A 72,089-nucleotide genomic window follows, 5' to 3' on the forward strand; every position below is an offset into this window, starting at 1 on the left:
CAACATTCCATCCTAAAGCACCAGAATACACATTCTTTTTGAGTGCGCGTGGAACATTCTCCAGAACAGATCACATACTATGTCACAAATCAGCCCTCTACAAGTACAAAAAGACTGAGATCATTCCATGCGTATTTTCAAACCACAACACTATGAAACTTTAAGTCAACCACAAGAAAAATTTGAGCAACAACACCAATACATTAGGTTAAAGAACATTGTAGTAAAAGCGGAATGAGATTTTCAGGAAATTACAGAAGCAATAAAAAATACATGGAAGCAAATGAAAATGAAAACATGCCAGTTCCAAACCATCTGGATGCAGCAAAGTTGATGGAAGAGTGAAATATATAGCAGTACAGGCCAATCTCAAGAAAGAAGAAAGGTCTCAAACACACAACCACTTTACAACTAAAGGAGCTAGAAAAAGAACAACAAATGAACCCTAAAGCCAGCAGGAACAGGTAAACAAAAAAGATTAGAGCAGAAATAAATGACATAGAAACAAAGAAAAACAGTACAAGGGATGAATGAAACTATAAGTTGGTTTTTGTAAGAATAAATAAAAATGATAAACCCATGGGCAGACTTGGCAAAAACAAAAGAGAAAGTACGAAAGTAAATATAATCAGAATTTGAGAGGAGACATCACGGCTAACACCACAGAAATACAACTATGAGAAAATAGTTTGGAGTTTTATATGCCAACAAATTGGACAATGTGCAAGAAATGGATATACTACGTGGCAATGAGAAAAAATGAAATATGGCCTTTTGTAGCAACGTGGATGGAACTGGAGAGTGTGATGCTAAGTGAAATAAGCCATACAGAGAAAGACAGATACCATATGGTTTCACTCTTATGTGGATCCTGTGAAACTCAACAGGAACCCATGGGGGGAGGGGAAGGAAAAAAAAAAGACGTTAGAGTGGGAGAGAGCCAAAGCATAAGAGACTGTTAAAAACTGAGAACAAACTGAGGATTGATGGGGGGTGGGAGGGAGGGGAGGGTGGGTGATGAGTATTGAGGAGGGCACCTTTTGGGATGAGCACTGGGTGTTGTATGGAAACCAATTTGTCAATAAATTTCATATATATAAAAAAAAAAGAAATGGATAAATTCCCAGAATAATGTAAACTACCTAAACTGGAAAAGGAAGAAATAGAAAACGGGAACAGACTGATAATGAGCAAAGAAATTGAATCATTAATCAAAAATCTACTGACACACAAAAATCCAGGGCCAGATAGGTTCACAGGTGAATTCTACCAGATATTTAAGAGAGTGTAAAATATTCTATTTAAGTAGAATAGAATATTCCTGTCTTCACAAACTGTTCCAAATAATAGAAATGGAAAGAAAATTGCAAATTCATTCTATAAGATCAGTATGATCACGGTTCCAAACCAGATTAAACCCCACTAAAAATGAGACTTACAGGCCACTAGCCCTAATGAGCAAGAATGCAAACATTGTCAAGAAAATACTTGCAGGGGCACCTGGGTGGCTCAGTCGGTTAAGCGTCCGACTTCGGCTCAGGTCGTAATCTTGCGGTCCGTGAGTTCGAGGCCCGTGTCGGGCTCTGTGCTGACAGCTCAGAGACTGGAGCCTGTTTCAGATTCTGTGTCTCCCTCTCTTTGACCCTCCCCCATTCATGCTCTGTCTCTCTCTGTCTCAAAAATAAATCAACGTTAAAAAAAAGAAAGAAAATACTTGCAAATTGAATCGAACAATACATCAAAAGGATCCTTTAACATGACCAGGTGGGATTAATTCCTTGGTTGTAAGGGTGGTTCAATAGTCACAAATAAATCAATGTAATACATACCATCAATCAGAGAAAGGATATGAATGATATGACCCTCTCAATAGATGCAAAAAAAAAATGACATAGTACAGCATCCTTTCTTGGTAAAACCCTCAACAAGGGGTAGAGGAAACACACCTCAACATCATAAAGTCCGTACATGAAAACCCCACAGCTAATATCCTCAGCAGGGAAAAAAAACATTTTCCTCTACTGTCAGGAACACAAGAGGGATGTCCACTCCCATCATTCTACTTAACACAGCACTGGAAGTCTTATCCTCAAAAACAGACAAGAAAAATAAATAAAGGCATTCAAGTTGGAAAAAAGAAGTCAAACATTCCCTCTTCACAGATGACACGACACTCTATATAAAAAACTCAAGACTCCACCAAAATATTGCAAGAACTTATTCACAAATTCAGCTAAGTCACAAGATAAAGTGTCAACATACTGAAATCGGCTGCATTTCTACACAGCAATAATGAAGAAACAGAAAGAAAAACTAAAAAACTATCCATCCCGTTTACAACTGCACCAAATATAATAGGATACCTAAAGAGTTAAAATATCTATACTCTGAAGACGCTAAAAACGGTGAAAGAAACTGAGGATGACACAAAGAAATGGAAACACCTTCAATGTTCATGGATTTAAGGAGCAAGGAGTGTTGAAATGTCCATGCTACACAAAGAAACGGGAGACTTCATGATTGTGGATTTCATGCTATATTACAAAGCTGTACTCATCAAGACAGTAAGCTACAAGCACAAAAGAGACACATAGATCAAGAGAACAGAATAGTAAACCCAGATACGGTCTCACAAATGTATGGCCACCTCATCTTGGATGAAGTAAGAAAGACTATGGAATGGGAAAAAAGACAGCCTTGTCAACAAAGGGTGTTGGGAAAACTGGACCAGAACATGCAGAAGAATGCAACTGAACCACTTTCTTACTCCATACACAAAAATAAATCCAAATGGGTGAAAGACCTAAATGTGAGACAGGAGACCATCAAATCCTAGAGGAGTACACAGGCAGCAACCTCCTGGACATCGGACATAGCAACTTCTTACTAGACGTGTCTCGAGAGGCAAGGGAAACAACAGCAAACTTGAACTACTGGGACCTCATCAGAATACAAACCTTCTGCACAGCTGAAGAAAAAATCAACTAATATAAAAGGCATTCTACAGAAATTAAAAAGGTATTTGCAAACCACATATCTGATAAAGGCTTACTATCCAAAATCTATAAAAAAAAACACTTCTCAAACTCAACACCCAAAATACAAAGAATCCAGTGAGAAATGGTCAGAAGACATGAGGAGATACTTTTCCAAACAAAGCATTCAGATGGCTAACCGACACACAAACATATGCTCAACATCACTCATCATCAGGGAATTACAAATCAAAACTACAATGAGAGATGCCCGCACACCTGTCAGAATGGCTACATTTAACAACTCAGGAAACAACAGATATTGATGAGGATAAGGAGAGAAGGGAACCCTTTTATACTCTTGGTGGGAATGCAAAGTGCCCTGACCATTCCAGAAAACACTTTAAAAACTAAAAATCAAACAACCTTACACACCAGCAATTGCTCTACTAGGAATTCATCCAAAGCATACAAAACTTCTGATTTGAGGAAGCACATGCACCCCAATGTTTACAGCAGCATTAACTATGACAGCCAAACTGAGGAAAGAGACCAAAAGTCCACCATGTGATTAATCTGCTATATGTATAGAATGGCATATTACTCAGTCACAAAAAAGAATGAAATCTTGCAATTTGCAAAGGTGTTGATGCAGGTAGAGGGTATCATGCTAAGCAAAGTAAGTCAGTCAAAGATGACAAACACCATATGATTTCCTCATATGGGGAATGCAGATCTAGGGGAAGGGGAAAATGAGCAAGAAATCATAAAAATAAACTCTAAGGTTAGATACCAAACTGAGGGTTGCTGGAGGGCAGGTGTGTGGGGGATGGGATAATGGGTGTTGGGGATTAAGGAGGCCCCGTGTTGTGATGAGTACTGGGTGTTAATGTAAGTGATGAACAAATAAATTCTACTACTGAAATTAATATTACACAATATGTTAACTAACAAATATTTAAACACAAACTTAAAAAATTTAAAAAGTGGAAAAAAGGAAGGAAGAATTGTCACAAATTGTCATGAACATGGAATCTAAGGTAGTGAGTGTAACGTCTTGCATTTACTCATTATATCCCTAACTGATGGTGGACATAAATTAACATACTCATGAATTTTCACAGCAGTGCCAGGTGGGCTGGAATTCAACGTTTATTTATTTTTGGGACAGATAGAGACAGAGCATGAACGGGGGAGGGGCAGAGAGAGAGGGAGACACAGAATCGGAAACAGGCTCCAGGCTCTGAGCCATCAGCCCAGAGCCCGACGCGGGGCTCGAACTCACGGACCGCGAGATCGTGACCTGGCTGAAGTCGGACGCTTAACCGACTGCACCACCCAGGCGCCCCCGTGGGCTGGAATTCAAATCACAGCTGCCCTTCCCAACTCCACTGTCCCCACACATCATGGGCAGCTTGTCCAGACACCTGCACAAGAACCCAGGTTGGGCCTCAGCAGGGACCCACATCTGCAGAACGGGAAAGTGTGGACAGTTGACGCTTCCTGAGAAGCTCTGGGTTTCCTTCCCCGACTTCCTGTCTCAGCTCCCTTGTCTTCCTTTCCCGTCTATTGAAGAGAACCATGTCCCCTGTTAGTGGTTAATGAAAGTGACGGGCTAGATGTTCTATAAACATTCAATATGACAGATAACATACAAGGGGACAAAAAAAAACCCATATGATGCAGCCTGTCTCGCGGCTCCTATCACCCAATGTGTTAGAGTACAAATACACCTAAGTATTCATTTGGTCAAAAACTGCACAGCACGTTGGAAAAGTATTAAGAAATGAGAAGCCTGGAAGAATTCCACAAATGCAGATATGAGCTCCCCTTGGAAGGAAGAAGAAAAATTACAGTCCCAAACACGCAAGGGTAAAATAATTTTAGGAAATGATACAAGAGCTTCAATGCGTTCTATTCATGAAGTGTCTAAAATTAGCAATGCAAAAAATGGATTTTGAGGGTTTCACATAGAAATGCGAAGCAAAAATTGTGTCAAGAACTCAGTTGTGTGCACAGAGCTCAACGGCTCCTGAGACATATAGAAAGCCCACCACCTGAAAAGGTAAACGTGTTTGTTGACCCCAGGAGCATATCTATCAAACCTGATGAGCAGTCTGGCCAAAGAGACACAGAATGGCAACTCTTGTGAAATTTGAACTTCAATTTCATATATTTCCACATAATTTCCATATATTAGGAAAAACCATGCCACGAAAATGATTTGCTAGAGTCTATAAATTTAAAAACAAACGACAAAACTTTAAGTCACCAGAGACCAAATAGGGAACAAGTCAACATTGAGAGAAACCAGAAAAAAAAACAAGACTTTTAGTTACAATGTAAGTCAAGAAATCAGTGGGGTGCCTGGGTGGTTGAGTTGGTTAAGTGTCTCACTTCAGCTCAGGTCTCGATGTCACGATTTGAGGGTTTGAGCCCCGTTGTCAGGCCCTATGCTGACAGCTCAGACCCTGGAGCCTGCTTCACGTTCTATGTCTCCCTCTCTCTATGCTTTTCCCCGCTCACGTTCTGTCTCTCTCTATATATATCAAGAATATCACTTTAAAAAAATATTAGTCACAAGCAATCAATCATCAAGAAAATGAAAACTATAGCTAAGAACACAACACCCATAAAAAGAAATGGTATAAATAGACTTTGTGAAAATCAAATACGCTTATCTGCCCACATGAATATCAATAGTAAGATAACTTACAGAGTAAGAGACAACATTCACAAATCGCATAACCACCAAGGGACCTGCATCTTGAATATGCTAAGAACCCTCAACAGTTAATAGGAAGAAAGGAAACAAACCTCCATAAAACAAGCACAGCCTTGTGTAGTAGACATCCTATCCTTGAGGTTATAGACACATTAGTTACTGACTAGAGTAGACTCTTCACACCATCAACTGTCAGGGAAATTCAAATCAAGAACGCAATAGATGCCCTATACACACATCCCAATGGCTCCGGAATGAAAACAACACTGACAACAACATCCAGGTGAGCATCCAGCATACGTGGGGCCTCAAACAATGCAGGAAGGATTGACACACAAACACCAGCTCTGGAAAACCGTTGGCTGTTGCTTATGAAATTATACATGGATGACATAAAAAGGAACCTGGAAATACCACTCCCGAGTATTTGTCCCTGAAGAATGAAATCCCATGCTCAGAAAATAAATGGTGTGTAAATATTTATAGCATCTTTCTTAGCGTTAGAAGCTCAGAATAAGGCAAAAGTCTTTCTAAATATAAAGGAATAAACCAACTACGAAACTTCCATCAATGGGAAGCTTTGTCACAGAAATTTGACACTACTGATGCACACCTGAAACTAGGTGAAAATCAAAGACATGATGTGGAGGGAAGGGCCATAGTCCCATACTTACAGAGGTGGTGTGACCTGGGACATTCACACAGCCAGACCATGGTGACAGTGGTTTGGTTGGGCATTCCTTATCTCTTTCTTTCCCAAACCACATGATGAGATACTCTGCTTCATTGGAGAGCACTCCTATGTTCAACCACCCTCTGATGTATGGAGTCTCCACAGACTGAACCCTACAACCTCGGACTCCTCTGAATGGAGAGTTGTTGAGACCATAGTTAGATATGTGTTCTGACAGGAGCTGTTCCCTCCACTGTCCCTGACTCTGGCTCTCTCCTGCAGGTGAGGGGGAGTAGGTTAGGAATCCTCCACTGAAACCGTCTGTCTCCTGCACCTGACTCTCCCACAACATGAGGCCCAGACCTTCTTCCTCACACTTAGCTGGAAATGAAGTCAGTTCTATAGGAACAGATTTGCTCCTTGATTTAGAGGATTGCTCCATCTCACCCTTACCCTGGGCAATACTCTGGGCAAAGTTCTGCAGCTGCAGGGGGTGTCAGGGACAAACAGGATTCCAAAGAGTTTGGAAACTGAGGGCTCTGTTTAGGGGTGGCTGGCAGCTTCACTGCCTTGTGGCTCGCTTGTCCTGGTGGCATGAGACTCCTGCCATACAAGTCAGGTCTGGGGTGATCAGGTTCCCAGCATCCCTAGTGGACTGTGCCCAGGGCAGAGCTTCCTTCCTGGGAGTGGGGCTGTACACAATGAGTGAGTCGCACATCTCAGTGGCACCTGCTGGGGCTTGGCCTCAACAGCAAACAGCTTAGGGTCACTGACATCCTGTCCCTCTGGGAAAGAGTCCTCTGAACAGTAGCTGGTCACCGGGAACCCTGTGTATTGGTTACAACAGTCTGGAGGGGAGGTTGCAGCCAAGCTCAGTGGCACATGCCTATAGTCCCAGTTACTTGCACTGGAGTTTCTACTTGCTGATCTGGGGTGGGAAAGGAAAAGAACATACCTTAGTTCAAATATTCTAGGTATTCTTTCTGGTAGTATATTTTCTGCAATAAAAGCTTCTTCATGGGCTGTATGCCAACATGGCCATTTGCAGGCACTATAAATACATTATTTGAGTTTTTCTTCAAATTCCAGTTAGTTAACATGCAATGTAATATTACTTTCAGCTGTAAAATATAGTGATTCAACATTGCAATACAGCACCCAGTGTTCATTATGAGCACTCCCCTTAATCCCCACCAACTACCTCCCCATCCCCCCACCCACCCTCCTTCAGTAACCATCAGTTTTTCCCCTAGAGTTAAGTATCTGTTTCGTGGTGCTTACGTGGTTCCATGGGTTAGGCCCATGACTCTTGATCTGGGCTCTTGTCTTGATCTCATCGTTCCTGAGATCGAGCCCCACTTTGGTTTCTGCACTGACAGCACGACGTTTCCTTGGGATTCTCTTCCCGTCTGCCTCTGCCCCACCTCCCATTCTCTCTCTAAATAAATAAGTGAAGATTGAAAATCGCCTATTTCTTGGTTTACCTCTTCTCTCTTATTTGTCCCTTTGCCCATTTGTTGTTTCTTAAATTCTACATATGGATGAAATCATATATTTATCTTTCTCTGACTTATTTCAGTAAATATAATACTCTCTAGGCCCATCCCTGTCCTTACAAATAGCTAATGTCATTCCTTTTACGCTGAGAAATATTCCAGTGTGCGTGGACGGGGTTATGTAGATATACCACGTATTCTATACCCATTCATCAATCAATGCATACTTGGGCTGGGTTGTTTCCATAGCTGGGCTGTTTGTGACATAGCTGCTATAAACATAGAGGTACAACTCCCTTAAATTAGTATTTTTGTATCCTTTGTGTAAATACCTAGTAGTGCATTTGTTCTATCGTAACGTAGTTGTATTTTTAGCTTTCTAAGGAACCTCCATGCTGTTTTCCATAGGGGCTGTGCCAGTGTGCATTCCCACCAGCACCTCAAAAAGGATCCTCTTTCTCGGCATCCTCACCAACACCTGTTGTTTCTTGTGCCATTGAGTTCAGCCTTTCTAACCAGTGTGAGTTGATATTTCATTGTAGTTTGGATTTATATTTCCCTGATGAGGAGTGATGTTGACCATCTTTTCATGTGTTTATTGACAATCTGTAGGTCGCATTTGGAAAAATGCTTATTCATGTCTTCTGGCCATTTTTTAATAGGATTATTCAGTTCTGGACTTGAATTTTATACCATATATAGAAAACCTGAAGGACTCCACCAAAACAAACCCCCCTAGAACTGGTACAATAAACCTGTAAATTTGTAGCATACAAAATCAACATATAGAAATTTGTTACATTTCTATACACCAATAATGAAGCAGGAGAAAGAGAAATCAAGGAATCAATCCCATTTAAAATTACACCAAAAACCATAATATACTAGAAATAAACATAACTAAAGAGGTAAAAGATCTGTACTCTGAAAAGTCTGGGACATTTATGGCAGAAATTGAAGAAAACACAAAAAAATGGAAAAATATTCCATGCACATGGATTAAAAGAAAAATCATTGTTAAATGACAATACTATCCAAAGCAATCTAGACATTCAATGTAAAGAATTCAATTTCCTGTCAAATAATACCAGCATTTTTCCCAGAGCTAGAACAAATAACTCTAAAATTATCATGGAACCACAAAAGACCCCAAATAACCAAAGATCTTGAAAAAGAAAAAAACCTGGAGGCATCACAATTCTGGATATCAAGCTATATTACAATGCTGTAGTCATCAAGACAGGATGATACTGGCAAAAACAAACAAAAAAACAAACTAACAAACAAACATAGATTAATGGAAAAGATTAGAAAACCCTGAAATGGACACATCACTATATGATCAACTAATCTTTGACAGAGCAGGAAAGACTATCAAATGGAAAAAGTCCCTTCAACAACTGGTGTTGGGAAAACTGGACAGCATCGTGAACTTGTCATGAACCTGGACCACTTTCTTACAGTACACACAAGAATAAATACAAAATACATGAAAGACCTAAATGTGAGACAGGAATCCATCAAAATCCTAGAGGAGAACACAGGCACCAACCTCTTTGACCTTGGCCAGAACAAGTTCTTACTAGACGTGTCCCCAGAGGCTTGGGAAACAATAGCAAAAATAAACTATTGGGATCTCATCAAGATAAAAAGCTTCTGCACAGCAAAGAACAAATCAACAAAACTAAAAGGCAACTGACAAAAAGGAGGGGAGATATTTGTATGACATCTCAGATAAAGGGTGAGTATCCAAAATCTATAAAGAACTTACCAAACTCAACACTCAAAAAACAAATAATCCAGTGAAGAAATGGGCAGAAGACATGAATACATATTTTTCCAAAGAAGACATCCAGATGGCAAAAAGACACGAATAAAGATGCTCAACAACACTCTTCATCAGTGAAATATAAATCAAAACCACAATGAGATACCAACTCACACCTGTCACAATGACTAAAATTAACAATTCAGAAAACACAAAATGTCAGCAAGGATGCAGAGAAAGTGAAACCCTTTCGCACTGTTGATGGTAATGCAAACTGGCGCAGCCACTCTGGAAAACAGTGTGGAGATTCCTCAAAAAATGAAAAACGGAACTATCCTGTGATCAAGCAATTGCATTTATCCAAGGATACCAAAGGTATCCAAAGGATACCAAAATGCTGATTTGAAGGGGCATGTGCATCCCAATCTTTATGCCAGTCTTATCAACAAAAAAAAAATTGTGGAACAGCCCGAATATTCATCAACACATGAATGCAAAAAGAAGAGGTGGTAAACATATACAATGCAATATTACTAAGCCATCAAAAAGAATGACATCTTGCCAATTACAATAATGTGGATGGAACTACAGTGTATTATGCTAAGTGGAACAAGTAGTCACAAAAAGTCAAAAATCCTATGATTTCACACATTAGTGGAATAGAAGAAACACAACATACAGAAAGGAAAAATAAAATAAAGCAAAACAGAGAGGGAGGAAACCAGAAGACAATCTTAAATACAGAGAACAAACTGAGGGGAAGTGGGGGAGGTGGGCTAAATGGCATGTGGCCATTAAGGAGGGCACTGGGTGAAATGAGAACTGGGTGTTATATGTATTCGATGGTTCTCTAAATTCTACCCCTAAAATCAGTACTACACTGTATGTTAACACTCTCGAATTTACATTAATATAATACAAGAAAATTATATAGAGAGAGAGACTACCTCAAAATAGCAAGCTTCTGCACAGTGAAGGAAACAATCAACAAAACAAAAAAGCAACCTATGGAATGGAAGAAGATATCTGTAAATGACATATTCTCAGGGTTAGTTTACAAAACGTATAAGTTTTTTTAAATCGGTTTCAAATTATCAGTAGTGTGTCCATGCAGTTCAGCACACTGTTGTGTGAGAAGCAAAACTCATGTCTTCCACTTTTATATTGTGGTAAGATCTCACTGAAGATGAGACCCACACTCTTCACAAAATTTTAACCATACATTACAGTATTGTTATTACAGGGGTAATGATGTGGAGACCCCTCTAGAACTTAATCATCTTGCATAACACAAAATCATAGCCCTTGAGATATACTCCTCATTGACCCTCCCTGCCAGGCCCTGGAAACTGCCATTTCACTCTCCATTTCATTGTTATCAAAACCCAAATTCAGCTGCCTATTGCTGGAAAAGTCAATGTTCAAAGTTTCAGTTTTGGTGGGAAAGGAATTTGAGCTATATTCAGAAGGCCAGACACTGGGGAGAAGGCAAACTCTTGTCCAAAATCCAACTCTGAGGTTTCTCCCTGACCCAGGGCGTTTTAAAGCATTAGAGGGTACTTAAGAAAGCAAGGGAGTGCCACGGTCAATACCATCTTTTGATCATGGGCAGACTCCATGGTACAAACTGCCAAAGTAACCTCAACTTCCCTGCATCTCCAGCTGAAGAGGGAACCAAGCTACATGGGAGGAGACTGCCAGAGGCCAGGAAACAACCACCATAAGGGATTAGAGGAGAAAACCCCTGGGGCTCACACATGGTCAGCAGTACTTTCTGTACTCCCCAGCTGGCATAAGAAAATACTAAAATACAACCTTGTAGTTCACCAATCATCACTCAGAATACTGAGAAATGTTTTCCTCAGTGAACTCAGAGGAACCTTCAAAGCAAACTCAAAAGGACCAAATGGCTTGCAAACTAGTAGCCAAGGAGAATAAGACACATAAAACTACAAGGAGATTTTTTGCATCACCCATAAAGGTAAAATTGACAATGTTTACCTCCACATCACAAGGAAGCAAAAGCAGTGGTCTCTGTAATGAGGAAAAGGAGTCATCCAAAGAAAGTGACCCAGCAGTACCACAGGACATGGAATTCGTAGAGAAGTTCAGGGTGATATAACTGCATAGCCCATATGCAAGTAGCTGGAGGAAAGATTGAAGGTGTTGACTAGAGCCATGCCTTGGGGTCCAAATCCCTACCCATGTCCATGTGACCACTCTTGACCATGGCCCACCTGCAACTCCCACATCCACCCCAGCTGAACTGATGTGCAGGGTCACCCAATGCCACACCCTGGGAATGTTGCCTAACCTCACAGGCGGCCCCCAGGTGCAGGGTGCTGGCCACCTGGCACAGCCCTCTGTTCTGTCTGATGGTCTAGACCTGGCTTTGCTGAGGATCCTCCATTTATCCATTCTCACTGGCAGATGTCCCTGAGCAGGGGCATGAGGCTGGCAGAAGGCCAGGTCACCCTGAGGGCGCCCCTCTTGCTGTTTGCTCTCTGGGCAGTGCTGGCTCCTGTCCAAGGTTCTCAAGGTCGTCCCTCATGGCGCTACATCTCTTCTGAGGTGGTAATTCCCAAGAAGGAGTTGCACCACGGCAAGGGCGTTCAGATGCCTGGCTGGCTGTCCTATAGCCTGCATTTTGGGGGCAAGAGCCATGTTATCCACATGAGGCACAAGAAACTCTTTTGGTCCAGACATTTGCTGATGATGACTCAGGATGATCAGGGAGCCTTGCAGATGGACTACCCCTTCATCCCTCCAGACTGTTACTACCTCGGCTACCTGGAGGAGAGTCCTCTTTCCATGGTCACCATGGACACGTGCTATGGGGGCCTTGAAAGTATCATGAAGTTGGATGACCTTGCCTATGAAATCAGACCCCTCAGCGATTCCCAACGGTTTGAACACGTTGTTTCTCAGATAGTGGCAGTCACCAATGCAAAGGGACCTACTCATAACCTGAGATATAAGGAGGATAAGAACCCCCTGTTCTCTCAAGCAAATATCAGTGCAGCCCCCAGGATCTCTAGTAAGTTGTATTCATCCCATCATGGAATTTTGAAAGGACTTCTTCTCGGTTCCAAAACAATGTATAGTGTGTTCAACAACGTGTCAAAATGTGCCCAATTCCTCACAAGGCTTGTTAGTTTGACTGACTCAATGCTTCAAGGTATTGATGTAAGGCACTATATTTCCTCCATGGTCATTTATAATCTGGAAGATCCAGTTGTCTTGAACAATTTTCAGGTGCCAGGGATTCCGATTCATATCTACTTTCAAAGACACTTGTTTGTTGCTTTTAAACCACATACAGCTTTACTTATGAACAAAGATGCGCCACATGAACTTCAGTTTCAGCCAGCCACATATGCGGTATGTGGATCAAAATCCACCATCTCGCTTGCTTCTCTAGGCAGACATTTTTTATTCTTGTCTGTGTTAGTAGCCCAAAAAAATTGCAAAATCTATTGGTATTTTTTATGACAATAAGTTTTGTGCATGCCAGAGGAGGTCTACCTGCATTATGAATCAATACCCTATTATGACAGATTCTTTCAGTAACTGTTCCTTCATTCATATGCAGCATGTAGTGGTGAATAATTTCTGTGAGTGCATATTTGACTCAGGACTTTCCTATTTCAATAAAAGCCTGACTCACGATCGTTGTGGAAACTATGTAGTGGAGCCAGGTGAGCAGTGTGACTGTGGCTCCTTCAAGCAGTGCTACAACAATCCCTGCTGTACGAGTGATTGTATTCTAACCCCTGGCAGCAAATGTAATACAGGCAGATGCTGTACAAACTGCACCTATTCCGATGCTGGGACACTCTGCAGGCCAATCCAAAATATCTGTGATCTTCCAGAATACTGCCGTGGGGTGTCCGTGGAGTGCCCTGATGACTTCTATATGCAAGATGGAACCCTGTGCACTGAAAAGGGCTACTGCTATCATGGAAACTGCACTGACCGCACTATGCACTGCCAAGAAATCTTTGGCAGAAATGCTGTGAAGGGTGAAAATGTCTGCTATACCATAAATCAAAAAGTCAGCCGATATGGACACTGCAGAAGAGACCCAGGGGTATTCAAATCTAAACTCTGTTCCCCCACAGACATGCAGTGTGGAAGGCTGCAGTGTAGTAACGTCACCCATCTCCCTCAGCTGCAAGAGCATGTTGGATTTCATCAGTCTGAGATCTCAGGGTTCTGGTGTTTTGGGCTGGATTTGCATCGTAGCACAGGAACAACCGATATTGGTCATGTGAGGACCGGTACCCCCTGTGCTCCTGGAAAGTTCTGTCAGGATACCTACTGCAATGGCAGTGTGGCCCAGCTGAACTACGACTGTATCCCGGAGAAATGCAGTAGAGGGATATGCAACAATAACAGGAACTGCCATTGCCACGTAGGCTGGGATCCTCCACGGTGCACTGAATGAGGCACTGGTGGGAGCACAGACAGTGGACCCCCTCCAAGAAGAATGCGGTCAGTCAGGCAAAGTCGTGAATCCCTGGTATATCTCAGAGTGATCTTTGCTAGAATCTATGCCTTAATTGCTGCATTCCTCTTTGGTGTTGCCGGAAATGTCAGAACTATCAACAGACAGAAAGTTACGGAAGAGACTGTTGATCAAGACAATGCATAATTCAGCCTCCAGACCCCTAAACAACTATAAACAATCCACATGGCTTATCTGTGAAAATGCAGTAATGAGTCGGCACAGCTAACATCCACATTTCCAGGGGTCTGTGGGAGACACAGGGGTCCACAGGCACATCATGGACCTGACACCAGGTCTCTGATGCGTCACTGAGCAGAACTCTGAAATAAAACTTGAAAACTGCATGGTTGTGGCCTCTATGTATTTGTGTAAGCCTGTAAGAGCCCAAACGGTGCCTAAGACTCTGTGCAGAAGACCTGAGTCAGCAGCTGTGTCTTGGGCTGAGGTTTCTGGTTCCTGAAATAAGAGAAGTTGCCACAAGCTCCTTTAGGGACAAATTCATGAATTTTCTCCAAAATTGTGCTCTTGCACACTGAGCTTTGTCTCATTCTTCAGGTGACCTCTCATTTCCTGGTCCCAATATGGGTTCAGGGTGATGGAGGGCTACCACCCACCCACACTGCCTGTCCCACACTGGGTTATCTGTGGGCTGTCAGGGAAAGGGACATGGATTCGATCCCAGCCAGTGCAAGCTGTGCCTTCCTGGAGAGCAAATCTCCGAATGTGGGAGACTGAGACTATGAGGCTGAACATAGCCCCAGTGAAATCAATCAGAAAGGTAGGTACAAGTGCCAATGGATGTCTCTGGCATTCCGAGAGAGCACAATGAATATGAACCTCTTTTCTCCTTCTTTTCTCTATTTTTCAATGAGTTCATCCTTAGATGAGGGTCTGCCTAGGATTTCCACTTTGGTTCTCCCAAGAACCTTCTAGAAATCCTGCAGAGTTGAGCCTGTGGAAAGCTAGGGACCCTTTTTCTAAATATTTTTTACTATTTTTACAGTTGTCTAGAATATATTTTAAATCATAATAGTGATATTAAAGTCTGTTTATTTTCTTCTGAATTGAAAATATACAACTTTTTAATAGTAATTGATTAGGAACTTTTCAGAACTAAATAGTAACTGTTTCAGAAATTACTTTGGAATGAGAATTTATCCCATAATTCACCAATAGATGTAAAACACATGAAGCACATAACAGGATTTTCACTTCAGTTCATACCTAGAATCCTTTTGTTGGTGCACATAGTCTTGTAAGTTGTGCCAATGTGTCCCCATGCATGCACTTTGCCTCAAAGACACATGGTTACACAAAGTATTAGACTGCCATGTGTACACATATTCTCCACGTTCCAGGGCAAACAGGTAATCATATTTTCCCAGCACCTCCTGAAATTCCCGTGCAGCCACACTGCATGTTCCCAGCAACAATGCGTGCAGGAATGTCTGGGAAGGAGGGCCAAACAGGTGCCCTGGCCACCTGCTCAGTAAACTACAGAAGGATGCTAAGTGAGCTGTGGAGTAACATCAGCCCTTCTGTCTGTTTGGACACACGTGTTACAGATGCAGACCTATTCAGTTAACACCATACATGTGCTGGAAACGTGAGTTTACCTCCAGGATAAAGTAAGAATGGGTCCTGTGGAGGATCTAGCACCCACAGGCCACACCCACTAATTGATGGTAGTCCACACACCAGCACGCAGCAATGTGGCTTCAAGTATAGTGCTGGGTCTGAGCTGACAAGCAGAATGTGGCTGAACCTAGAGCCTAGAAAGGTGAAGGGGAGGAAGAAATTCTCCACCAAATGTTCTTGTGGACCAAGAACTAAGTTCACAGGGCCTGGATTAACAGGGGAAAGAAACCAAAGTTCATTGTGTGTGCACAGAGGTCCCCCTAGATACACATTAACTAGATCAGAGAAGTGAGGGCCCCCTAAACTTACATTAATGAGCTAAGCAAAGTGAGTGCTCCCTAGAGTAATATTAACTAGATAAGTGAACTGTAGTGTGCCCCCTAGATTTACTAACTAGATAAAGTGAGTGCCCCTCAGATATACACAAATCAGATAAGCTAAGCAGGTGCCCATTAGATTTATATTGACTAAATAAGTAAAGTGTAGCGTGCTCCCTAGATTTACATTAACTAGAGAAGCTAAGTGAGTGTCCCCTAAATTTACATTAACTGGATAAGCAAGGTGAGTGCCCCTTAGATTTATATTACTTAGGTATGTGAAGTGTAGCTTGCCCCCTACATATACATTAACTCCATAAACTGAGTGCCCCCTAGATACACATTAACTAGACTGGCAAAGTGACTGCCCTCTAGATTTATGTTAACAAGAGAAGCAAAGTGAGTGCCCCCTACATGAATAACTAGATAAGTGAAGTTAGTGACCCCTAGATTTACATAACTAGATAAGCAAAGTTTAACCTGTCCCCTAGATTTGTATTAACTACAAAAGTGAAGTGAGTGCCAACTACATATATATAAACTCCATAATGGAAGTGAGTGCCCCCTATATATACATAAAGGAGGTAAGTGAGGTGAGTGACCCTAGAATTATATTAACTAGATAAGGAAGAGAGTGCCCATAGATATACATATACTGGATAAGCAAAGTGAGGTTTCCCTAGATTTACATTAACTATCTAGGCGAAGTGTAGCTTGCCCCCTAGATTTACATTCACTACATAAGCAAAGTGAGTGTGTCCCCTAGATTGACATTAACTAGATGTGGGAACTGTAGCTTGCTCCCGAGATTTGCATTTACTAGAAAAGCAAAGTGAGTGCCCCCTAAACATACATTAACCGGATAATTAAAGTGAGTTCCCCCTATGCTGACATTAACTAGATAAGCAAATTGAATGCGCCCTAGATATACATTAATTAGATAAGCAAAGTGTGCTTACCTAATGTGTCCCATAGATTTTCATTAACAAGACAAGGAAATGAGTGCCCCCTAGATGTACATTTACTAGATAAGTGAAACGAGTGCCCCACGAATTCACATTAACTAGGTGAGTTAAATGAGTGCCCACTACATAAAAATTTACTGGATAAGTGAATGATCCCTAGATTTACATTAACTACATAAGGGAACTGAGTGCCCCCTAGATTTACATTAACTAGATAATCACAGTGAGTTTCCCTAAATTTATTTCAACTAAATCAGTGCAGTGCCCCCTAGATTTATATTAACTAGTTGCACTAGATCAATATTAACTAAATAAGTGAACTTTAGTGTTCCCACTAGACTTACGTTAACTACATAAGGGAACTGAGTGTCCCCTAGATTTACATTAAATCGATAAGCAAAGCGAGTGCCCCCTAGGTCTATATTAACTAGATAAGGGTGATGAGTGCTCCCTCGATATACGTTAACGAGATAAGGGAAGTTAGTGACTCCTAGATACACATTAACCACACAAGCAAAGCATTGCCTGCTGTTTTCAGCAAAGCCAGAAAGCACTGTTCTGCTTTGCGATGTGTTCCCTGTAATGTCCTACACCAGGACATACCTACTTGATTTCCCACATGTCTGACTTACTTCACTTATCCTGATGCCCTCAGGATCCACCCATGTTGTCGCAAAGGGCAAATTTTCTTTCTTTCTTATGGACGAATCATAGAATTCCACTGTACATACAGGCCACACTTCTTTTTACCCATTCTTCTGTCTGCGGACACATAGGGTGTTTTGGTTCTTGTAAATAATGCTACAATGCACAAGGATGGGGGGAATGAAGATATCATTTAAAGTCAGAGTTTTCACTTTCTTTGGAAAGTTGGACTTCCATAAAGACTCCAGTCCATGTGTGATCATCTAAGACTGTTTCCCAGAACCTCGGAGACCACAGATAAGAAAGGTGGAGCAGGTTCAGGGGTCACTGTAGAGTCCATAGCCACACTCAGGTATGTTCACCTATGCATGTGTAGGGAAGACTCTTCAGGGGTCCATTGGCATATGGAGCTGGATCCCACAGGGCCCAAAAATGCACATTTGTTTGTGGATGGATGCCAAGTTTTGGATGGGTGTGAGAGACAACACAGGGACATCTTAGGCTGCTATGAGGCTGACATTATCCCTCTACTACACTTCCAATTCTTTTGTGAGATTCAAAAGACAAAAGCATCAAGTGTGACTATAAAACAATGCTCATGGGTACACAATACATACAGATGTGACCTGTGACATCAGTAGAGTGGGGAGTGGTGTGGAGGCGTTAAAGTGTACTTGTCCATGGGATTGAATTTAAGTAGTTATCAGTTGACAGTAGACTGTTACGGCTTTAGAGTGTTTTGTGTAAGGGTATCGTAAACCCAAAGGATCTATCTAAAGAATGTGCACAAAAGGAACAAAGAAGAAAATGAAAATGTGTCACTGCAAAATATCAACTAAGCACAAAGGAAGCCATTCATATGGGAAATGGAGTACAAAAGCTGTGAGATATAGAAAGAAAACACAGATCTTATGTTATGTTCCAATCACAATGAGGAAAAGTATTCCCCATTCTTGTTTTGTTTTGTTTTGTTTTGTTTTGTTTTGTTTTGTTTTGTTTTGTTTTGTTTTACATCCCAAGTTGCTCATGATCTATCCCCTGGCCATAATGCCTTTAATTTTCTTCAAAAATGCCACGATCTCTATTTAGCACCAGTGTCTTAACACCTGTTGTTATGGCTGTTGTTTCTATGAGTGTACAGAATCACATGAAATTATTCCCACCAACACAGACACATGCACACTTGTATGAAATCTTCTCTGTGCATAAACATCTTTAGGGTTAATATCACATATTGTATGATTTGCAGTCATGTCCATGCATAGTTAAATTATTACCAGCCAAATGTGTATAGGAATGTCTTCTAGGAATACCTTTTTTTTTTGGCCCAAGATTTATTGAGATATAATCGACATATAACATTATGTAAGTTTCAGGTGTACTATGTGATGCCTTGATACATGTATATAATGCGAAATGTTTACCAAGTTAAAGTTAGTCAGTACATTCTTCAGCTAATTATGGTAAGAACATAAAGCAACTTTCAATGTACAATATGTATATTAATTATTGTCATCTTACTATACATTAGACCCATGGAAGCTTTTTGTCTATATTCTAACTGGAAGTTTGGACACACTGAGCAATGCCCCCCCCCATTTTCTCTGCCCCTCAGTCCCTGGAACCCACCATTGCACACTCTGTTTCTGTGAATTTGATGTTTCTAGACTCCACATGTAAGTGTGATCATACAGAATGTGTCTTTCTCTGTCTGACTAATTTAACTTAGCATAATGTCTTCAAGCTTCATCCATGTAGTCACAAATGGCATGATTAACTTTAATATGGATGAAATCTATCATCTATCTATCTATCTATCTATCTATCTATCTATCTATCTCTGTATCCATCCATCTATCTATCTAATCTCACATCTTCTTTATCTATCAATCCCTTGATGAGCAGTTAGGTCTTTTCAGTGTCTCAGCTATGGAGAATATTACTGCAATGAACATGGGGTGCACATATCTCTGATGTAGTGACTTCATCCCCTGTATATATCACTCAGAAATGGGATCGCTGGGCACAACCATACTTTTGTTTCTAATTTTTTAAGAATTCTCCATACTGCTTTCAGTAGTAACCTCACCAGTTTACATTCCTAGGGACAGTGTACCAGGTTTGCTTATTTCGACGTGCTCACAAGCATTTGTTATCTCTTGTCTGATGGTAACAGCCATAATAACAGGTGTGAAGTGTTATGGGATTGTGGCTTTGATTTGCATGTCTCTGGTGATGAGTGATGTTGAGCACCTTTTAATGCACTTGCTGGACATTTGTACATGGACTTTGGAAGCATGCCCTTTCAAGTCCTCTACTCCCCCATTTTTTTTAAACTGGGTTGCTTGTTATAATATACAGCAAAATAAGTTTTTTTTTAATTTTGGATATGAACCTCATATCACACGTTGTACAATTTTTTCCATCCCTGTAAAATGTCTTTTCCTTTGGTGAATGTGTCTTTTCCTAAGCAGAAGATTTTTAGTTTGATGTGTTCTCACTCACTGATTTTTGTCTTCATTGACTGCATTTGGAGTCATATCCGAAACATCATTTCCAAGGCCAAGGTCAAGGAGATTTTTGCCCATGTAGTTTTTAGGTGTGTTATGATATCCCTATCTGGTTTTTGTGTAAAAGGAAGGCGGGCATTTTAAAACTAGTGGGGACATTCACTCTTCCTCTCAAGTTGGGCACCAGCAGACAGCCCTTTGTGTCTCCAGCTGAGGAGGGAAACCCACATGCATAGGAGGAGAATGCCAAAGCCAGGAAAGAATCACAATAAAGGATTAGAGGGAAAAAATCCTGGAGCTCACACATGGTCACCAGTATTTTCTGTTCTCACCAGCTGGCATAATAAAATACTAAAATACAACCTTGTACTTCACCAATCATGACACAGAATACTGGGAAATGTTTCCTCAGTAAACTCAGAGGAAGCTTCAAAGCAACAACCAAAAGGATCAAATGGCTTGCAAACTAATAGCCAACCAGAATAAGACATGTAAAATTACAAAGCAATGTTTTTCAACACGTACAAAGGTAAAATTGACGTCTACCTCCACATCCCAAAGAGGTAGGAAGCAGTGGTCTCCATAATGAGGAAAAGTAGTCATCCATAGAAAGTGAACCAGCAGTACCACAGGACATGGAAGTGGTAGAGAAGTTCAGCGTGTTAAAATTGTATATTCTGTATTCAAGTAGCTAAAGGAAAGATGGAATGTGTTGAATAGAGCCATGTCTCTGGGTCCAAGTCCCTGTTATGTCTATGTGAGCATGCTTGGACAGGGCCCGCCTGCCTCTGCCACATGTGCCCCAGATAAACTGATGTGCAGGGTCACCCAATGCCACATCCTGGGAATGTTACCTAACCCCACACGTGGCCCCAGGTGTAAGGTGCTGCCTGCCCAGCACAGCCCTCTGTTCTGTCAGATGGTCTAGATCTGGCTTTTCTGAGGATCCTCCATTGATCCATTCTCACTGGCAGATGTCCCTGAGCAGAGGCATGAGGCTGGCAAAGGCCAGGTCACCCTAAGTGCGTCCCTCTTGCTGTTTGCATTCTGGGCAGTACTGGCTCCTGTCCAAGGTTCTCAAGATCATCCCTCATGGCGCTACATCTCCTCTGAGGTGGTATTTCCCAAGAAGGATCTGAACCACAGCAAGGGCATTCAGATGCCTCGCTGGCTGTCCGATAGCCTGAGTTTGGGGGGCAAGAGACAAAACTTCATTTTTACTTTCAATTTCTATTAAAAATATTCCTATTTGGGGAGAGAGGGGAAGATGGTGGCTTAGGAGAACACCTTATCATGCTGATCACTTAGATTCCACCCACATCTGCCTAAATAACCCAGAAAACTTCCAGAAGACTAGCACAACAGAGTCTCCAGAGCCAGCACACACAAGAGGCCTATGGAAGAGGGTAGGAAGGGCAGAGAGGCGGTGCATGCTATACGGACAGTCGGGAGGGAGCCAGGGTGGTGGAGGGGGAGACCGCCCGGGAAGGCACAGCCCCCAAAGTCTGGTTTGCAAAAGCGGAGGGGCCAGACTCTGTGAGTTCTGACAGCCAGCAGGGCTTAACATCTGGGATGCTAAAAGTCAACAGCTCTGCTCTCAGAGAGCGGGGAGAGTAAGAGGACACCTGGAGGCAGAGTTGATGAGTCCCAGAAGACAGAGCTCAGCTCGGCAGGAACAAAGGCAGTGGCCAGCGCCATCTCCCGCTCCCATCCCCCAGCCGAAACCCCAAAGGGAACCAGTTCCTGTCACCAAACTTGGTTGCATCACACAAACACCCAACACTGTGCTTCTGTGGATCCATCCCTCCGACAGGTCTGCCTCCCTCCTGGTGCTTCAGGGCCCCTACCACAGGGGACCACTGATGGCAAAGCGAGCTAAGCCTACCCCTCCCGACACTGTGCACCTGTGGATCCACCATGCTTAATATGCCAGATCCTATCGAAGCAGCACCCCAAGCCTGGAAGTGTGCAAGCAGCACAGACAGGGGCCACACCACTCCACAGTGAATCTTGCCCCGGGAAAGGGTAAGATAAGGTACCCACCAGTGTGACTGTGGCCCCAGCAGTGGGCTGGGGGCAGACATTGGGTCTGACTGTAGCCCCGCCCACCAACACAAGTTACACCAGACAGCACAGGGGAAGTGCCCTGCAGTTTGGAGCCACCACAGGGACTACCAAAAATGATGAAACGGAAGAACTCGCCTCAAAAGAAACCCCAGGAAGTAGCGACACCTAACGAATTGATCAAAAACGATTTCAGCAATATAACACAACAAGAATTTAGAATAATAGTCATCAAAGTAATCACTGGGCTTGAAAAAGGCACAGAAGAAAGCAGAGAATCTATTACTACAGAGATCAAGGGACTAAGAAATAGTTATGAGGAGCTAAAAAATACTATAAATGAGGTGCAAAATAAAATGGAGGTGGCCGTAGCATGGAATGAAGAGGCAGGGGAGAGAATAGGTGAATTAGAGGATAAAATTATGGAAAAAGAGGAAGCTGAGATCAAGAGAGATAAAAAAAATCCAGGAGTATGAGGGGAGAATTAGAGAACTAAGTGATGCAATCAAATGGAACAATATCTGTATCATAGGAATTCCAGAAGAGGAAGAGAGAGAGAAAGGGGCTGAAGGTGTACTTGAACAAATCATAGCTGAGAACTTCCCTGATCTGGGGAAGGAAAAAGGCATTGAAATCCAAGAGGCACAGAGAACTCCTTTCAGATGTAACTTGAATCGATCTTCTGCACGGTATATCATAATGACACTGGCAAAATACAAGGATAAAGAGAAAATTCTGAAAGCAGCTAGAGATAAACATGCTCTAACTTACAAAGTGAGATTCATAAGAGTAGTGGCAGACCTATCTACCGAAACTTGGCAGGCCAGAGAGGAATGGCAGAAAATCTTCATTGTGATGAACAGAAAAATGCATCCAAGAATCCTTTATCCAGCAAGTCCGTCATTCAGAATAGGAAAGATAAAGGTCTTCCCAAACAAACAAAAATGGAAGGAATTCATCACCACTAAACCAGCCCTACAAGAGATCCTAAGGGGGATTCTGTAAGTGAAATGTTGCAAGGACCACAAAGTACCAGAGACATCACTACAAGCATGAAACCTACAGATATCACAATGACTCTAAACCTGTAACTTTCGATAAGACTGAATGTAAATGGACTAAGTGCTCCAACCAAAAGACACAGGGTATCAGAATGGATAAAAAAACAAGACCCATCTATTTGCTGTCTACAAGAGACTCATTCTGGACCTGAGGACACCTTCAGATTGAAAGTGAGGGGATGGATAGCTATCATGCTACTGGAAGTCAAAAGAAAGCTGGAGTAGCCATACATATATCAGACAAACTAGACGTTAAATTAAAGGCTGTAACAAGAGGTGAACAAGGGCATTATATAATTACAGGGTCTATCCATCAGGAAGAGCTAACAATTATAAATGTCTATGCACCGAATATGGTAGCACCCAAATATATAAAATAATTACAAACATAAGCAAACTTATTGATAAGAATGTGATCACTGCAGGGGACTTTAACACCCCACATACAACAATGGATAGATCATCTAGACACAGAATCAATAAAGAAACAAGGGCCCAGAATGATACATTGGATCAGATGGACTTAACAGATATATTTAGAACTCTGCATCCCAAAGCAACAGAATATACTTTCTTCTCGAGTGCACATGGAACATTCTCCAAGATAGATCACATACTGGGTTCATGTCTTGACCTCATGGATCCTGAGATCAAGCCCCATTTTGGTTTCTGCACTGACAGCAGAGACTGCTTGAGATTCTCCTTCCCGCTTCCTCTGCTCCTCCCCCCATTCTATCTCAACATAAATTTAAAAACATTGAAAAAAGATTATTTCTTGGTGTAGCTCTTCTCTCTTCTTTGTCCCCTTTCCCATTTGAAGTTTCTTAAATTCTACATATGAATGAAAACATATATTTGTCTTTCACTTGTTTCAATTAGCATAATACTCTCTAACTCGATCCATATCATTACAAATAGCAAATGTCATTCCTTTCAGGGCTGAGAAACATTCCAGTGTATGAGTATGAGTGTGTGTGTGTGTGTGTGTGTGTGTGTGTGTGTGTAGATATACCACATATACTTTACCCATTTATGAGTCAATGCTTACTTAGACTGTTTCCATAGCTGGGCTGTTTTTGATAGGGCTGCTATAAACGTACAGTTGCAATCCCCTTTAAATTAGTATTTTTGTATCCTTTGGGTAAATACCTGGTAGTGCAATTGATCAATCCTAAGGTAGTTATATTTTTAGCATTTTGAGGAATGCCCATGCTGTTTTCCAGACAACCTGCACCAGTTTCCATTCCCACAAGCAGTGCAAAAGTGTTCCTCTTTCTATGTATCCTCACAAACACCTGTTGTTCCTTGTGTAGTTGAGTTTAGTCATTCTGACAGGAGTGAGTTGATATTTCGTTGTAGTTTTGATTTATAATTCCCTGATGATGAGTGATGTTGAGCATCTTTTCATGTGTTTATTGGTCATCTGTATGTTGCATTTTGGAAAGTCTATTCATGTCTTCTGCTCATTTTTTAAATAGGATCATTCAGTTTTGGAGTTGAACTTTATACTATATACAGAAATCCTGAAAAGCTCCACCAAAAAAAAAAAAACCACTAGAACTGATACAATAAACCAGTAAAGCTGCAGCATACAAAATCAACATACAGAAATTTGTACATTTTGATGCACCAATAATGAAGCAGGAGAAAGAGAAATCAAGGAATTTATCCCATTTACAATTACACCAAAAACCATAAGATACCTAGAAATAACCCTCACTAAAGAGTTACAAGGGCTTTACTCTGAAAAACCTGGGACATTTATGGTACAAATTGAAGAAGATACAAAGAAATGGAAAAATATTCCATGCACATGGATTAAAACAAAAGACATTGTTAAAATGTTGATACCCAAAGCAATCTAGACATTCAATGCAAATAATTCAATGCAAATATCCCTGTCAAATAATACAAGCATTCCTCACAGAGCTAAAACAAATAATTCTAAAATTATCATGGAACCACAAAAGACCTTGAACACCGAAAGAGATCCTAAAAAAGAAAAGAAATGGAGGCATCACAATTCTGGATTTCAAGCTATAATACAATGCTGTAGTCATCAAGACAGTACAGTCCTGGGACAAAAAGAGACACATAGATTAATGGAACAGAGTAGGAAACCCATATATGGGCAACTAATCTTTGACAAAACAGGAAACAGTATCAAATGGAAAAATGACAGTCCCTTCAACAAATGGTGTTGGGAAAACTGGACAGCAACAGGAAATTCTAATGGAACTGGACCACTTTCTTACAATATACACGAAAACAAATTCAAAATGGATGACAGACCTAAATATGAGACAGGAAACAATCAAAATCCTAGAGGAAAACACAGGCACCAAACTCTTTGACCACGGTCAGAACAATTTCTTACTGGACATGTCCCAGATGCAAGGGAAACAAAAGCAAAAATGAACTATTGGGACATCAAGAGAAAAAGCTTCTGTCCAGCAAAGAAACAATCAAAAAAACTAAAAGGCAACTGACAAAATAGGAGAAGATATTTGCAAATGGCATATCAGATAAAGGCTTAGTATCCAAAATCTATAAAGAACTTATCAAACTCAACACTGAAAAAAACAAATAATCTGGTGAAGAAATGGTCAGAAGACATGAATAGACATTTTTCAAAGAAGACCTCCAGATGCCGAAAAGACACGTGTAATGAGGGTCATTGTCACTCTTCGTCAAGGAACATAAATCAAAACCACAATGAGATAACACCTCACACCTGTCAGGATGGCTAAACTTAACATGGTGGGAATGCAAACTGGTGCAGCCATTCTGGAAAATAGTGTGGAGATTCCTGAAAAAATTTAAAAATAGAACTATCCTGTGATCGAGCAATTGTTTTACTAGGTATTTATCCAAAGGATACCAAAATGCTGATTCGAAGGGGCACATGGACCCCAATGTTAATGGCAGCCCTATCAACAATAAGCAAATTGTGGGTGAGCCCAAATATCCATCTGGAGATGAACGCATAAAGAAGAGATGGTAAATATATACAATGGAATATTACTCAGCCATCAAAAAGAATGAAATCTTCTCATTTACAACAATGTGTGTGGAACAACGTATTAACCTAAGTGAAATAAGTCAGTAAGAAAAAGTCAAATATCATATGATTTCATTCATATGTGGAATATAAGAAACACAACATAGGGGAAGGAAAAATAAGAGAAAAAAGAGAGGGAAGAAATAGGAAGAGACTCTTAAATACAGAGAACAAACAGGGGAAGTGGGGAAGTTGGGCTAAAAGGGAGATAGACATTAAGGAGGGCACTTGTTGAGATGAGAACTGGGTGTTATATGTACGTGATGAATCACTAAATTCTACACCTGAAATCAATACTACTGTCGGTTAACACACTAAAATTTAAATTAAAAATATTACAAGAAAATTAAATACATACATATATGACCTCTTGGGAGTACCTCAAAATAGCAAGCTTCTGCACAGTGAAGGAAACAATAAACAAAACTAAAAGGCAACCTATGGAATGGAAGAGGATATTTGTAAATGGCATATCCCCAGGCTTAGGATCCAAAGTATGTACATTTTTTAAAATTTTTTTCACTTATCAGTACAGAGTGTGTGTCCATGCATACTTTGTGTGAGAAGCAAAACTCGTGTATTGTGGTAAGATCTCACTGAAACGAGATCCACTCTCTTCACTAAATTTTAACCGTAGAGTACAATATTGTTAACTACACATGTAATGTTGTGGAGAAGAACTCTAGAACTTAGTCGTCTTCCATAACAGAAAATCACACCCCTTGATATCTAACCGTCATTGCGCCTCGCTGCCAGCCCCTGGCAACTGCCACTCCACTCTGTTTTATTGTTATCAAAACCCGAATTCAGCTACCTGTTGCTGGAAAGGTCAACGTTCAAAGTTTTAGTCTTGGTAGGAAAGGAATTTGAGCTTTATGCACAAGGACAGCCACTGGTGAGAATGCAGACTCCTGTCCAAAAGCCAACTCTGAGGTTTCTCCCTGACGCAGGGGGTGTTAAAGGAGTAGAGCATATTTAATCAAACAAGGGAGTTCCATGGTTGATAACATCTTTTGATCACGTGCAGACTCCACGGTGCAAGCTGCCAAAGTTACCTCAACTCCCTGGCATCTCCAGCTGAGGAGGGAACCACACATGCATGGCAGGAGACTGCCAGAGGCCAGGAAAGAACACCAATAAGGGATTAGAGCGGAAAACCACTGGGGCTCACACATGGTCAGCAGTACTTTCTATTCTCCCCAGCTGGCATAAAAAAATACTAAAATACAACCTTGTACTTCACCAATCATGACATAGAATACTGGGAAATGTTTCCTCAGTAAACTCAGAGGAAGCTTCAAACCAAAAACCAAAAGGAACAAATGGCTGGGAAAACTAATGTCTAATCAGAATGAGACATGAAAAACGAGAAAGCTATTTTTTTAGTCGCCTATAAAGGTAAAATTTGCAATGTCCACCTCCACATCCCAAGGAAGTAGGAAGCATTGGTCTCCATAATGAGGAAAAGGAGTCATCCATAGAAAGTGACCCAGCAGTACCACAGGACATAGAATTGGTAGAGAAGTTCAGGGTGTTAAAATTTCATATCCCATATTCACTAGCTAGATTAAAGATGGAATGTGTTGAAAAGAGCCATGTCTCTGGGTCCAAGTAGTTACTATGTCCATGTGAGCACGCCTGAACTGGCTCACCTGCTTCTCCCACATCCACCCCAGCTGAACTTTGTGCAGGGTTACACAATGCCACACCCTGGGACTGTTACCTAACCCCACAAGTGGATCCCAGGTGCAGAGTGCAGGCCACCCGGTACAGCCCTCCGTTCTGTCAGATGGCCTAGACCTCACTTTGCTGAGGATCCTCCATTTATCCACTCTCACTGGCAGATGTCCCGGAGCAGGGGCATGAGGCTGGCAGAGGGCCATGTCACCTTGAGGGCATCCCTCTTGAAGTTTGCACTCTGGGCAGTTCTGGCTCCTGTCCAGGGTTCTCAAGGTTGTCCCTCATGGCTCTACATCTCCTTGAGGTGGTAATTACAAAGAAGGAGCTGCACAACAGCAAGGGCATTCAGATGACTGGCTGGCTGTCCTGTAGCCTGTGTTTTGGGGACAAGAGACACATTATCCACATATAGCGTAAGAAATCCTTTAGGTCCAGACATCTGCTGATGATGACTCAGGATGATCAGGGAGCCATGCAGATGGACTACCCCTCCATGCCTCCAGACTGTTACTACCTCAGCTACCTGGAGGAGATTCCTCTTTCCATGGTCACCATGGATACGTGCTATCAGGGCCTTGAAGGTATCATGAAGTTGGATGACCTTGCCTATGAAATCAGACACCTCAGCAATTCCCAACATTTGAACACATTGTTTCTCAGAGAGTGGCAGACACCAATGCAACGGGACCTACTTATAACCTGGGATATAAGGAGGATAGTGAACCCTGTTCCTCAAGCAAATACCAGTGCAGTGCCCAGGATCTCTAGTAAGTTGTAGTCATCCCATCACGGAATTTTGCTCTCAGACCCTAAACAATATATAGTGTGTTCAACCACGTGTCAACCACGTGTCAAAATGTGCCCAATTCTTAATGAGACTAGTTAGCTTAATTGACTCATTGTTTCATGGGATTCATGTAAGTTACTATATTGGTTTCATGATAATTTATAATGAGAGAGATCCAGCTAACATGGGAAAATATGTGTTGCATCAGAGTCCTTTTTTTTTTTGATACTATGAATCCAAGGGTTTTCGAATTCTTAAGCCACATTCATCCTTAGTTGCGATTTGAGATGGATCCCATGAAGTTAATTTCAGTCCAGTTGTACGTAGTATATGGCATCCACAAGCCCTATCATGATGGGTTATTTAGGCAGATATTATTTACTCTTTTCTGTCATAGCAACACATCAGATTGCAAAATATATTGGTTTGTGGGTTGACACTGATGAATATGCTTGCCAGAAAACGTCCAACTGCATTAGGACCCAATTCTCTTGTATACCTGAAGCTTTCAGGAAGTGTTCTTTCATTCATATGCAGCACAAAATGAGTGTCAGATTAGGCAAGTGCCTCTTCAACATCTAAATGGTGCATTGAAATAAAAGCCTGATCCACAATCATTTTGGAAACTACTTAGCTGACCCAGGCAAGCATTGTGACTGCAGCTCCTTAGAGCAGTGCTATAGCAATCTATGCTGTGTGAGTGATTGTATTTTAACCCCTGGGGACAAATGTGATACAGGCAGATGCTATACAAACTGCACCTATTTCGATGCTGGGACACTTGGCAAGCCAATCCAAAATATATTTGATCTTCCAGAGTCCTGCCGTGGGGTGTCCTTGTCATGCCCTGATGACTTCCATATGCAAGATGGAACCGCGTGCGCTGAAGAGGGCTGCTGCTATCATGGGAAATTCACTGACCGCACTATGCACTGCCAAGAAATCTTTGCAAAAATTCTGGAAAGGTGAAGATGTCTGCTATACCATAAATCAAAAAAGCAGGGGATATGGACACTGCAGAAGACCCTGGGGATTTCAACACTGAACCCTGTTCCCACACAGATGTGCCATGTGGAAGGCTGCAGTGTAGGATTGTCACACATCTCCCTCAGCTGCAAGAGCATGTTGGATTCCATCCATCTGAGATATCAGGGTTCTGGTGTTTGTGGCTGGGTTCATGTCATAGCACAACCGATATTGGTCATGTGAGAACTGGTACCCCCTATGCTCCTAGAAAGTTCTGTCAGGACACCTACTGAACTGGCAGTGTGGCTGAGCTGAATTATGACTGTATCCCAGAGAAATGCAGTCACAGAGTCCTATTATGCAACAATAATAGGAACTGCCATTGCCACATAAGCTGGGATCCTCCACGATGCACTGGATGAGGCACTGGTGGGAGCACAGACAGTGAACCCCTCCAAGAAGAATGCGGCCAGTGAGGCAAACTCATGAATCCCTGTTATATCTCAGAGCGGTTTTTGGTCCCATTTAAGCCATAATAGCTGCATTCCTTGTGGTGTCGCCACAAATGTCAAATTATCAACCCCGAGAAAGTTAAGGGACTGATTGTTGCTGACGACAATCTATAATTAGCCTCCTGACTGCTTAACAACTATAGACAATCCAACTGGCACATGTGTGAAAATACAGTAATGAGGCTGAAGAGCAGACATCCACGTTTCGGGGGTCTGCAGGAGACACAGGGGTCCACAGGCACATCACGGCTCTGACACACATCTCTCATGGCTCATTGACCAGAACGCTGAAATAAAACTTAAAAACTGCATGCTTGTGGCCTCTACGTATATATCTAAGCTTCCAAGAGCCGAAACTGAGCCCGAGATTATGTGCAGAGGACCTGAGTCAGCATCTGGGTCTTGAACTGAGGTATATGCTTCCAGAATTAAGAGACGTTCACACCAGCTCTTTCAGGGACAAATTCATGAGTTGTCTCCAAAACTGTGTGGTTGCACACTGAACATTTTCTCATTCTCCAGGTAATCTGTCTTCCCCCAGTCCCAATGTGGGTTCAGGATAATGGAGGGCTACCACCCACCCACACTGCCTGTTCCACTCTGGGGTGTCTGTGGGCTGTGAGGGAAGGGGACTGGCATTAGGTTCCACCTAGCACAAGCTGTGCCTCCCTGGAGAGCAAATTCCCAAATGTGGGAGACTGAGACCATGAGACTGAATGGAGCACCCAATGAAATGAATTAGAAAGGCAGGCACAAGAGCCTATAGATGACTCTGGCATCCAGTTGGAGCCCGATGAATGTGAATCCCTGCTCTCTTTCTCTTGCCTACCTTTCAGTGAGTTTAACCGTAGATAAGGATCTGCCTAGGATTCCCACTTTGGTTTTTTGAGAGCCTTCTGGAATAACCACACAGAGGTGAGCCTGTGAAAAGTTAGGGACTTCAGCCCCATCCATTCTCAAGTAATCAGGTACTTGCTACCCTGTTTTCTATGTCCTGATCACTGGGAATGTGGGAGGAGGCCTGCCCTTTCCAAGGTCCTTGTGTACCCTTGCTTCTGGGCCCTGTGAGTCATAAATCCTGTGCCTCCATTTCCTTTGTTGGGGGTGCACTGAAACCGCACCTTGAGTCAGGAGGGCCCCATGCATCTCATGTATCCAAAGCCAGAGCTCAGATGCCCAGGGAGCCGCCTGTCCACCTGCTGAGCAATGGCTCTTGCCTAATCCTTCAGCAGGATACAGTCTACATGTTCTTAATTTTGTACAACAGCTGGGGTCCCGACACATTTGTCCCCAGGGATGGGATTGGGGGGCCTAGGTGGTGCCTTCCAACAATGTGTTAGCACTGAGAATGGCTGACTTGTTCCTCACCCCCACATCTCAGCTGCTCTGGGAAGGAGCTGGAGCTTGCTGGTGGTCTGTAGCTTTGCTTTGGGCTGATGCCAGGTGTTGCCAGAAACCCCCACCCTATGTTACCAGTGCCATAAAAAGTCAGACGCCCTGCAGAGACCAACAATCAGGCACCGTCCTGGGGTTCCAGAGGTGTGTATTTCCTACTCATCTCCAAGTGAGATATTGCTGGACACCGAAGACCATATCCCTAGATTAGTGTCGAAGAAGACGCCGGCTGCTGGGTCCACTGTGTTCCAACCAGTACCCTGGTGTTATGTTTGCTTAGCCATGCCTACCTAGTGACAGAGGCAACTCGACCAGGAGCATCATGTCTCCCTGGGTGGAGGACATGGTCAAAGCAACCTCCCCCTACTGGCTGTATTCCTCACTGCTGTTGACAATGGCTCCCTATTTGACAGGTGTTGTGGGGGACACCTCAGTGTGGGAGGCCTCAGCACACGTGTCTGGGAAGAGCTAACTTCTATCCCAGGTCCTCCCTGTCAAGACCACTACACCAACATATCCACGGACCAGTGTGAAAGAGAGAAATGGTGATAGGCACTACACCATCATGAAAATGCAAGGTTTCCTGGAATCATTTGTCCAAAGGGAGGGAGACAAGGACATTGATTGGCTCTAGTGGGTCTTCACAATTGGCTCCAAGCTGTTGCTTTAAGCACTTGACATACTACAGCTGTCTGGATTGGTCCAAGTGCCCCAGATTCATAAAACACTGAAAAGCTCAAGGTATCAACGGACTGTTTTCTTAGAGACAACCTTTGGAGCCTCCAGTCTTTTCACTGTATAAAAAGCCTATGACAATCACCCCAAGGCACATGTGAAGAGACACGCACCAAGGAAAAAGGGGAAGGCTCTGGGGAAGAGGCTCCCTAGGGCCCTAAAGCCCAAAGAGGTAGGAAGAAAGAAGCTCTGATTCTCCGGACTTGGATTTTTATGGCATGACAGCACAGGCCCACTGGGAGAGGTCAAGCCCACCTGATACAATCCAACTCTAAGATAGAATGGGGACAATTTAATGGGTGTGGGTTTTGGGTTTTGTTTTTTGTTTTTGCCTTATGTCATGCGCCCATGAGCCCTTGTCCATTTCCACCTGGAGGAGAGGCACTTGACAACAGAATCTAAGGAGTTCTTCTTAAAGGACCACTCTGATCTTAAGCCTTGTGCCAATACAATTCATGGAAATACCAGCTTTAGTGTAGCAGGCATTAGCATGCATGCCATAATCACATGTGAAAAGGAGAATTTTCAAGAAGCCCAAGACTTCTTTACTGCAAATGCTGATGGGATCACCACCTCCATAGATAGGAGCCCACAGGAGAGTCCCAGCAGTGCCCCACTCAAGGGGTGGAACTTCAACCCAGATCTCTTGCTCTAGAGATGATTCCCACACTTCTCTTTATGCACAGCTCCGATAAGAGGGGTCCCTAGTGACTTAATCTCAGGACAGCCTGAACACAAGTCAGAAACTTAGATCAGACTCTTTGGGATCTTCAAGAGAATGCTGTTCCTACCCTTCGGGTGGGTGCCATCACTTCTCTTGACATGACAGCCCTGGTAGTGGGGAGCTGGGATCACAGTGGGTGGGGAGATGCCAAGGCCCTGCCTAGGGACCCGGAGGTTTGGGGAGTATGTCCTTCCTCCTGGGACAACTGCCTCTACACTTCTGTAATTACCGTGTAGGACACAGACACAGACAACACTTTATTTCTCTCATTGACCCTGAAGCCAAGGTACAGTGCTTCCCAGGGACCCCTCCAAATATAAGTGTGGTGCCCTTTAGTTTACCAGGTATAAAGGGAGGGATAGTAGAAGGGTCTCAACATCCCTTTCATGTCACTATTGGAAGAATCTTTACTTAATCTCTTTTACCAACGGTGGCCCCTTTGACCCTGCATTGTCTGGTAAATGATGTGGATGCCCTCACATGCCATCAAGGCCAGTAGGAACAAACCCTGTGCCTGGCTTTCCTGGGGGGAGCTACATATCAGGAGTCTGTAGGACTGCAAATTGCACCCTCCCACACACACCCAATTAAAACAGTATATGCACATCAATACTGTGCGCAATAGAGGACTGAGTAATTGCAGCCCATAATTCAAGATTTACTGAAGGAGTGGGGACATTAAACACACCATTTCTCCTTTCAGTCTACCCACTTGACGGGCATTAAAGCCCCCTCCTAACAGGTGGTGTTTTACAGTTGACTACTGAAATGTAAATGCCCAGCTGTCCATAAGATGGCTCACATTCCCAAGACTGTCTAGGCAGTTGAGGGTATCTAAAGGGCCACAGGGGAGACTCTGTCATGACCGAGATGGCCAGTGTGTCCCATTCAGCATCGATGACCAAGGAGTCCCAGCCACAGTCTGTTCTCAACCTGTACATCTCCCACCCTGCTGCCTTGGGAATTCCTAACAGTCCAAAGAGTGCCAAGATGTTAGCCTGACCAGCTCATGTAGAGCCTGTCATGAGTTCCCACTGGTCTGGGCAATTGAGGGTCACTGTCACTGGTCAATTATCATGCATTCCTGAAAGTTTGTGAGACATGGGAGGCCTGCAGCCCTTCAGCAGCTATAAGGTGGGTTTTGTCACCTGACTGAGCTACTCCAGATTTTCGGTCTACTCTCATATGACTTGTGCTGTTAGGCAGCTTTACCTGGAAGTGGCTGAGCTATGCCACTTGATGCACAGGTAGTCTGAGTGCCAATGAAACATTTTGTGATCCGGAAAGTGTTTGTGCCATGGGGGTTATGCTGGAGCATCCAGTGACCATCTGGCACCAGATTGTCTTGCTATGTCACCGAGAGAGAGAACCCAGCACCATGACTGTCTTCATACACAGGGAAATATTCTCTCCCAGTACTTCACCTGAGCAAAGGACCATCCTGAAGCTTCCATCAAAGTTGTGGTCCCAATCAATGCAGTGGAAGGAAAGGCAGAGTGACATTGTCGTTCTGGTTGTAGATACCACACCCATCCATTTGTCCATCCACATGGTGCATTCACCTGCTGGCATTGGCAGGAAATAAGACTACTTTAGGGGCTTACTTGCTATCCTGATGTCAAAACAATTGACAGTCACACTGATTATTTACTGTAGACGGGACTTGGAAAACTGGTGTGAGGGTCTGTGTCTGACCTGCTGAGATAACTACACAGGTGAATGGGGCAGATGCAGTCTGAAGACAGACAATCATAGAGGTTCAGAAGGAGAGCAGGAAATGTAGTCAGTCTTTTAATATTGGGGGAAGGGTAGGCACCATTTTAAAAAGTTTTTTTTTTTTTCCTAACAGGAAAGAGCCGGAAAATGAAACTAGGTGGAAATGCAGCTTTTTGATCCATGACCTACTATGTGATGCCATGTGTTTCAGGAGCCTGGGAATTGGCTCTGGGAAGCCTTACCTATGGTCGTTGTGGGGATGGCCATCCAGGATCTTAACGATGGCATTTTCTGGAACTATTGTGTGCAGCTTGCATGAATCCAGAAGAATCTTTCCCTAATTCTGATGGCAGTGTAGTCGGCTAGCAGATCGTCATGAGGTCCTTCTCAGCGAGGTGGCACTCGGTGCTCTCTGAAGACCTGATGAGCGTCCCATATTCTGTAGTAAGGGTGGCAAGGCTAGTCAGTGGCAGAGGCCGTGTTCTTATTGTCTGTGGATGATATGACCCAAGTGTACCTGTTAGTTCTTGGACATGGCTATGCATGGCATCAACTTGGTCATATAAGTTATCATGAAATTCACTCAATCAATAAAGAAAGATTTAAGGACTCCTTTCAAAAATACTGTTGCAAAGGGGATCAGTCCCTGCCTGCTATTTGGAGCATTCCAAATCTCATTAAGGGCCAAGGACAATGATTCTGGATGTTCCAGGCCAGTTTCCAGGTGGATTTTTCCTGAAGGAATTTTGTGTCTAGTTTTTCATGTTCCATATCTGTTCCCCTAATCCACATATCCTCATCGTCCTCTTCTGTGATGATTAAGGATGATGTGGGGTGTGAAATTCTAATTATCACCCCCAAGTCTTTGCAAGTACGTAGTTTGTCTATGTGCTGAAGTGAGTTCCTTGGTCTGGCTAGATCCATAATGGAATGGCAAATCCAGGAACCATTTCAGGCATTACATTCTTTACCACAGTCGTGGCATTGTCATGTCCAGTCAGACAGCATCAGTCCATCACCAAACAAGCAGCCATTAACCAAAAAGGAAGCCAATTTGTCAAATCCATCTGGAGAGCCCCAGTGGGCAGGGAGGGGCTAGAGGGACTCCCTGGGGCCTGCTGATATTATACAAAACTTGGAGAGATTTACAATAGTGCCCTGGGAAATAATGTAGTCAGAGGTTTAGTGGATGCCTGGGAAGAACCCACTGTCTCTCAGTTTCTTAATTATCCCATCTGATGGGGTTGGTGCAAGACCAAAGGAGAGAACAAAGGGGCCTCAGGAGGCCCACTCAACCTCAATGTACACCCCATCTGATCATTATCTGTCCACCTGTCTTTTCCCATTGTGAGGAATTTACATGATAAACAGTAGTCCAAGTCAGGGAAAAAGGCAGGCTTCTAAAGTGAAGGAAAGGACACCTCTGATCTTGGCTGTGTATTTGAGAGCCTTGTGAGCTCTGTCAGTCGCTGGAGAGATAGTGACAGTCTCCTCACGGTTTGGGCTGGAGATTGACTGTTAGCAATTTTAGCAGAAATATCAGTTGCATATAATAGGGCAGCAATTATAGGCCTGCTGGAAAAATGTCCTCTGTCCTCTGGTACTCATGGCGGTTAGGACCTGTGGGATTTCCAGAGGGTGCCAACAGCCCTGAAGACTCCAGGACATCTCTGGAATGACTGTGAATAGTGGCAGTCTTTCCCTTTGCAGATGTGCAAGCTTGGGAAAACCTGGGAGCACAGTGGCTTAGACTGATTTTACAGCATGCAGAGAGGACGCCTGGAGTACTTCTACTAGGGACACTAGCCTGAGTGGTTCCTATGTTTCCCCACATACAGGAGCTGTCACAAAATAGAAGTCAGTGTGGGGCACCTGGGTGGCTCAGTTGGTTAAGCGATGGACCTCAGCTCAGTCATGATCTCCCAGTTTGTGAGTTCAAGCCCCACATCGGGCTCTGGACTGGCAGCTCAGAGCCTGGAGCCTACGTCAGATGCTATGTCTCCCCCTCTCTCTACCCCTCTGCTGCTCACGCTCTGTGTCTCTCTGTCTCTCAATAAGAAATAAATGTTAAATAATTTTTTTTTAACTAGAACTCAGGGTTGACCACCAGATATCCCAGAAACCATTCCTGTAGCTGAGGGCAATCGTGAGGAATGAAGTAGGGTCTCCCCTTTTAAATGTTTTTAATGTTTATTTATTTTTGAAAGAAAGAGTGTGAGTTGGGAGGAGCAGAGAGAGAGGGGGACACAGAATCTGAAGCAGGCTCCAGGCTCTGAGCTGACAGCACAGAGTACGATGCAGGGCTCAAACTCACAAACCACAAAATCATGACCTGAGCTGAAGTAGGACGCCCACCAACTGAGCCATCCAGGTGCCCTGGGTCTCCCTTTTTAGGGAGGGGAGTGGGATAGCCTGATTTAAACTGTTAACATGACACACGATGATGGAGGGGTTGGTCAGTGGCCTGCTGGTAGGTAGGTGGTGGGCCTGGAAATTACAAACTTGTCAGAGAGGAATACAGATGAGTGGGGATCCTAATGTATCCAGACAGCAGCTGTGGGGGTGCAAGCATGCAGTGGGGCCTGATGGCCCAAAGTCCAATTTTCATGGGAAGAAAGTTATAGGACACATCCGAGAGGCACAGGTTGTCGCAGGATACCTGTAGCCACTCCATTTCCATGGAACGAGAGGTGAAACATGTTATTGATATTCAGACAGTTGAGAGTTTGGGGTGTGCACAGAGCTAATATTAACACTTTATTTATTTATTTTTTTTTAAATTTTTTTTTTAACGTTTATTTATTTTTGGGACAGAGAGAGACAGAGCATGAACGGGGGAGGGGCAGAGAGAGAGGGAGACACAGAATCGGAAACAGGCTCCAGGCTCCGAGCCATCAGCCCAGAGCCCGACGCGGGGCTCGAACTCACGGACCGCGAGATCGTGACCTGGCTGAAGTCGGACGCTTAACCGACTGCGCCACCCAGGCGCCCCAATATTAACACTTTAAAGTAGGTTAATGACTCTGAAAGCCACAAAAAGAAATCTGTGGCAGCATCAGGTAGGGGTGAGGGACTCACAGAGACAGAGCAAGGCAGTGAAGTTAGGGGTCCTTGGGAAGCAGTAGCCAAGTTTCCTTAGAAGTTTATGCAACTGCATTTTTGTACCGGTGAGAGGGATGTGAAAAACTGACAAGACACTTTGTGGGGAGTTTTGAAGCACTGTGACATAGTCCTTGTTGGCAGTAGCTGTTTGCAACCGTTGACATTAAGAAGACAGGAGGGTGTATGGCCCTGTCCGGCTGGTGCTTTAGGAGGGTGGGGAAGTCTGCAAGGGCTCTCTGACTCCTTTGGTAATAGAGTGACAAGTCACAGACATACTAAACAAGAGTGCAGCCTTGGGTGAAGGCACAGAATGTAAGTTGCCTTCTACAACTTGGAGTAATATTGAGCCCAACTTAGTTGCCTTCCCCAAGCATACATGAAAAGAGAACTTGTGAATCAGAGTGCAATGGCATTGACAAGAAAGTTGAGCAGATGTTCATTCCAATAATGTATCTTCATCACCAGGAATTGAGGCATGAGTGGCAGCCCGGTTAGGGACAAAAGATGGGTGTGGGGGGGTAATAGATGACAAAAGACTTTATGGTTCCTACATTGTACAAATCAGTGGCCTTGCCTTCTGCATCAAATTCTGTTCTTTCTTTACTCACAAGATCGGGGTGTTACACGGTCAGGAGGTAAAGCAAGAACATCCTGCAGTAACAGAGTCTATCACAGGGTAAGGTCCTCCCTCTGCAGCAAGACAGGGCATCTGGCTACTGATGGGTGGGGGCAGCTCCTTTCTCAGGCCCCCTGAGCACAGGCTCTGCACTGGGGGCAATCCATCCTCTTGTGCATGTGAGGCCCAGACACTAGTGGGCACATCTTTAAGACTCATCCTCTGAGGAGCACTTTGAATGGAGGTGGGTCTCCATTAGGGAAAGGGGGAAGCTTGAGGTGTGGTCTGATGGCAGGGAAATGAGAACACCTTATTGTCCCTCCTGCATTTTGGATATTAACTCCTTTTCAATATTTTTATTGTAATGTGTACCCTCCCATAGACTGCCTTCTAGCTCTGCAAATATTTGCTGGCCCCTTTTCTAGTATGGTGTAGTCCCCCTTGCCTGCTTTGTTCTCTGTGACTTTGATTTTATATCAAATCAATCATTCTCAAGTGAATGTCATGACGTTTATCTTTCATGTTTTCTTTGAAGGCATTTAGGTTCAAGTGTTCTTCTTAATCCTTCATCCATTTTGAGATTTTTTTGTGTCGACGTATATGTATGAAGCAAGATTTTGGCCAAATGTTATTATTTTGCATGTATATATCAATACTATTTTTTAATTTTTACTTTGTTTTTGAGGGAGAGACACAGATCATGAGTAGGGAGGCACAGAGATAGAGGCAGAAACAGAATCCAGGCCCTGAGCTGTCAGCAGGAGCCTGATGTGAGGCTCGAAGCCACAACCGTGAGATCATGACCTGAGTGGAAGTGGGATGCTTAACTTACCGAGCCACACAGGTGCCCCTAGTCAACACCATGTTTAAGAGACACTATCCTACCTCACTGTGCATTGTTGGAAATCTCGTGGAGGATTTGCTGACTGCATCTGCAAACGTCTACTTCTGGGCTCCGTAATGAGCTCCACTGGTCTAAATGTCTCATTTGATGCCAGCAGCACACTGTTGTGGTTAATGTACCTCTGCAATATCTTTAGAAAAAGAGAAGTGTGATGTCTCCAGGTTCTCTCGACGTCATGATTGTTTTGTTGCTTCCATGTGTTGTGTGTTTTTATATGAATTGTGTATTTTTCAGGTTCCTTAAAAAACTCATTGGCATTTTTATTGACATAAAAAGATAAACATAAAAATAACATAAAAAGATAAAGCAGACAGAAAATAGAGACTATCACAAATACAAAAAACAAATCAATTACATAAAAATTTGTATTTGGAAAAGTAAGTAAAATTTGAAACAAATAGGTAGCCTGGGGAAATAGGGAAGACTCAAACAAATGCAATCAGAATTGAAAGAGGAGACATAACTGAACTAAAGACATGAAAAGGATCATTAAAGAAAAACTTTGGTATTTATAGGCCAACATTTAGATCACCAGGAACAAATTACACATTTTATGCCATAATGTAGTCCACCAACACTGTTTCATGGAAAAATACAAAATGAACAAAAGAAACATTAATAAGATTTCTCTATCTAAAACCTCACTCTCCAAAAAATCTGCATAGGAGTCCATGGCTTTATTAAAACTTCTACTAAGTATTTAAGGAGGAAATAATACCAATATTTCTCAAACTATTACAAAACACTGATAAAAAAAAAACAGCACTCCCAAATGAAATTTGTGAGGACAGCATTGTTTTCACACCAAAACCAAAGAAAGACACCACAAGAAGGGAAACTACAGGTCACTATCTCAAATGAACATACATGCAAAATTTCTTCACCAAATCTGAGAATACTGAATTCAACAGAACTTTGAAAGGATCATACAACATAATCCAGTGTGATTCACCTCAGGGATGCAAGGATCCTTCAACATACACAGATGCATAAATGTGATGTCCTCCATTAACAGAAGGAATGATTGAATCAAAGCCATCATTAATTGATTTTAAAAAAAGTTAGAGAAAAGTCAACACATGTCCATCATTTAAAAAGAACCCAATTAAAAAGGAACTGAAAGAAATTACCTCCACATGCTCATGGCCACTATGAAAAGCCCACACCTGACAGCATATTGAACGGTAAAATGCTGAACGCTTTCCTGTCAAATCAGGAGCCAGGCAATGATGGTCACCCCTAACATAAGTATTCCCCATGATAACGTGAAGAACACATATGCCACCTCAAACTATGTCATCTTGTCACACTGCTTATTTGGGTGAAAGTCACTTGAGAAATAGTCCAAGTACACTCAGACTCTCCATCATCCCTTGACAGCAGGATATAAGTCTCCCTCCCATGTACCAAGTGAGAAGAACCATCGTTAGCACCAGAATAAGGAATACAGGGACAAGAAGGCTATGCAAACAAACCTACTTACTTGGTGACTAACATAGTACCCCAAACTTTTGCCAAATCCAATGTTTTGTTTCTGAACATCACAAGTGCCACCTGCTTTGTCCTTTCTCTGGGTGTCATATCATTAGGAAGGGCATGCACTTACAAAAGGAAATTTATTCTCTCCTGTAGATATGTCTTATGTCAATTGAATCCTTACACTGGCTACATCCCAGAAGAAAAGAAGGGAAAAGCTTTCTTCTCCTACAACTGGAAGAGGTAACCAGAAAAAAATAGGGAATAAAAAAAATAAAAGACATTTAAATCAGTAAGGAGGAAGAAAAATTACTTGTTTGCAGTTGGCATTGATCTTAAACATAACAAAACCCTAGAGATACCACAAAAAATATTAGAACCAGTTTTTGTTAATGAGGAAAAGTGCAGGATGCACAATGAACAAAGACAATAATTAAAATTAACCACCTGTGATTCCACACACCAGCATGGAAATACATGCAAAACAAATAAGAAAATTATACAAGTGAAAATGGCACAGAATAAAGTATTTGGGGTTAAACTTCAAAAAGTATGTAAAATACTTGTACAGTGAAAATGATCTATGTTGATGAAAGACCTGTAAAAATGCACACAGGACTGCAAATATACCTGTACTCACTGAATACAATTATTCAAATTGTCACAGCACCATCTACACAAACTAAAGTGCGTCCCTAACCCTGTCGTTCATTTTTAAAGAATCAAATCTAAGACTAGAGCTTAATATATATGTCAGAGCACATGCAAATGAGGTCCTCTCTGTGCTGATAAAACCAGCCCATCCCAGACTCTGCAGCTGGGAGAGGAGGAGCCCCAGCCCCAGGAGTCCAGGTGTTCCATTCTCTGATCAGGACAGAACAGACACCTCACCATGGAGTTTGTGCTTGGCTGGGTGTTCCTGGTTGCTCTTTTAAAAGGTAATTCATGGTGAACAAGAGACACTGAGTATGTGAGGGGATATGAGTGAGACCAGTAGATGTGTGACAGTTTCCTGACCAAGATGTCTTATGTGCTGGTGCTGGAAAAAGTTCGTTTAGGGTGAAGCCTGGTGCCAGATGTGTGTTGTGATTTTCCATAATCCACGAAACGCTGCTGCTACACTCTCTCGCAAACTTTTTCTGGGGCAGGCTGGCACCTTGCCACAGTCTCGGGCACCGACAACAACAGGGTCCAGCAAGCGTTCCTAGGTGCAGCCGATTTTGGCCATTGCTCATTCGGCCATTGCTTGGTGAGACCCTCCCACAGAGGGGCAGAACAGGTCAAAGCCATGGTCCTTTGGACGTAAGGGACCGGGGAAAACAGCCGTGTCTGTGACAAAACTTGGGAGAGAGGTGCGGCGTCCGCCTGGTCACAGATAGTAAAGGAGCAGGGAGTGGACGAGGGCTGAAGACAGAGGATGGGTGCGCGATTGCTGATCCAGGACAACAGACTGGGTACCTGGGTGGCGCCATTTTCACCTCTCACGCGCATGTGGATTCGCAACTACAAGCACCGCAACAATCCACCCCAGGAGCCTAAAAGCGCCATCTAGTGGACCTAAGAGCCATTACACTGAGCCCTGCCCAACTGGGCCAACTGGGCTCTTCAGGAACACAAGTCTCACTGCCGCTTAATTTATGGACTATAAAGAGCTACATAGACTGACATCTAGGGGATAACGAAGTAATGTCAATCCTACTTCAATCTGTTAGCCAGTTCATCCAGTCAATTTTCTTTCTTGTTCTTCTTTTTCTCTTTTACACTTTTTTCTTGAATGCAGAAACAAAAAATTATTTTTATTGTCAATTATTATTAAAAATATTTTCTTTAATTTGTATTACAATATTTTTTCAATTTCTGTATTTTTTTCAAATTCTATTTTACTTCCATCATTTCATTTTACTCTACTTCAGTGTATTCCCGTTTTCAAATTTCCAAATAGTTTCCTTTTTATTTTTTCTTTCTTTTTCTTTTTTCTCTTCTTTGTTTCTGTAGTTTTTCTGGAATGCAGAATGAGTAAACTTCATTTTACTTTCAATTTCTATTAAAAATATTTTTCTTTAATTTTTTTTACTATATTGATTGCTTTTATGTAAATTTTTTCAAATTCTATTTTACTTCCATCACTTTTTTTGTCTACTATGGTGTATTCACTTTTTGAATTTTCAAATGATTTCCTTTTTTAACTTTTTTATCTTTTTTTCTTTTTGTTTCCTCTCTTTTTTCTAGAATACAGAAAAAGAAAAAAATCACATTTATTTTTAATTTTTATTAAAAATATCGTTCTTTATTTTTTCTACTATATTCGTTACTTTTCTGTAAATTTTTTAAACTCTATTTTACTCCCATCCTCTCATTTTAGTCTACTTCAGTGTATTCATTTTTTCAAATTCTCAAATTATTTCCTTTTTTTTCTCCCCCTCCCATTTTTTTTCTCTAATCTGTCAAACCACTTTCAACACCCAGAACAAAACACACCTAGGATCTAGCATATTCCATTCAATTTGTGTGTGTGTGTAATTTTTAATTTTAATATTTCTGTAATTTTATCTTTTTATTTCAATTTTGCGACCTCATTAATTCCTTTTCTCCCTTCAAAATGACAAAACGAAGGAATTCACCCCAAAAGAAAGACCACGAAGAAACGACAGTCAGGGAATTAACCAACACAGATACAAGCAAGATGTCTGAACCAGAATTTAGAATCATAATAATAAGAATACTAGCTGCAGTCAAAAATAGATTAAAATCCCTTCGGCAGAGATAAAAGTAAAAAATAGCCAGAATGAAATTTAAAATGCTATAACTGAGCTGCAATCACAGATGGATGCAGCGGTGGCACGGATGGATGAGGCAGAACAGATATTCAGCGTTATAGAGGACAACCTTATAGAGAATAAAGAAGCAGAAAAAAAGAGGGAGATTAAGGCAAAAGAGCAAGATTTAAGAAGTAGATAAATCACTGACTCATTAAAAAGAAAAAACATGAGAATCATAGGGGTCCCAGAAGTGGAAGAGAGAATTAGGAGTGGAAGGGTTATGTGAGCGAATCATAACGGAAAACTTTCCTAACCTGGCCAAAGACACAGACATCAAAATCCAGGAAGCACAGAGGACTCCCATTAGATTCACCCAAAACCGACCATCAACAAGGCACATCATAGTCAAATTGACAAAGTACTCAGGCAAGGAGAGAATCAAAAAACCAACAGGGAAACAAAGTCCATAACTTACAAGGGAAGACAGATCGGGTTTACAGCAGACCTATCCACAGAAACGTGGCAGGCCATAAAGGAGTGGCGGGATGTACTCAGTGTGCTAAATCAGAAAAATATGCAGCCAAGAATTCTGTGTCCAGCAAGGCTGTCATTCAAAATAGAAGGCGAGATAAAAAGATTCCCATACAAACAAAAATTAAATGATTTTGTGACCACTAAACCAGCCCTGCAAGAAATTTTAAGGGGGAATCTCTGAGGGGAGAAGAGATGAAAATATATCTGTATAAATAAATAAATACCAAAATCAAAAAAGACTTGAAAGACCAAAGAACACCACCATAAACTCCAACTCTACAAGCATCATAATAATAATAAACTCCTATCTTTCAGTACTCACTCTAAACGCCAATGGACTCAATGCCCCATTCAAAAGACATAGGGTAAGAGAATGGAGAAGAAAACAAGATCCATCTATATGCTTTTTACAAGAGACCCACTTTAGACCTAAAGATGCCTCCAGATTGAAAATAAGGAGATGGAGAACCATCTATCATTCTAATGTTCAACAAAAGAAAGCCAGAGTAGCCATACTGATATCAGACAATCTAGACTTTAAAATAAAGACTGCATCAAGACATGCAGAATGGCATTATATCCTTCATAATCAAAGGGTCTATCCACCAAGAAGACCTAAGGGTTGTAAACATTTATGTGCCAAGTGTGAGAGCACCCAAATATAGAAATCAATTAATCACAAACATAAAGAAACTCATCGATAAGAATACCATAATAGTAGGAGACTTCAGCACCCCACTCACAACAGTGAACAGATCACCTGATCAAAAAATCAACAAGAAAACAATGGCTTTGAATGACACACTGGACTAGAAGGACTTAACAAATATATTCAGAACATTTCATCCTAAAGCAACAGAATATGCACTCTTCTCCAGTGCACATGGAACGTTCTCCAGAATAGACCATATACTGGGACACAAATCAGCCCTAAGTAAGTACAAAAAGATCGAGATCATACCATGCATATTTTCAGACCACAATGCCATGAACTCAAAATCAACCACAAGAAAAAATGTGGAAAGGTAACAAATAATGAGAGACTGAAGAACCTACTAAAGAATGAATGGGCTAAAGAAGCAGTTAAAGAAGAAACTAAAAAGTATATGGAAGTCAGTGAAAATGATAACACCACAACGCAAACCTCTAGGATGCAGCAAAGGCGGTCCTAAGAGGAAAGTATATAGCAATCCAGGTCTTCCTAAAGAAGGAAGAAAGATCTCAGATACACAACCTAACCTTATGACTAAAGAGCTGGAAAAGGAACAGCAAATAAAACCTGAAACCAGCAGAAGGCAGGAAATACTAAAGATTAGAGCAGAAATTTGTGCTATCGAAACCAAAACACAGTAGAACACATCAATGAAACTAAAAGCTGGTTCTTTGAAAGAATTAACAAAATTGATAAACCACTATCCAGTTTGATCAAAAAGAAAAAGGAAAGGACCGAACTAAATAAAATCAAGAATGACAGAGGAGAGATCACAACCAATACAACGGAAATAAAAACAGTAATAAGAGAATGTTATGAGCAATTGTATGCCAATAAAATGGGCAATCTGGAAGAAATGGACAAATTCCTAGAAACATATACACTACCAAAACTGAAAGAGGAAGAAATAGAAAATTTGAACCGACGCTTAACCAGTAAGGAAATCGAATTAGTAATCAAAAATCTGCCAAAAGACAACAGTCCAGGACCAGATGGCTTTCCAGGGGAATTCTACCAAACATATAAGGAAGAGTTAAACCTATTCTCTTGAAGGTGTTCCAAAAAATAGAAATGGAAGGAAAACTTCCAAACTTTTTCTATGAAGCCAGCATTACCTTGATTCCTAAAGAAGACAGAGACCACACTAAAAAGGAGAAATATAGACCAATTTCCCTGATGAACATGGATGCAAAAATCCTCAACAAGATATTATCCAACCAGAAACAATAACACATTAAAAAATTCTTCACCACGACCAAGTGGGATTTATACCTGGGATGCAGGGCTGGCTCAATATCTGTAAAACTATTAACGTGATTCATAACATTGATAAAAGAAAGGACAGGAACCATATGATCCTCTCCATAGATGTAGAGAAAGCATTTGACAAAATACAACATCCTTTCTTGATAAAAACCCTCAAGAAAGTAGGGATAGAAGGACCACACCTCGAGATCATAAAAGCCATCTATGAATGACCCAATGCTAATATCATCCTCAATGGGGAAAAACTGAGAGCTTTCTCCCTAAGGTCAGGAACAAGACAGGGATGTCCACACTCGCCACTGTTATTCAACATAGTATTGGAAGTCTTAGCCTCTGCACTCAGACAACACAAAGAAATAAAAGGCATCCAAATTGGCCAGGAGATGGTCAAACTTTCACTCTTCACAGATGACATGATACTCTATATGGAAAACCCAAGAGACCCCACCAAAAAACTGCTAGAATTGATTCATTAATTCAGCAAAGTGGCAGGATATAAAATCAACGCAGAGAAATCGGTTGCATTCCTATACACCAACAATGAAGCAACAGAAAGAGAAATCAAGGAATCTATCCCATTTACAGTAGCACCAAAAACCACAAAATACCCAGGAATAAATCTAACCAAAGAGGTGAAAAATCTTTACACTGAAAACCATAGAAAGCTTATGAAAGAAATTGAAGAAGACAAAATATGGAAAAAGATTCCATGCTCCTGAATAGGAAGAACAAATATTGTTAAAATGCTGATAGTACCCCAAGCAATCTACATATTCAATGCAATCCCGATCAAAGTGACACCAGCATTCTTCACAGAGCTAGAAAAAATAATCCTAAAATTTGTATGGAACCAGAAAAGCCACCGAATAGCCAAAGAAATCTTGGAAAAGAAAACCAATGCAGGAGGCATCACAATCCCAGACTTCCAGCTGTACTTCAAAGCTGTAATCATCAAGACAGTATGGTACTGGCACAAGAACAGACACTCAGGGGCATCTGAGTGGATCAGAGTATTACGCATCCGACTTTGACTCAGGTCACGATCTGGCAGTTCGTGAGTTAGAGTCCCACATCAGGCTGTGTGCTGACAGCTCAGAGCCTGAAGCCTGCTTGGAATTTTGTGTCTTCCTCTCTCTCTGACACTCCCCCGCTCATGCTCTGTCTCTGTCTCTAAAAAGTAATAAATAAATGCCAAAAAAAAAAAAAAAACAAGAACAGACACTCAGATCAATGGAGCAGAATACAAACTCCAGAAATGGACCCACAAATGTATGGCTATCTAATCTTTGACAAAGCAGGAAAGACTATCCAATGGAATAAAGACAGTGTCTTCAGCAAGTGGTGCTGGGAAAACTGGACAGCGACATGAAGAAGAATGAACCTGGACCACTTTCTTTTTTTTTTTTTTAATTTTTTTTCAACGTTTATTTATTTTTGGGACAGAGAGAGACAGAGCATGAACGGGGGAGGGGCAGAGAGAGAGGGAGACACAGAATGGGAAACAGGCTCCAGGCTCTGAGCCATCAGCCCAGAGCCTGACGCGGGGCTCGACTCACGGACCGCGAGATAGTGACCTGGCTGAAGTCGGACGCTTAACCGACTGTGCCACCCAGGCGCCCCTGGACCACTTTCTTACACCATACACAAAAATAAACTCAAAATGGATGAAAGACCTCAATGTAAGTCAGGAAGCCATCAAAATCCTTGAGGAGAAAGCAGGCAAAAACATCTTTGATCTTGGCCACACCAACTTCCTCCTCAACACGTCCCTGGAGGCAAGGAAAACAAAAGCAAAAATGCACTACTGGGACCTCATCAAAATAAAAAGCTTCTGCCTGGTGGAGGCAACAATTAGCAAAACTAAAATTCAACTGACAGAATGGGAGAAGATATTTGCAAATGACATCTCACATATAGAGGTAGTATCCAAAATCTATAAAGAATTTATCAAACTCAACACCCAAAACACAATCCAGAGAAGAAACCGGAAAAAGACATGAATAGACACTTCTCCAAAGAAGACATCCAGATGGCCAACCGACACATGAAAAAAAGCTCCACATCACTCATCATCACGGAAATGCCAATCAAAACCCCAATGAGATACCACCTGACACCTGTCACAATGGCTAACATTAACAACTCAGGCAACAGCAGATGTTGGTGAGGATGCAGAGAGAGGATCTCTATTGCATTTTGGGGGGCAATGCAAGTTGGTGCAGCCACTCTGGAAAACTGTATGGAGATTCCTCAAAAAACTGAAAATAGAAATCCCCTACGACCCAGCAATTGCACTACTAGGCATTTATCCACGGGACACAGGTGTTCTGTTTCAAAGGGACACATGCACCCCCATGTTTATACCAGCACTATCAACAATAGCTTAAGTATGAAAAGAGCCAAGTGTCCATCGATGGATGAATGGATAAAGAAGAAGTGGTAAATATATACAATGGAGTATTACTTGGCAATCAAAAAGAGTGAAATCTTGCCATTTGCAACTATGTGGATGGAACTAGAGGGTATGATGCTAAGTGAAATGAGTCAGTCGTAGAAAGACAAAAATCATATGACTTCACTGATATGAGGACTTTAAGAGACAAAACAGATGAACATACGGGAAGGGAAACAAAAATAATATGAAAACATGGAGGGGACAGAGCATAAGAGACTCATAAATATGCAGAAGAAACAGAGGGCTGCTGGAGGGGTTGTGGGAGGGGGATGGGCTAAACTGGTAAGGGGCACAAAGGAATCTACTCCTGAAATCATTGTTGCACTATATGCTAACGAATTTGGATGTTAATTTTTAAAACTAAAAAAAAATACTAATTAAAAATGAAAAATTAAAATATTTTAAGAGAAAAAAATGCGTGATCATGCTGTTGAGGTAAATGTTTCTTTTTTTTTTAATTTTTTTTCAACGTTTTTATTTGTTTTTGGGACAGAGAGAGACAGAACATGAACGGGGGAGGGGCAGAGAGAGAGGGAGACACAGAATCGGAAACAGGCTCCAGGCTCCGAGCCATCAGCCCAGAGCCTGACGCGGGGCTCGAACTCACAGACAGCGAGATCGTGACCTGGCTGAAGTCGGACGCTTAACCGACTGCGCCACCCAGGCGCCCCGAGGTAAATGTTTCTTAAAGATTATGCCGAAGCCTCCATTCATAAAGGTAAAAATCCAAAACTGAAAAAAAAAGAATTCTTCATATTGTCACACCGCCATCCACACAAACTAATATTGAAGTGCGTCCCTAACCCTGTCATTCACTTTTACACAATCAAATCTAAGTCTGGAGCTTGATATATATGTCAGAAGACATGCAAATGGGGCCCTTTCTGTGCTGATAAAACCAACCCAGCCCGACCGTGCAGCTGGGAGACAAGCCCCAGCCCCAGGAGTCCCAGGCGTTCCCATTCTGTGATCAGCACAGAACACACACACCTCACCATGGAGTTTGTGCTGGGCTGGGTTTTCCTGGTTGCTCTTTTAAAAGGTAATTCATGGTGAACGGGCGACACTGAGTATATGAGTGGATATGAGTGAAACAATGGATGTGTGAGTTTCCTGACCAACATATCTTGTGTCTGCAGGTGTCCAGTGTGACGTGCAGCTGGTGGAGTCTGGGGGAGACCTGGCGAAGCCTGGGGGGTCCCTGAGACTCACCTGTGTGGCCTCTGGATTCACCTTCAGTGACTACAACATGGACTGGGTCCGCCAGGCTCCAGGAAAGGGGCTGCAGTGGGTCGCGTATATTAGTAGTAGTGGAGGTAGCACAAGCTATGAAGACTCCGTGAAGGGCCGATTCACCATCTCCAGAGACAACTCCAAGAACACGCTGTATCTGCAGATGAACAACCTCAAGACCGAGGACACGGCCACATATTACTGTGCAAGAGACACAGTGAGGGGACATCACTGCGAACCCAGACACAAACCTCTCTGCTGGAGGGGATCAGCACCACAAGGGGGCGCACACTATGCACAATTCTCCTTTGTGTTCCCAGGCGCAGGTGCAGATGGAGGTTACAGACAGGTTTCCTTTCAGGGTCTGGGGCTTCCTCTCCACACAGCAGTTTCCCCAGGGAGCCTCCCTGGTTATATGATTCTGTGTTTACCTATTAACTTTCTGAATTAGCAACTGGGTTGTCATAGGGAAACTAGACTAACATGCACAAAGACACAGTTGTTTGCACTTGCTTAATCCGGTCCCTCAACATGAATGAATTACAGATTTCCTGAGGCACAACAGCTGCACCTTTACAGGATTCCCAGATGCGCTCCCTGTGCAGCCAGGACCACAGGATCCCACAGCTCCTCCTTATCCTCACCCAGCCCTTGTCCCAGTCCAACAATGTGACACTTTCTTCATAGCCCTTTGCTACTCAGGATTTTAATGAGTTACATCTTTATTCAATTACTCCAAAGGAGAGACAAAAAATCTCCATGTATTAGTCAAGATTCCCCTGAGGAACAGAACCCAAAGGTCATTGGTTTCCATAACTAAATATGTTGAGAAGTCCCATGATCTACACTCACAAGCTGAAGACCCAGGAAAACCAGTGATGCAATTCTTGTCTGATTCTGAACTAGTGTCTAGTCTCAGAACCTGGAGAGCTGATGATGTAACTCTCAGAACAAGGGCCAGAGGAGACCAATATTCCAGTTCAAACAAGCACGTGGGAAGTAAAAATGAGGGAATTCGTCCTCCATCTGCATCAGATTCTATTCACAAACTTAATGGAATGGGTGGTGCCCAGGCAGAAAGAAACCATGGATGGAAATGCCAATCTCTTCTGGAACACATCACAGACATCCACAGAAACAGTGGTGAATCCGGGCACCCATGTCACAGTCAAGATAACCTATAAAGATAATCATGACAAGTCAACCTCCTGTAAACGTGGAGCTCAAAGACTGAAGATTTAAAAGTCGATCCCATCATTGGGTGGAGTCTGGTGGGCACAGCAGTGCTCCTGTGGAGGAGGGCAGAGGCCCATAAGGGGAACTGTGGTCTGAGTATCCCCTGGGTCACATGGGGAGAGACAATTCCCTTCGTGGAGTGCATTTGGGAGACAGAGCATTGGCTCTCATAGGACAGGAGAGCTGACAGGCACCATTAAAATTCCCTGATCGTTAGCACAGGAGCTTCTTCTGAGAGCAGCTAGCTGGACACTGCCTTCTTGTTGTTCTTCATCATGTACTCCAAGCCCCTAGTGTTCATGAAACTGCCCATCTGGGGTAAACCAGCTCCAGGCACAGCACATCAAGACCCTCTCCCAGAGGATCAGTGGGGTCCCTGTCATATTGAGTTCACACAATTTGGAGTTTTCAAACCCAGCTAGAGCTCCTGAGATAAAACGTAAGAGCCCTGTGCCACCAGATGGGCCAATGGCTTGGACACAGACAGGGTTAAAGCAATTCTCATGGAAGCCTGGGACCCACAAATGTTCTCTCTGTGTGAGGGCTTCCTGAACAGGGGAGGCTGGGAATTCCTACTCCAGGGACTAGAGAGGGAGCTGATGCCAATATCTCCTCCCACCAATCATCATGGACAGATTTCACTCAGCAGCACAGCATCCCCAGTGGAAGCTGAGCCACTAAAACCAAGCGCCACCTACTCCTGTCCCCATCAAGTGCTTGCTACTAGGAAAGAGTGCCTGGCAACCAGACCACCATTGCACCCCTTCCTCCAAAGACCACCGTAAACCCCCACACGCACCAAGTCAGCTGATCATACAGTGAGGCATATCTTCACCATAGGGGAGAGAGGAATTAGCCTCTTTTAACAAGCAGACAAAACTCACCTAGTGAAAACTCACAACACTGGGCACAAGGTCCAACACTCCCCACTGGAGGCAAGGAGAAAATCTGCAGAGGACTACCCTGAGGGACAGAGCAGCCAAAACACGACAGCACAGTGCCACGGAACAAAAAACAAATGCTTCATGAAGTGTCAGGCCCTGGACAGTATGTGAACACTCCTCAATAAAGATACTACCCTAGAAGCAGAAAAGATAACAGGATTTTCTAAAACATTTAAGAAGGCAGAGACATAGACAATAACATGATGGAAGAATTCATCCTAAAAGAAAAAAATGATAAAAGCTCATTGTGAGGGATAAAGTTAAAACACATAAACTAATGTGCCTCCAACAGAATTTCTAAAAAATCTCATAATGAAACAGGATTTTCAAAAAGTATCATAAGGATACTAGCTGTGCTTGAGGAAAATATATGAGACATGAGGGATACCCTTACTGCAAACAGAAAAGACCTAAAAACTAGTCAGGATGAAATTTTAAATGTTGTAACCAAGATGTAAAACTGATTGGATATAATGACCTCAAGGCTGAAAGAAGAAGATGAATGAGGAAGGGACATAGAAGATAAAATTATGGGGGAAATGAAGTTGGAAAGAAGAGGGATATTAAAATATTGCATCACAAATGTACACTTAGGGAAATCAGCAACTCCATAAACTTTAATAACATTCTTTTGAAAGGAGTCCCAAAAGAACAAGAGGGAGAAAAAGGGGGATACATTTTAGCTGAGTGAATTATAGTGAAAATTTCCACAAGCTGGGGAAGGAAACAGACATCCACATCTAGGAGGCAGAGAGAACACCCATTAAAATTAAAAAAAAAAAGGCAGGACAACACTGAGACATATCATAGGAAAATGGCAAAATATTCTGATAAAGAAAAACCATAAAAGCATCAACACAAAAGAAGTTGCTAACTAACAAGGGAAGATTAAAAAAAAAAAAACAAAACTATGGCAGATGTCTCTACAGAAACCTCCATGCAAGTAGGGAGTGGCATCATATCCTCAACATGCACAATTGAAAATTATGCAGCTAAGAATACTTTCTCCAGTAAGGCAGTCATTAAGATACAAGGAGTGATAGAATTTCCCAGACAAACAAAAACCAAAGGAGTTCATGGCCTCTAAATCAGCCCTGCGAGAAATTAAAGGGGACCCTTTGAGTGGGAAAGGAAGACTAAAAGTAACAAAGACTAGAAATAAACAGAGAAAATCTCCAGAAACAATGACTTTGGAGGTAACACTATGGCACTAAGTTTATATCTATCAATAATTACTGTGAATGTAAATGGGCAAAATGCTCCAATCAAAAGACATAGGATACCAGAAAGGATAAAAACAAATACAAGATCCTTCTATACACTGCACACGATTGACTCATTTTCAACCTAAAACACCTGTACATCGAAAGTCAGTGGAGGGTGAACAATTTATCATGCTAATGGACGTCAAAAAAAAAAGATGGAGTACCATACTCATATCACACTACCAAGTTTTCAAACCAAAGTTTGTTACAAGAGATCAGGAAGGCAGTATAACATCATAAAGGGGTCTATTCAACAAGAAGATCTGAAGCTTTAAAAATTTATACCCCAAAAATGTAAGCACTGAAATATATAACTCAATTAATAAGAAACATAAAGAAACTCATTGATAATAGTAATAATAGAGAGCATTAACACTCCACTTACAACAATGGAAAGACAATCTAAGCTGAAAATCCATAAGGAAACAATGGCTTTGAAAGACACATGGACTGAATGGACTTCACAGATATATTCACAACATTCCATCCTAAAGCACCAGAATACACATTCTTTTTGAGTGCGCATGGAACATTCTCCAGAACAGATCACATACTATGTCACAAATCAGCCCTCTACAAGTACAAAAAGACTGAGATCATTCCATGTGTATTTTCAAACCACAACACTATGAAACTTGAAGTCGAACACAAGAAAAATTTGAGCAACAACACCAATACATTAGGTTAAAGAACATTGTAGTAAAAGCGGAATGAGATGTTCAGGAAATTACAGAAGCAATAAAAAATACATGGAAGCAAACAAAAATGAAAACATGCCAGTTCCAAACCATCTGGATGCAGCAAAGTTGATGGAAGAGTGAAAGATATAGCAGCACAGGCCAAACTCAAGAAAGAAGAAAGGTCTCAAACACACAACCACTTTACAACTAAAGGAGCTAGAAAAAGAACAAATGAACCCTAAAGCCAGCAGGACAGGTAAACAAAAAAGATTAGAGCACAAATAAATGATATAGAAACAAAAAAAAAACAGTAGAACAGATGAATGAAACTATAAGTTGGTTTTTGTAAGAATTAATAAAATGATAAACCCATGGGCAGACTTGGCAAAAAGAAAAGAGAAAGGACGAAAGTAAATATAATCAGAATTTGAGAGGAGACATCACGACTAACACCACAGAAATACAACTATGAGAAAATAGTTTGGAGATTTATATGCCAACAAATTGGGCAATCTGGAAGAAATGGATAAATTCCCAGAATAATGTAAACTACCTAAACTGAAAAAGGAAGAAATAGAAAACGGGAACAGACTGATAATGAGCAAAGAAATTGAATCATTAATCAAAAATCTACTGACACACAAAAATCCAGGGCCAGATAGGTTCACAGGTGAATTCTACCAGATATTTAAGAACAGTGTAAAATATTCTATTTAAGTAGAATAGAATATTCCTGTCTTCACAAACTGTTCCAAATAATAGAAATGGAAAGAGAACTTCCAAATTCATTCTATAAAATCAGTATGATCATGGTTCCAAACCAGATTAAACCCCACTAAAAATGAGACTTACAGGCCACTAGCCCTAATGAGCAAGAATGCAAAAATTGTCAAGAAAATACTTGCAGGGGCGCCTGGGTGGCTCAGTCGGTTAAGCATCCGACTTTGGCTCAGGTCATAATCTTGTGGTCCGTGAGTTCGAGCCCCGTGTCGGGCTCTGTGCTGACAGCTCAGAGACTGGAGCCTGTTTCAGATTCTGTGTCTCTCTGACCCTCCCCCGTTCATGCTCTGTCTCTCTCTGTCTCAAAAATAAACAAACGTTAAAAAAAAAGAAAGAAAATACTTGCAAATTGAATCCAACAATACATTAAAAGGATCCTTTAACGTGACCAGGTGGGATTTATTCCTTGGCTGTAAGGGTGGTTCAATAGTCACAAATAAATCAATGTAATACCTACCATCAATCAGAGAAAGGATACAAACGATATAACCCTCTCAATAGATGCAAAAAAAAAATCATTTGACAAAGTACAGCATCCTTTCTTGATAAAACCTTCAATAATGGACAGAACAAACACACCTTGACATCAGAAAGTCCATACATGGAAACCTCACAGCTAATAACCTCAGTGGGGAAAAAAAAAAACCTTTTCCTCTACTGTCAGGAACACAAGAGGGATGTCCACTCCCATCATTCTACTTAACACAGCACTGGAAGTCTTATCCTCAAAAACAGTCAAATAAATAAATAAATAAATAAATAAATAAATAAAGGCATTCAAGTTAGAAAAGAAATCAAACATTCCCTCTTCATAGATGACATGACACTCTATATAAAAAACTCAAGACTCCACCAAAATATTGCAAGAACTGATTCACAAATTCAGCAAAGTAACAAGATACAGTATCAACATACTGAAATCTGCTGCATTTCTACACAGCAATAATGAAGAAACAGAAAGAAAAATAAAAAAAAAATATCTATCCCGTTTACAATTGCACCAAATATAATAGGATACCTAAAGAGTTAAAATATCTATACTCTGAAGACTCTAAAAACGGTGAAAGAAACTGAGGATGACACAAAGAAATGGAAACAATGTTCATGGATTTAAGGAGCAAGGAGTGTTGAAATGTCCATGCTACACAAAGAAACGGGAGACATCATGATTATGGATTTCATGCTATATTACAAAGCTGTACTCATCAAGACAGTAAGCTACAAGCACAAAAGAGACACATAGATCAAGAGAACAGAATAGTAAACCCAGATATGGACTCACAAATGTATGGCCACCTCATCTTGGATGAAGTAGGAAAGACTATGGAATGGGAAAAAAGACAGCCTTGTCAACAAAGGGTGTTGGGAAAACTGGACCAGAACATGCAGAAGAATGCAACTGAACCACTTTCTTACTCCATACACAAAAATAAATCCAAATGGGTGAAAGACCTAAATGTGAGACAGGAGACCATCAAATCCTAGAGGACAACACAGGCAGCAACCTCCTGGACATCGGACATAGCAACTTCTTACTAGACGTGTCTCGAGAGGCAAGGGAAACAACAGCAAACTTGAACTACTGGGACCTCATCAAAATAAAAAACCTTCTGCACAGCTAAAGAAACAATCAATGAATCTAAAAGGCATTCTATAGAAATTAAAAAGGTATTTGCAAACCACATATCTGATAAAGGCTTACTATCCAAAATCTATAAAAAAACACTTCTCAAACTCAACACCCAAAATACAAAGAATCCAGTGGAGAAATGGTCAGAAGACATGAGGAGATACTTTTCCAAACAAAGCATTCAGATGGCTAACCGACACACGAACATATGCTCAATATCACTCATCATCAGGGAATTACAAATCAAAACTACAATGAGAGATGTCCACACATCTGCCAGAATGGCTACATTTAACAACTCAGGAAACAACAGATATTGATGAGGATGAGGAGAGAAGGGAACCCTTTTATACTCTTGGTGGGAATGCAAAGTGCCTGGACCATTCCAGAAAACAGTTTAAAAACTAAAAATTAACCTTACACTCCAGCAATTGCTCTACTAGGAATTCATCCAAAGCATACAAAACTTCTGATTTGAGGAAGTACATGCACCCCAATGTTTACAGCAGCATTAACTATGACTGCCAAACTGAGTAAAGAGACCAAAAGTCCACCACATGATTAATCTGCTATATGTATAGAATGGTATATTACTCAGTCATGAAAAAGAATGAAATCTTGCCCTTTGCTAAGATATTGATGCAGCTAGAGGGTATCATGCTAAGCAAAGTAAGTCAGTCAAAGATGACAAACACCATATGATTTCCTCATACGGAGAATTTAAAAAACACAACAGATGATCTAGGGGAAAGGAAAAAAAGAGCAAGAAATCATAAAAAACTCCAAGGTTAGAGACCAAACTGAGGGTTGCTGGAGGGCAGGTGTGTGGGGGATGCGATGATGGGTGTTGGGGATTAAGGAGACCACGTGTTGTGATGAGTACTAGGTGTTAATGTAAGTGACGAACCAATAAATTCTACTACTCAAATTAAAATTACACAATGTTTTAACTAACAAATATTTAAACACAAACTTAAAAAATTTTTAAAGTGAAAAAAGGAAGGGAGAATTGTTGTCACAAATTGTCATGAACATGGAATCTAAGGTAGTGAGTGTAACGTCTTGCATTTACTCATTATATCCCTACTTGATGGTGGACATAAATTAACATACTCATGAATTTTCACAGCGGTGCCAGGTGGGCTGGAATTCAAACCACAGATGCCCTTCCCAACTCCACTGTGCCTACACATCATGGGCGGCTAGTCCAGACACGTGCACAAGAACCCAGGTTGGGCCTCAGCAGGGACCCACATCTGCAGAACTTGAAAGTGTGGACAGCTGATGCTTCCTGAGAAGCTCTGGGTTTCCTTCCCCGACTTGCTGTCTCAGCTCCCTTGTCTTCCTTTCCTGTCTCTTGAAGAGAACCATGTCCCTTGTTAGTGGTTAATGAAAGTGACGGGCTATATGTTCTATAAACATTCAATATGACAGATAACATACAAAGGGGACAAAAAAAGCCCATATGATGCAGCTTGTCTCGCGGCTCCTATCACCCAATGTGGTAGAGTACAAATACACCTAAGTATTCATTTGGTCAAAAACTGCACAGCACGTTGGAAAAGTATTAAGAGATGAGAAGCCTGGAAGAATTCCACAAATGCAGATATGAGCTCCCCTTGGAAGGAAGAAGAAAAATTACAATCCCAACACGCAAGAGTAAAATAATTTTAGGAAATGATACAAGAGTCAATGCATTCTATTCATGAAGTGTCTAAATTTGGCAATGCAAAAAAATGGATTTGGAGGGTTTCACATAGAATTGCGAAGGAAAAATTGTGTCAAGAACTCGGTTGTGTGCACAGAGCTCAATGGCTCCTGAGACATATAGAGAGCCCGCCACCTGAAAAGGTAAACGTGTTTTTTGACCACAGGAGCATATCTATCAAATCTGATGAGCAGTCTGGCCAAAGAGACACAGAATGGCAACTCTTGTGAAATTTGAACTTCAATTTCATATATTTCCACATAATTTCCATATATTATGAAAACCCATGCCATGAAAATGATTTGCTAGAGTCTATAAATTTAAAAACAAACGACAAAACTCTAAGTCACCAGAGATCAAATAGGGAACACGTCAACGTTGAGAGAAAACAGAAAAAAAACAAGACTTTTAGTTACATTGTAAGTCAAGAAATCAGTGGGGTGCCTGGGTGGTTGAGTTGGTTAAGTGTCTCACTTCAGCTCAGGTCTCGATGTCACGATTTGAGGGTTTGAGCCCCGTTGTCAGGCCCTATGCTGACAGCTCAGAACCTGGAGCCTGCTTCACATTCTGTGTCTCCCTCTCTCTCTGCTTTTCCCCGCTCACATTCTGTCTCTCTCTCTCTCTATCAAGAATAAACATTCTAAAAAAATATTAGTCACAAGCAATCAATCATCAAGAAAATGAAAACTATAGCTAAGAACACAACACCTATAAAAAGAAATGGTATAAAAGACTTTGTGAAAATCAAATACGCTTATCTGCCCATGTGAATACCAATAGTAAGACAAGTTACAGAGTAAGAGACAACATTCACAAATTGCATAACCACCAAGGGACCTGCATCTTGAATACGCTAAGAACCCTCAACAGTCAATAGGAAGAAAGGAAACAAACCTCTGTAAAACAAGCACAGCCTTGTGTGGTAGACATCCTATCCTTGAGGTTATAGACACATTAGTTACGGACTGGAGAAGACTCTTCACACCATCGACTGTCAGGGAAATTCAAATCAAGAACGCAATAGATGCCCCTTACACACATCCCAATGGCTCCGGAATGAAAACAACACTGACAACAACATCCAGGTGAGCATCCAGCATACGTGGGGCCTCAAACAATGGAGGAAGGATTGATAAATAAACACCAGCTCTGGAAAATCGTTGGCTGTTGCTTATGAAATTATGCATGGATGACATAAAAAGGAACCTGGAAATACCACTCCCGAGTATTTGTCCCTGAAGAATGAAATCCCATGCTCAGAAAATAAATGGTGTGTAAATATTTATAGCATCTTTCTTACTGTTAGAAGCTCAGAATAAGGCAAAGGTCTTTCTAAATATAAGGGAATAAACCAACTATGAAACTTCCATCAATGGGATGCTTTGCCAGAGAAATGTGACACTACTGATGCACACCTGAAACCAGGTGAAACTCAAAGACATGATGTGGAGGGAAGGGCAGTATTCCCATAATTACAGAGGTGGTGTGACCTCGGACATTCACACAGCCAGACCATGGTGACAGTGGTTTGGTTGGGCATTCCTTAACTCTTTCTTTCCCAAACCACATGATGAGAAACTCTGCTTCATTGGAGAGCACTCCTATGTTCAACCACCCTCTGATGTATGGAGTCTCCACAGACTGAACCCTACAACCTCGGACTCCTCTGAATGGAGAGTTGTTGAGGCCATAATCTCACATGTGTTCTGACAGGAGCTATTCCCTCCACTGTCCCTGGCTCTGGCTCTCTCCTGCAGGTGAGGGGGAGTAGGTTAGGAATCCTCCACTGAAACCATCTGTCTCCTGCACCTGACTCTGCCACAACATGAGGCCCAGACCTTCTTCCTCACACTTAGCTGGAAATGAAGTCCGTTCTATAGGAATAAACCTGCACTTTGATTTAGTGGATTGCTGCAGCTCCCCCTTTCCCTGGGCAATATTTTGGGCAAAGGTCTGCAGCTGCAGAGGGTGTCGGGGACAAACAGGATTCCAAACAGTTTGGTAACTGAGGGCTCTGTTTAGGGGTGGCTGGCAGCTTCACTGCCTTGTGGCTCGCTTGTCCTGGTGGCATGAGACTCCTGCCATACAAGTCAGGTCTGGGGTGATCAGGTTCCCAGCATCCCTAGTGGACTGTGCCCAGGGAAGAGCTTCCTTCCTGGGAGTGGGGCTGCACACAATGAGTGAGTCGCACATCTCAGTGGCACCTGCTGGGGCTTGGCTTCAACAGTAAACAGCTTAGGGTCACTGACATCCTGTCTCTCTGGGAAAGAGTCCTCTGAACAGGAGCTGGTCACTGGGAACCCTGTGTATTGGCTACAACAGTCTGGAGGGGAGGTTGCAGCCAGGCTCAGTGGCACATGCCAATAGTCCCAGTTACTTGCACTGGAGTTTCTACTTGCTGATCTGGGGTGGGAAAGGAAAAGAACATACCTTAGTTCAAATATTCTAGGTATTCTTTCTGGTAGTATATTTTCTGCAATAAATGCTTCTTCATGGGCTGTATGCCAACATGGCCATTTGCAGGCACTATAAATACATTATTTGAGTTTTTTTTTTTCAAATTCCAGTTAACATGAATGTAATACTAGTTTCAGGTGTAAAATATAGTGATTCAACATTGCAATACAGCACCCAATATTCATTATGAGCGCCCCCCTTAATCCCCATCAACTACCTCCCCATCCCTCCACCCACCCTCCCCAGGGTAACCATCAGTTTTTCCTCTATAGTTAAGTATCTGTGTCGTGGTGCTAACGTGGTTCCATGGGTTAGGCCCATGACTCTTGATCTGGGCTCTTGTCTTGATCTCATCGTTCCTGAGATCAAGCCACACTTTGGTTTCTGCACTGACAGCACGACATTTCCTTGGGATTCTCTTCCCATCTGCCTCTGCCCCACCTCCCATTCTCTCTCTAAATAAATAAGTGAACATTGAAAAAATCGCCTATTTCTTGGTTTGCCTCTTCTCTCTTATTTGTCCCTTTGCCCATTTGTTGTTTCTTAAATTCTACATATGGATGAAATCATATATTTGTCTTTCTCTGACTTATTTCAGTAAATATAATACTCTCTAGGCCCATCCCTGTCCTTACAAATGGCAAATGTCATTCCTTTTACGGCTGAGAAATATTCCAGTGTGCGTGGGAGGGGGGGTGTAGATATACCACATATTCTATACCCATTCATCAATCAATGCATACTTGGGCTGGGTTGTTTCCATAGCTGGGCGGTTTGTGACATAGCTGCTATAAACATAGAGGTACAATTCCCTTAAATTAGTATTTTTGTATCCTTTGGGTAAATACCTAGTAGTGCATTTGTTCTATCATAACGTAGTTATATTTTTAGCTTTCTAAGGAACCTCCATGCTCTTTTCCATAGTGGCTGTGCCAGTGTGCATTCCCACCAGCACCTCCAAAAGGATCCTTTTTCTCTGCATTCTCACCAACACCTGTTGTTTCTTGTGCTGTTGAGTTCAGCCTTTCTGACCAGTGTGAGTTGATATTTCATTGTAGTTTGGATTTATATTTCCCTGATGAGGAGTGATGTTGACCATCTTTTCATGGGTTTATTGACAATCTGTAGGTCGCATTTGGAAAAATGCTTATTTATGTCTTCTGGCCATTTTTTAATAGGATTATTCAGTTCTGGAGTTGAATTTTATACCACATATAGAAAACCTGAAAGACTCCACACACACACAAAAAAAAACCGGCTAGAACTGGTACAATAAACCAGTAAATTTGCAGCATACAAAATCAACATATAGAAATTTGTTACATTTCTATACACCAATAATGAAGGAGAAAGAGAAATCAAGGAATCAATCCCATTTAAAATTACACCAAAAACCATAATACACTAGAAATAAACCTAAGTAAAGAGGTAAAAGATTTGTACTCTGAAAAATCTGGGACATTTATGGAAGAAATTGAAGAAAACACAAAAAAAATGGAAAAATATTCCATGCACATGGATTAAAAGAAAAATCATTGTTAAAATGACAATACTATCCAAAGCAATCTAGAAATTCAATGCAAATAATTCAATTTCCTGTCAAATAACACCAGCATTTTTCACAGAGCTAGAAGAAATAACTGTAAAATTATCATGGAACCACAAAAGACCCCAAATAACCAAAGATCTTGAAAAAGAAGAAAACCTGGAGACATCACAATTCTGGATATCAAGCTATATTACAATGCTGTAGTCATCAAGACAGGATGATACGGGCAAAAAAAGACACATAGATTAATAGAAAAGATTAGAAAACCCTGAAATGGACACATAACTATATGATCAACACATCTTTGACAAAGCAGGAAAAACTATCAAATGGAAAAAGTCCCTTCAACAACTGCTGTTGGGAAAACTGGACAGCATCATGAACTTGTAATGAACCTGGACCACTTTCTTACAGTACACACAAAAATAAATACAAAATGAATGAAAGACCTAAATGTGAGACAGGAAACCATCAATTTCCTAGAGGAGAACACAGGCACCAACCTCTTTGACCTTGGCCAGAACAAATTCTTACTAGATGTGTCCCCAGAGGCAAGGGAAACAATAGCAAAAAGAAACTATTGGGATCTCATCAAGATAAAAAGCTTCTGCACAGCAAAAAACAAATCAACAAAACTAAAAGGCAACTGACAAAATGGGGGGAGATATTTGCAAATGACATCTCAGATAAAGGGTTGGTATCCAAAATCTATAAAGAACTTACCAAACGCAACACTCAAAAAGCAAATAATCCAGTGAAGAAACGGGCAGAAGACATGAATACATATTTTTCCAAAGAAGCCATCCAGATAGCAAAAAGAAACAAATAAAGATGCTCAACAACACTCTTCATCAGTGAAATATAAATCAAAACCACAATGAGATACCCACTCACACCTGTCACAATAACCAAAATTAACAATTCATAAAACAACAAATGTCAGCAAGAGTGCAGAGAAAGCAAAACCCTTTCGCACTGTTGATGGTAATGCAAACTGGCGCAACCACTCTGGACAACAGTGTGGAGATTTCTCAAAAAATTAAAAACGGAACTATCCTGTGATCAAGCAATTGCATTTATCCAAGGATACCAAAAGTATCCGAAGAATACCAAAATGCTGATTCGAAGGGGCACGTGCATCCCAATCTTTATGGCAGCCTTATCAACAAATAACAAATTGTGGAACAGCCCAAATATTCACCAACACATGAATGCATAAAGAAGAGGTGGTAAATATATACAATGCAATATTACTTAGCCATCAAAAAGATGACATCTTGCCAACTACAATAATATGGATGGAACTACAGTGTATTATGATAAGTGGAACAAGTCAGTCACAAAAAGTCAAAATCCTATGATTTCACACATTAGTGGAATAAAAGAAACACAACATATGGAAAGGAAAAATAAAATAAATCAAAACAGAGAGGGAGGAAACCAGAAGTCACTCTTAAATACAGAGAACAAACTGAGGGGAAGTGGGGGAGGTGGGCTAAATGGCATGTGGCCATTAAGGAGGGCACTGGTTGAAATGAGAACTGGGTGTTATATGTATGCGATGGTTCCCTAAATTCTACCGTAAAATCAGTACTACACTGTATGTTAACAGACTTGAATTTACATTAATATAATACAAGAATTACATATATAGAGAGACTACCTCAAAATAGCAAGCTTCTGCACAGTGAAGGAAACAATCAACAAAACAAAAAAGCAACCTATGGAAGAAGATATCTGTAAATGACATATCTTCAGGGTTAGTTTACAAAAATATGTTTTTTTAAATTGTTTTCAAATTAGCAGTAGAGAGTGTGTCCATGCAGTTCAGCACACTGTTGTGTGAGAAGCAAAACTCGTGTCTTCCACTTTTATATTGTGGTAAGATCTCACTGAACATGAGACCCACACTCTTCACAAAATTTTAACCATACATTACAGTATTGTTAATTACAGGGGTAATAATGTGGAGTCCCCTCTAGAACTTAATCATCTTGCATAACACAAAATCATAGCCCTTGAGATTTATCCTCATAGATCCTCCCTGCCAGGCCCTGGAAACTGCCATTTCACTCTCCATTTCATTGTTATCAAAACCCAAATTCAGCTGCCTGTTGCTGGAAAGGTCAATGTTCAAAGTTTTAGTTTTGGTGGGAAAGGAATTTGAGCTATATTCAGAAGGCCAGATACTGGGGAGAAGGCAAACTCTTGTCCAAATACCAACTCTGAGGTTTCTCCCTGACCCAGGGTGTTTTAAAGCAGTAGAGGGTACTTAATCAAGCAAGGGAGTGCCATGGTCAATACCATCTTTTGATCATGGGCAGACTCCATGGTACAAGCTGCCAGAGTAACCTCAACTTCCCTGCATCTCCAGCTGAAGAGGGAACCAAACATACATGGGAGGAGACTGCCAGAGGCCAGGAAAGAACCACCATAAGGGATTAGAGGAGAAAACCCCTGGGGCTCACACATGGTCAGCAGTACTTTCTGTTCTCCCCAGTTGGCATAAGAAAATGCTAAAATACAACCCTGTAGTTCACCAATCATCACTCAGAATACTGAGAAATGTTTTCCTCAGTGAACTCAGAGGAACCTTCAAAGCAAAAACCAAAAGGATCAAATGGCTTGCAAACTAATAGCCAAGGAGAATAAGACACATAAAACTACAAAGAGATTTTTTGCATCATCCATAAAGGTAAAATTGACAATGTTTACCCCCACATCACAAGGAAGCAAAAGCAGTGGTCTCTGTAATGAGGAAAAGGAGTCATCCAAAGAAAGTGACCCAGCAGTACCACAGGACATGGAATTGGTAGAGCAGTTCAGGGTGTTATAACTGCATAGCCCATATGCAAGTAGTGGGAGGAAAGATTGAAGGTGTTGACTAGAGCCATGCCTCTGGGTCCAAATCCCTACCCATGTCCATGTGACCACTCTTGACCATGGCCCACCTGCCCCTCCCACATCCACCCCAGCTGAACTGATGTGCAGGGTCACCCAATGCCACACCCTGGGACTGTTGCCTAAACCCACAGGTGGCCCCCAGGTGCAGGGTGCTGGCCACCTGGCACAGCCCTCTATTCTGTCTGATGGTCTAGACCTGCCTTGCTGATCATCCTCCATTTATCCATTCTCACTGGCAGATGTCCCTGAGCAGGGGCATGAGGCTGGCAGAGGGCCAGGTCATCCTGAGGGCGCCCCTCTTGCTGTTTGCACTCTGGGCAGTGCTGGCTCCTGTGCAGGGTTCTCAAGGGCATCCCTCTTGGCGCTACATCTCCTCTGAGGTGGTAATTCCCAAGAAGGAGCCGCACCACCTCAAAGGCATTCAGATGCCTGGCTTTCTGTCCTATAGCCTGCGTTTTGGGAGCAAGAGACATGTTATGCACATGCGGCACAAGAAACTCTTTTGGTCCAGACTCTGGTGATGATGACTCAGGATGCTCAGGGAGCCTTGCAGATGGACTAACCCTTCATGCCTCCAGACTGTTACTACCTCAGCTACCTGGAGGAGATTCCTTTTTCCATGGTCACAATTGACACAGGCTATGGCAGCCTTGAAGATATCATGAAGTTGGGTTAACTTGCCTATGAAATGAGACCCCTCGGTGATGTCCAATGGTTTGAACACTTTGTTTCTCAGAGAGTCGCAGACATCTGTGCAATGGGACCCACTTATAACCTGGGATATAAGGAGGACAGGGGACCCCCTGTTCCTCAAGGAAATGCCAGTGCAGCCCCAAAGATCTCTAGTAAGTTCTGTTCATCCCATCACAGAATTTTCAAAGGACTTGCTCTCAGTTTCAAAACAATGTATAGTGTGTTAACCACGTGGAAAAAAGTGCCCAATTCCTAATAAGGCTAGTTAGCTTAATTGAGTCAATATTTCATGCTATTGATGTAAGTTATTGGTTTCACGGTCATTTATAGTGAGAGACATCAAGCTCACACGGGCAGTTTTATGTTGCATCAGAGCCCCTTTCTTTTCTCTTCAATAGTATGAGTCAAAGTATTTTCGATTTCTTAAAACACATTCACCCTTAATGTGATTTGAGATGGGCCCCATGAGGTTCATTGCACTCCAGTTGTATATTCTATATGCCACCCAACAATGGGTTATATGCCATCATTCTGGGTTATTTAGGCAGACATTATTTACTCTTGTCTGTCATAGCAACACATCAGATTGCAAGAAATAGTGGCCTGTGCTTTGACACTGATGAATGTGCTTGCCAAAATAGGTCCAGCTGCCTTAGGACCCAATTAACTGGTATAATGGAAGCTTTCAGTAACTGGTCCTTCATTCATATGCAGCACAGAATGAATTGTGGAACAGGCAAGTACAGGTTCAACACTAAAATGGTGCATTTAAATAAAAGCCTGACCCACTATCATTATGGAAACTACATAGTGGATCCAGGCAAGCAGTGTGACTGCGGCTCATTCAACCAGTGCTACAGCAATCTAGGCTGTACGCGTGATTGTATCTGAACCCCTGGGGGCAAATGTAATACAGGCAGACGCTATACAGACTGCACCAACTCCTCTGCTTGGACACTCTGCAGACCAATCCAAAACATACGTGATCTTCCAGAGTCCTTCCATTGGGTGACCTTGGCGTACGCTGATGACTTCCATATGCAAGATGGAACCGCGTGCACTGAAGAGTGATGCTGTTATCATGGAAACTGCACTGACCGCACTATTCACTGCCAAGAAATCTTTGGGAGAAATTCTGGGAAAGATGAAGATGTCTGCTATACCATAAATCACAAAGGCAGCCGACATGGACACTGCAGAAGACCCCAGGGAATTCAATGCTGAACCCTGTTCCCACACAGACGTGCCTTGTGGAATGCTGCAGTGTAGGAATGTCACACATCTCCCTCAGCTGCAAGAGCATGTTGGATTCCATCTGTCTGAGTTCCAGGGTTCTGATGTTTTGGGCTGGGTTAACATTGTAGCACAGGAACAACTGAGGTTGGTCATGTGAGAACTGGTACTTCCTGTGCTTCTGGAAAGTTCTGTCAGGATACCTACTGCACTGGCAGTGTGGCTCAGCTGAATTATGACTGTATCCCAGAGAAATGCAGTCACAGATGGATGTGCAACCATAACAGGAACTGCCACTGCCACATAGGCTGGGATCCTCCATGGACAAGGCACGGACAGGCACTGGTGGGAGCACAGACTGTGGACCCCTCCAAGAAGAATTCAGTGGGCAAAGTCATGAATCCGTGGTATATCTCAGAGTGGTTTTTGGTCACATTTATGTCATAAATGCTGCATTCCTCTTTGGAGTTGCCATAAATATCAGAACTGTAAACCTAGAAAAAGTTAAGGAAGAGATTTTTGGAGAAGACAATCCATAATTCACCCTCCAGACCCCTGAACAACTATAGACAATGCACCTGGTGCATCTGTAAAAATACAGTAATGAGGTGGCACAGCTGAGATCCATGTTTCCTAGGGTCCATGGGAGACACAGGGGTCCTCAGGCACATCACAGCTCTCACACCAGGTCTCTCATGGGTCACCTACCAGCACTCTGAAATAAAACTTGAAAACTGCATGCTTGTAGCCTTTATGTAGTTTTTAAGCCAGTAAGAGCCCAAACTGAGCCTTAGTTTCTGGGAAGAGAACCTGATTCGGCAGCTGTGTCTTGAGCAGAAGTGTCTGGTTCCAGAATTAAGAGAAGTTGACACAAGGTCTTTTATGGGCAAATTCATGAGTTTTCTCCAAAACCGTGCTCTTGTGCACTGAACATTTTCTCATTCTCCAGGTAATCTGTCTTCCCCCAGTCCCAACGTGTGTTCAGGATAATAGAGGGCTACCACCACCCATACTGCCTGTCCCAAACTGGGGTGTCTGTGGGCTGTGAGGGAAAGGGACAGGCATTAGGTTCCACCTAGCGCAAGTTGTGCCACCCTGGACACAAAATTTCCAAATGTGGGAGACTGAGACCATGAGGCTGGAAGGAGCACCCAATGAAATCAATCAGAAAGGTAGGCACAAGTGTATATGGATGACTCTGGCATCTAGAGGGAGCTCGGTGAATGTGAATCCCTGCTCTCTTTCTCTTGCCTAATTTTCAGTGAGTTTAACTGTAGATAAGAATCTGCCTAGGATACCCACTTTGGTTTTCCAAGCACCTTCTAGAATAACACAGAGGTGAGCCTGTGAAAGTTAGCAAATTCAGCCCCATCCGCTCCCAAGAAATTCTGTAATTGCTACCCTGTTTTCTACCTGTGACAGCAGGTCACAGTCTACATGTTCTTAATTCAGTACAGAAGCTGAGGTCCCACAATACATTTATCCCCAAGGATGGGATTGGGAGCCTAGCTGATGCCCCCCTACAATGCCTTAGACCTAAGAATGGCTCACTCATTCCTTACCCTCACGTCTCAGCTGCTGTGGGAAGGAGCTGGTGCTTGCTGGTGGTCTGTAGCTTTGATTTGGGCTTATGCCAGGTGTTGCCAGAAACCCTCACCCTAAATTATCAGTGCCATAAAAGGTCAGACTCCCTGCAGAGACCAACAAGCAGGCACCAGTCTGGGGGTACAGGGGTGTGTATTTCCTACTCACCTCCAAAGGAGGTGGGCACCGAGGACAGTGTTCCTAGATTAGTGTCGAAGAAGACGCCAGCTGCTTGGTCCACTGTGTTGCGGCCAGCACCGTGGTGTTGTGCTTGATTAGCCAGCCCTAGCTAGTGATGGAGGCAAATCTACAAGGAGCATCATGGCACCTAGGGTGGAGGACTTGGCCAAGGCAAGCTCCCCCTAGTGGCTGCAATCCTCGCTGCTGTCGTCAATGGCTCCCCACTTGTCAGGTATTGAGTGGGACACCTTAGTGTGGGAGGCCACAGAACACAAGTCTGGGAAGAGCTAACTTCTACCCCAGATTTTTCCTGTCACGATCCACTACACCTACATGTCCAAGGACCAGCGTGAGAGACAGAAATGGTGCCAGGCACTATACCATCATGGAAATGCAAGGCTTCCTGGAATCATTTGACCAAAGGGAGGGAGACAAGGACATTGATTGGCTTTTTGGGTCTTCGTCATTGGCTCTGAGCTGTTGCTTACAGCACTTGACATGCTGCAGCTGACTGGATTGGTCCAAGACCACCAAAGTCATCATTCACTGAAAAACTCAAAGTATCCACAGCCTGTTGACAGAGACACCCTAGAGGAGCCTCCAGGCTTTTCATTGTATCAAAAGACCATGATAAGCACGCCAAGGCACAGGGCAGGGACACAGACAAAAAAAAGGGGGAGGCTCTGAGGAAGACGCTCCCCAAGCCCCCAGAGTCCACAGAGGTAGGAAGAAAGAAGCTCTGATTCCTGGGACTTGGATTTTTATGGCATGGCAGCACAGGCCCACTGGGAGAGACCCAATCCACCTCTAAGAAAGAATGGGGACAATTCAAAGAGTGTGGGTTTTTGGTTTTTTGTTTTTGCCTTCTGTCATGTGCCCAAGATCCTTGACCATTTCCAACCTGGAGTAGAGACCCTTGACAACACAATCTAAGGAGTTCTTCATGAAGGACCACTCTGACCTTAAGGCTGTGCCATTACATTCACAGTGGGGGAACAGGACGACATGGGTTCCTGTCCACGTGGCAAGAACCTGGTCTCCTCAGGACCCACTGTGGAGACTTCGGGCGGAGGAGGGCCCGCGTCCACGCCGACCAGAGCTGGTTTCGTCAGGACCCGCTGTGGAGGATTCAAGAGGACTAGGGCCCACGTCCAAACCCAGAAGAACCTGGTCTCCACAGAACCCCCTGTGGAGGATTCGGGAGGACTAGGGCCTGTGTCCATGCTGACAAGAACCGGCTTCATCAGGACCCGCTGTGGGGGATTCGGGAGGACCAAGTCCCAGGTCCAAACCGACAAGAACCCAGTCTCGACAGGACCCGCTGTGGAGTCTTGGGGTGGACTAGGGCCCACGTCCGAATGGACAAGAACCGGGTCTCCTCAGGATCCGTTGTGGAGACTTCGGGCGGACAAGGTCCCGTGTCCACACCAACAAGAATCCGGCTTTTCAGGACCCGCTATGGAGGATTCGGGAGGACATGGGCCTGCGTCCACACGGACAAGAACCCGGTCTCCTCAGGACCCGCTGTGGAGGATTCAGGGGGACGTGGCCCCGCGTCCACACGGACAAGAACCCGGTCTCCTCACAACCCGCTGTGGAGGATTCAGGGGGACGTGGCCCCGCGTCCACACGGACAAGAATCGGTCTCCTCAGGACCCGCTGTGGAGACGGCGGGTGGACGAGTGCCCACGTCCACACTGACAAGAACCCGCTCTCCTCAGGACCCACTGTGGAGGATTCATGGGGACGTGGCCCCGCGTCCACACGGACAAGAACCCGGTCTCCTCAGGTCCCGCCAAGGGAGGAGCAGGTGAGGAGAAAGCCAGCCCCCGGGAAGAGCAGCTTCCGGAACCTGGAGGCTGAGGGGGGCGCTGTTCCCCAGACCCTGGGGGGAAAGGACCCTGCGCGGCGTCGTGCGCGGCGACACTGTGTCCCCCGCGGGGTTTACCTCACCGGCGCCGGGCGGCGGGGCCGCGCGGCCGTGTTCCTGCTCCGCGCCCACTCGGTTCCCGCCGCTTCCTCATGCGGTTCGCGGTCCGGGAGCGGGGTCCCCTGGCGGAGCTTGCACTACCGCCGCTCTGGCCTCGCGGGTCCCTTCAGCCTCCGCGCGGGGCGGGGTGTCCCTCCCGAGTCTGCGACGGCGCCGTGGGGAGTTCGGTGCGACACCCCGGAGCTGCAGGTCGCTCCGGGCAGGACAGACGTGCTCACGGGGTCGGTTCCTCCGCGGCCAGGAGCACAGAGCAGCTCTCCGCCCCCGGGCGTCTTCCTCCGTTTCTGTCCCCAGTGCCCTGTCCTGGGACAGCAGGCCTGCCACCTCCTTGCTTACATTTCCTCTGGGGCACGTCGTTCCTTCTGCTGCAGTTGTAAATGGGACCATCTCTTCCTTTCTCTTTCCGACGGGTCGTCAGGAGCGTGCAGACGTGCACGTGGTGTGTGTGTGCTGATCTCCGATCCTGCGAGTGTCCTCGTTTCTCCTTCCGTTGCCCTTGGAAATCACGCCGCCGGTTACGTTACCAGCAAAAGCGGGTTTATTCAGGAGTAGCGGAGAATTGCCATCCGGGCCCAGCAAGCTGTGGCAAAACCGCGGCCGGGTGGCGAGCACACGGAGAGGAACGCTGTTTCGCGGAGAAGAGGAAGTTGGGAGGCTGGTTTTGAAGCGAGGTCCGCAGGAGGAAAGCAGGGCTGCAGGGCGAGCAGGGGCCTCCCGGCCCGGCTGCAGGCGCGGTGGGTTTCCTGTAGGGGCCGCAGGGCACAGCTTCCCCTGGCGGGGCCTGAGCCTGGGGCTTCGCCCTGCGGAGGGTTCTAATCTTGGGTCTGTAGCGGTGGGTTGTTCCCGAGCCTGACCCTGGGTGCTGGGCTCCGCCTTCCAGCCTCCCCTCCCCGCCTCCCGGGTCCACTTCCGTGAGATGTCCCTTCATTGCTTTTCGCACTTCTAACAGCTTATTAGTGGCGTCTTGTGGACAACCGGAATTCCAAATCCCACTGCTTCCGCTGCACCCAATCACGTGGCCACCAATTGAACCCTCCCACGTGCCTCTGGCTCACGTGCTGCCTCCTGCAGGGCCCGTGGCCTCTCCGCCTGGGTGAGCTGGGTCTGGGCGTGGGCCTACGTCACAGCCTTTGACCCTCTCTTGCTTCTGTCATGTGGGGCTGACACGGTTGTTCGGAGGAGACCTTTCTCTGTGATTTCAGACGTGCAGTGAACGTGTCACAGCAGCGCAAATACACTTTACCTGGACGCTCGTTTCTTTACCGCGTTTGCCACT

The 72,089-nt window shown here is 42.9% G+C and overlaps 1 protein-coding gene, 2 pseudogenes and 1 gene segment (V, D, J or C); all 4 read left to right on the forward strand.

The window, feature by feature from the left end:
* Positions 1-12,067: 12,067 nt before the first annotated feature.
* Positions 12,068-14,291, forward strand: LOC124512446 (disintegrin and metalloproteinase domain-containing protein 21-like). The gene is given in 2 exon segments (XM_047079926.1): positions 12,068-13,096; positions 13,098-14,291. Coding segments are annotated over 2 exon segments (2,223 nt in total).
* A 13,961-nt stretch (positions 14,292-28,252) lies between these two features.
* LOC124512385 (disintegrin and metalloproteinase domain-containing protein 24-like) lies at positions 28,253-30,436 on the forward strand (annotated as a pseudogene).
* Positions 30,437-41,900: 11,464 nt separating this feature from the next.
* On the forward strand, positions 41,901-50,667 carry LOC124512386 (immunoglobulin heavy variable 3-23-like). The segment is given in 3 exon segments: positions 41,901-41,959; positions 49,887-50,329; positions 50,560-50,667. Coding segments are annotated over 3 exon segments (597 nt in total).
* Positions 50,668-65,372: 14,705 nt separating this feature from the next.
* LOC124512387 (disintegrin and metalloproteinase domain-containing protein 21-like) lies at positions 65,373-67,598 on the forward strand (annotated as a pseudogene).
* Positions 67,599-72,089: the final 4,491 nt, after the last annotated feature.

The sequence above is a fragment of the Lynx rufus genome, unplaced genomic scaffold (genome assembly GCF_022079265.1).
Source record: "Lynx rufus isolate CCGP_SWC_20201006 ecotype Redwood Valley unplaced genomic scaffold, mLynRuf1.p SCAF_17, whole genome shotgun sequence".
Lineage (NCBI taxonomy): Eukaryota > Metazoa > Chordata > Mammalia > Carnivora > Felidae > Lynx > Lynx rufus.